Raw genomic sequence first — 71,474 nt, forward strand, 5'->3', positions numbered from 1 at the left:
AACCTGCCCGAAGGAAGGAGGAAGAAGAAACCATTCAATAATTTTCTAGGTCCCATCTTCTTAACATGAAGATATATAAATTTAAAAATTCTTATGAAAAGGGAATTTTTTATAACTGATCCTGCCTGTTGACCAGAACGTTGGAACTTGCCTCGTCAAACTTGGATCGACGTGTGCACCGCTTCAACCTCCGTCCTTCTTCAAGATCCACCTCAAGAACCTGCAAAAGAACAGAGCGGCGCCGCTGCGGCCGATCGCACTCCAACGCCCAAGTCAGTGACCGAACCACCAAATACTAAGAGCGAAAACACTCAGGAACTCTCAAGGAGCCGTGCAATGTTCTCTCTCACAGTATGCTCTAGAAACTCGCAAGCGTAAAGAGTATAATCTGAACGCGCGTACCTTGAAAGTTCGTTGAGAAACCCTTAAATACCTGGTCACTTTCTCTCTCCTGGCAGTTACAGACCTGGACACGTGGCTCGCATCCAACTGTACACGTGCCATCATCTGGAGCCTCCTTGACTTGGGCGTTGCTTCTACTCTCATTTGGCTAAGTTACTTATGCATGGTACTGCCCAGTGCATAGCTAACTTGGGAGCGCGATCTCTACTAGACTTGGCGAGTTAAGGTGCTCTTGTACACCTTCCCTGTGGTCTCGTCGGCCGCCTTCATGATCTGCACCACCTTCATCTTCGGCGATGTGCTTGCTCTGGCGATCTCCAACCACTTGGTCGCCTGAGTTTACATCTGGCGACTTCATCTTCAACTGGGTGATCGCCGGTTCTGGTATGCTGGAGATCGGAGCACGCCAACTTAATAACTGGCGACTATACGACCCCCCCGACTTCCTTTCCTTCTGCAAATCTGGCGCCTTGTCAACACGCCTATACTGTAGCTTAAGGCCACGTCATCTCTTCCGACTACCAGGGCGGTACAATAACATAATAGGAGAAGTATGTAAATAAGGTGTATATACCTATACATATCAAATATCATGATGTGAATATTTAGAGTAATGTAATTATGGATGCTACAAAATTTATATAATAATAAAAATATCCACAAATTTTGTTTTTGTTTTTAAGTATCTTCCTACATATATTAATTTGAGGTGTGAAACTCATTTAATAATTCTTGTCGTATTTGTTTATTGTGCATCCATAAATTGAAGGACAAAAACATTAAAGAGACTAAATTTTTAATTGTCAAAAGGAAGAGTGTACTATGTTTTGTAGCATCAAACTCAAACACTAAAAAACATTTGTTTTGAAGTTTAACCATCAAGATGACTCTAGAGAGCAAACCCATTAGACGCTTAAATTACCTCAAAAAGTTACATCCTCATCAATTCCATTTCAAAGTTTGCATAATAATTTGTACTTTGAAAATTAATATAATGAGAGGTTTGTGATGATAGTTTATACGTAAAAGGATTAATAAAAGTATTATAAAAAAAGAAAAAAAAATGTGAAAAGGCTATGCAATGTTAGAGATAAGGATTCGAGAAGGATGGGGTTTGGTTGGTGTAGTTTATGTTGTGTAAGGACAAAACATTTTTCCTCTTATATTCATTTCATCCATATTCGTATTCATAGATGAGAGAGATCACGATGAAGGGGAGCCATTGCTTCTGCCTTCACTTTCTCCTTTTTATTTATTAATAATAATAATAATTATTATTATTATATTAATATTTGCGTTCTGATATTTGGAATTGTTGTCTTATTAGGAATGAAAATGTTGGTAATTTGAATACTTGTTTCTCATTGGTTGTGATTTGCCATTGGTGATGGTACATGGTGACTGGTGATAGGACAGATTCTTTGTCCTGTGAAATAGATCCTCATAGATATGATGCTAACTCAGATATGCATCATCATCATCATCTAATCCATAATCCTTTCCAAATAAGTCAAAACATTATATTATAAATATTATTTCATAAACTTTTTATGCTAATCTTGGGTGATCTTTTAAACCTTCAATTATTATCTATGAACCAATTATAATTATAAGAGTATTCACACATCATTATAAATTAACTTAAATAAATCATAAGAAATACAATATATTTTGCATATAATAATTTTTATTTCAATAATAGTTATAAAATATTCATTACACGTCATCAAAACACTTACATTTTTAACTTTAGGTTTAGAAAACTCCATATATATCTCTAATATTCACAAAGATCACAAAATCTAAAGAACCATGTGCACATTCCTAGTTTCCACAAATATCTAGGAAACCAAACATATATTTCATCTCCACAAACGTCTAAATCTACTACTTGATTTAAACTATTAGTTAAGTTAAAAAAAAAAACAGTAACAAATATCTATACTCAATACTTTCAACACAGTAAGTTTTGATTATCGTATGTAACCATCAATTTCTCAATCAAATCCCATGACCTTTTAATATTCACAACTTAAATCAATTCATCTTTATAAATCAAATCACATAATATCAAGAAATAGTTCTGTTTTTATGCATGGTCTCACAAAATTTCAAATCTCATAATATTAAATTATTTACATTGAATATCAACCATTTGTTAATTTTTAATCTATAATTATTTATACTTATGTAATCTTCATAAGTCTAAATATACTATTTAAAATTATGTTAATTCTTGTCTTGATTAAAATGCAATATAAATATCTAGAATTTTTATGTTAGACAAATTTTTCTATTTTGATATAAAATCATATTTAAATAATGTTTAAAATATCTAAAAATAAATAAATTAATTTATACGTTTCTTCCACGTAACCTGATGAAAATCTAATATAAATATTTGTATCAATGAACTTTTCACACCTCTAGTTATATCCTAGTGAGAAATTCTTTTATGCAAATATCTACACCAATGAGTCTCCCACACCTATGTAGAATCAGTCACAATCCCATTCAAAATTCTTTTGTACAAATATTTACATTAGAAAGTCTTACACAAGCTTTGTGGGCGTAGTTGCATCCTTCTTATTCAATCTTCTACATAAATGTATAAATTAACATTCTTCGACACCTTTGTAGGCTCGACCACATCCTTGTTGACGAATCTCATATGCAAATATTTATGTTAGAAACATTATAAATTGTGCGAACTCAACCACATTTATGAGCGGATATATGATGCAATATTTACATCAGTAAACATATCACACTTTTATAGACTTATTGATGTCCTTCTATGCAACCTCAAATTTAAATATCAATTTAAAAGAATCATTAAATCGATAAAAATCAAACATCCTAATTTACATAAAATGAAACATACAATCAAATTTTGATTTTGTATTCCACAAATAAAAATCTTAATTTATTCCAAAAACAATTAACTACTAAACTAAAATAATTTATTTTTTAATAATATGTTGACAATTACTAAATTCTTATACATGTCATCCATTACGCTTATAGTTTTATAAACTCAATATCATAATAATATATCATTATGCTCACTTCTCAATCAAAATAAATCTTCAATATCATTCTCTAACGATTATTTATCTTAAGTTTAATCTCATTAAAATTTCATTCTCATAATTACTTATTGTTTTCTAAATAAAAAAAATAGTTTGATTCATTCTTGTGCTCTTCAAAAAATTACTCTAACATAAGCAAAAACTAAAAAATCTTAACTTACTCTTGGAAAACCAAATTTAAAAACCAAATACATTGCCATCAACTTAGACTATCAAATATTCATTTTTTTTTCATTTTAAATCACACATGCAACATAAAAAGTTCATCCATCAAAAGAAATAAAAAACAAAGAATTAGTGAAAATCTAAAAAACAATAAAAACTAATTTAAAAAAAATCAATTTTAAATAATTTCAAATTTTGTCATCTCTTAAATAAGAGAAAATAAAACAAATAGTCTAATAAATTTAGATAAAAATAATAAATTTTTAAAATATAGAGAAATAAAATATTTCAAAAAATTATTTTATATTATATATAACTTTTTGTAACTTTCAACTAATAAAATATTCATTGTTCATGTAATATTTTTTTTCATCAAACTTGTTAAATCAGATTAGTATTCTAACATAAAAACTATTCTCACAAAAATCTTTTATGTTAAACCAGATTAATATATGGGCATTGTTTATGTGTTTTGCTATTAAAATAACTAAAAATGAAAAGGAAAATATTTCAAATTATTAAAAAAAAATTCACTTCGCCGTCTGTGGGAATCGAACCCACGACCACGTGGTTAAAAGCCACGCGCTCTACCAACTGAGCTAAGACGGCTTGTTGTTAAGTGTTAATTATAAATATATAAGAAATTCTATAATTTATGTCTGCTTTTACAATAAAATCAATATTATATTCCCGGTTGTTTATCTCTTATTTAAAATTAAATCCTTTGTTTAAACATATTACTTTTCAAAAGCAAGAATGTATAATAAATTCTAAAGAAATTTTGTTGCTCATCATTCTCGTTACTCTTTTAAAACACTGTCTTGCTAGTGTAATTTTAGTAGTAATTGAAATTCACGATCAATCCTTTTCTATTTTTACTGGTAAGTCAATTATATATACTCTTTCTTATCTCTTTATTTTTTGTATTTTTGAAAACATATTGGTTTATTTTATAAAGTTTTTCGAAAGCAAGAAAGAATAATAAATTCTTAAATGTTATAGGGCTCATTATTTTGTTTACTCCTATAGTTTTCATTAATTAATTATTTTAAAAAAACATAAGTATGAAATAAAAAATAAAAGATGTTTATTATGATGCTAGCAATTTTTATATGAATTGAAATGGAAAAATATTTTTTTATCGGTTGACATGAATATAAAGTTTTTAGATTGATTAATTTAAAGTACCATTAAAAATTATACAAATACGTTTTAATACCCTAAAAATAATAAACATTTCAGAAATATAAAAAGATCTTTATCTTTAGTGAATATTAAAAAATATAATTAAGTAGTGAAAATAATATATAAAAATATAGAAATTTTCTTTATTTATTATTTTACCATTTTATAAAAAAATAATTTATTTAGTCTGAGTCTTTAAACACTCTTTTAGTACGGATTATTGTTCTATAAAAAAATGATTCACTACAGCACCACACCTCCCCTTCCGGAGTGGTGGCCCTCTTCTTGGATGGAGTAACTAGTGGCACCAGTAGCTATAAAGAGAAAAAAACGAAATCCCTTCGAGAATTTTGAGCCCCAAGAGCCGAATTTCAGTGGAAAAACGCAAAACATGAACCGCAGCTTAAGGGAAGAATTCAGTTCCTGAAAAATCAAATTCTCATCATGAACCGTATTCGGTTCTAGTTCAAGAAATAAAGTCCAAGGGGTTACTTGGGAAGATTTTTTGAGAGTAAAAAATTCAAACAAAAACACTAAAATCCATATTTCAGCCTACTAAACTTGCCCTACCTTGTGGATTTGAATGGTTGAGTAAAGAAAACCAAAATCCAGATTTTAGCTCGATCGAATTGCAATTACTTTTGCTATCTTCATACAAAATCAGGTATTGTTTCCTAATATTTGGCAAATGGCCCAGTAGACTATGAGGCCGAAATTGTTCTTGCAGGTTCGGGAACCAAATATACAAAAATTTCAACTGCCAAGTAGCAAAACTAGGATAATTTAAAACATAAAAGGTCACATAACATTAAAATCTTCCGAGAAAAAATTACTGAAAATCTGTCATTTTACAAATTTCTATCCCCCAACAGGACACAAAGAAAAGCTTCTTAAGAAACTAACATGATAAACAAAATTCCCCAATCATCCCATGCTTGACTGTAACAATGTACAAGCAACTCACTGCTGTGTCTTTATAAAATGAGGTGCCAGCAGTTTTGTAACTGTGAAGCCATTGAAGGAGTCGACATCAAAGAGTTCTTTCAGCTTCTCGTCACATAGTATTTGCCTCTTGTTAGAAGGATCCTTCACAAAGCAATCAGAATTCAGAAATTTAACTGGTGTTCAGCAAACGTGCACAACACACAATACAGCCATACAAAGTTCAGAAACATAGCTTAAGGGCCCTGCTTCGAGCTCAAACCCATGGGGTTCTTGCTTGAAGGGGGCACGGTAAAAACGAGTTTTCACCAATTAGTGTAAGCTTTTGGGAGATTTCATGATCGATAAATTCATATTTAAAAATGAACTCAATTTATGATTAAGAAAAATAATCACAATGATAATCAAAGACAAAAAAAAAAAACGTGAACAATGTTTTTAGCCTCTCACAATTTCTGTTCGTACATAGATGGTAATAAATGACTGTTTATGGAAGGTTGACATTCTAATTCGAAACTATGGTGTGCACACATCGTATTAGAGGATAAAAAATAAGTTTAGAGGAAACACGTGAAGATTCACAAAGTATTTAAACATGATGCTGAATTGTGGTCAACTAAATTTCATCCGTTCCATTTTCACTCCAAGATTGCCCATCAAACAAATTATCTTCTACGACTTTCAGCATTTGCAATGGGAATGTATTTTAAGCTGGTAGACAAAATATTTTCTGAAAAAGGATATATTGGTTAATAATGAGGAAGTTACATGAACAGAGTAGTAATAAAGTTAGATAGCATCAATTTTCTCAGTCAAGAGGGGTTGGAAGCTAACTTCAAAGGTTGGTGCGGTCAGCGGATATGGAAAAAGAACCGTAAGCATCTGTCAGTAAAGTCAAAGGTTGGTGTAGTCAAAGTGCCAATGGGTGTCCTTGTGGGGAGTTAGGATATTTTATGATTGCGTTTAAAGCTAACTTCAAACACAACTGCATACATCGCAATGTTTTTTCAAATTACCACATAACACAAACCATTTATAATCTGAATAGTGCATTGCTTGAGGTGCACTATCTAAAATTGATATAATAAGAGCTGTAGCAGCTGATAGATATTATTTTATTAGACCAAAATGTATAGTAATTTGAATTGAATATAACTTCTCAAACTTTACACAGCCATTATCACTAATTATACGGAAACTGATCAGAGCTTTATTCAAGCAATATATACACACACATATATATGTATATGTATATGAGTGTGTATGTGTGTATGCATACATATGGCACAGGACAACTGAGAACAATGACAAACCTGAAGGTTGTTTCCTTTAATGTAATCCCACATTCTTTTTATAACATCTGTTCTTGATAACTCACTTTCTCCGGTACCAAGGAAGTTTACAAGGGCATCTGATAGCTGAAGAGGAGCAAGAAAACCTGACTTCCCTCCTCCCTTCTGCCGTTTTTCCTTTCCTTTTGGCTCATCTGAATCTGTCATAGAGGTAGGTTATAGAGACAGTATGTTTCATGTAAAAACTATTACCACACACTATGAATTGCCCTAAAACAAATAAACTTTATCCAGTTACCGTCTGCTCAAATGATTTCTAATATAAATACTGCAACAATTATTTTTCTCTCTTTTTCAATAAATTAGAAAGGAATATTGTGAACAATGAAAATATAAATAAAAACATGTAAACAGGGATAAAATATGCAGGGGAAACAGTTTATAAATTGCCAAGAAAGAAACTGTGATGGGGGTAGACAAATAATATAAAACATTAACAGAGTTCAATATTCATACCATCATCTCTCTCGTGCTTCTTCTGCTTTTCCTTTGGTGTGGATTTCACCTGGACAACTATATCAAGAGATGCATTTTAAACAATATCTCTTCTAGTAAACAAAATATTGACCAGACGAATGAAACAGGGAAGCAAAAGTCTGGAGTCTCATCAAATACAAGTTAAAAATCAGCGCAGTGGATATATTATAAAATCATAGAAGTTTTCTTTTAGAATAAAAATTTGTAAAAGGGTTTGGTGCACAAAGCAGTAGTTTAATTTTATATGCCTAATAACAGGGCCCAATTTTTTTTTACAAGAAACCCTATAAAAGAAAGCATGAACAATTTCAAAGCATTAGAATCCCAACTCACAATGAGGTCACTTGGAGGAACTAAAACAAGATTGAGTGTTTGAAGAATACTACGAAAAAAACCATCTAAAAGAATATTCAACATCCTATTTGGAAATAACATAATTTTAATAAGAAAGGCTAAAGTTGTAGGAGCATACCATCATCGGAATCCAATGGCCAGATATGCTTCGACAACACCTTATTCATTTGGAACATGTTGATGGAGTTGACATTAAAAAGAGCCCGCAATCGCTCGTCACAAATTATATTTCGTCCATTACTTGGGTCTTGCAAATTTTTCTCCTTAATATAGACCCATAATTGCTTAACAACCTAAGGCCAACATTATAAATAGATGCTATAAGACCAGAAACAGAATTATATCATATATACACACTTTCAAAGAAATTGTAGGTAACCTTGACCAGTAGTAGTGGAGTAGTCTATCTTAACTATCATTTTTTCATCAAAAACAGAGAAGAAAGAAGAATATATACCTCAGTCCTGGCCATTTCTGGAGCTCCCATGAATTCCTGAAGCTGGGGAGACAGGCTACATAATTTGCAAAATCCACCACCTCTTTTCTTTACTACCTCATCACCTAACTTGTTAGATCTGAAACACAAGATGAAACACAAGCTGTTAAAACAAGGGCATTGCCCACGGAAAATATTTACAACTAGGTAGTATTACATATTTTATACAGCAATACCAACGGTATTTGTATAATGTAGTGTCGTAATTGGAATCAAGATCTTGACACTTGCTATGGAGAATTTTTTGAAACTTTTTTTTTCAATGGTTTGCTGTTGTGGCTCCAGAACTACACAAATTAGTCGTTGCTTGCAGATAGTACTCCAAAAAACACACTACTGCAGTTTAAGTCTATATTTCTTACTTTTGGACTAAAAACAAGTAAGGCCAATGGTCTGGATACAGTGACACCAGCATTCACCTCATGTTTGCTTCAAAAAAATCTTGGGAGATAAGAAATATGTGTTAATATAATAAATATATAATCACGTTTTACATTTTTTGTTTTTAATTTATAGTTTACGGAAGGGAAAGAATTTGACTAGGACACTGTACAACTTAAAAAAAACCACCTTTGGATCCATTATACTGCCAGCAATCATTCAATTGTTAAGAGTAACAGCATTTCACTTCCAGGATCCAACCATAGTAACAATAAACAAAAGTGACTAACTATACATTAAGAGGGACTGGAACATCCATTGTATAATCATAAATTTTCCTTGCTAAATCAACTGTCTAGATGCACCGAAACGATAACAGAAAACTTCACTTCACAAATGCAGAGAGACAAAACATAATTAAAATTTCATCTGTCATCAGCCACTGACATTACCGCACAAGAAAGCATGCTTAAGGAAACTAAATTGCCAGGCAAAGCAAAGAATCAGATGAATATAAGTGCATAAAAAAAACTAAAACTGAATACTTTTAGTTCATTTTAAACCTGCAAGGCAAGTAACCCAGTCACTAACTTGAAAAACACACAAATTTTATAGAGAGCATCGTTGCATAGTCTGGGAGTGGACCCCAATTGTTCAAAATAACAGAAAGCCATGTGCCTGTGACTATGTGACATCACAAAATAATCAAATTTCATAAAAAAAAAGGGGGGGCAACCCCCCCAAAAAAATTAACATCCAGCAGTGACGCCATTGATTGCAAATTGCAGGGAATCTACGCTCCCAATCTAATTCGATGTACCATCACACGTATAATCAGAACAATTGAAAGAAAAACGCACGCAATGTTTGTTTTTTTAATCGGAAGCAAGAACAGACTAACCGTCCTTTATTCTTCTTGGCATTTTTGGAATGCTTAGGTTTATCTCGTTCCTCTTCATCGTTATCGTCGTCTTCTTCGGATTGTTCCTTGGTATCGGATGGTTGGCTCTGCTCGGGATTATCAGGGCCATCTTCTTCTTCTTCGTCTTCTGGTACGTCGTCGTTTTGTTGCTGTTGTTGTTGCGGTTGGTTGTGCTCGGTCTGGAGGAACAAGTCGACCTGTTCCCTAATGAATGCCTTGCGGTGGGATAAATCGATTCCGAAATCAGCCTCCAACTGGCGGCGGACGGTGGCGGTGGTGGTGGTGTTAAGGTCGGAGTTCCGGAGGAACTCGCGGAGGCGGCCGATGAGTTCGGATTCGGAGACCATGGGTGGAAGTTTACCAAACCAAAACCAACCCTTCTTCGAATGCACGAGTTGGGTTGCAGCGGGTCACTCACCCTACGACTCAGTCTCTGCGTAAAAGAAAAAGGAAACTCCTCACCCGGAGACACAAGTTGGAAATAAGAAATAAATACAGAATAAAAATAAAAATAAAAATAAAATACAAAAAAACTCTATTTCTCGTTACTCGTTAAGTTAAGGAATAAGGTGGAAGCAGTTGCGACTTGCCACGCCACATGTGCCCCCGTTGTCCTTACAATTTATTAAATTATTAAATTATTACACGCACCAAATTTAAATTAAGTAATTAACCAATTTCAGAATAAAAAACCACTATTTTATCATTGAATCTTGATATAAAATATGTAACTTTTTAAATAATTTAATATATTTACTATATCTCGGACATAATTGTTTTATTATAATGATTGCATGATTGCATAAACCGTATCAAATATTAAATATAAGTAAATATTTTTTACTAAATTCAAGCATTCTCTATAAGTAAATATATTCAATATTTTTTACGAAATATAGGTAAATATATTCAATATTTTTTGTTTTTTTTAATTTGATCTCGCTTATAAGATTGATTTATGTAAGATATTTAAAATATTTATTATACACACGATTTTTTTTCCTAATGAAGTGGTATCTTTTATTAGAATTAACTGGCCACCTGAGAATATATTTCAAAATAGTTATAAATAATGTACCCTTAAATATGTCAGCCTCTTTTTCTTTTCTTTTCTCTATATGTGAAATGTTAATAAATAATATTCCTAGTGCTTATTTTATATTTTTTATAACTGTGTACATTTTTTTTTACTCCATTTTTACGATAAAAAATTAATATATATATCCAAAATAAAAAAAATAAAAAATAGAGTATAAGTGATTGAAAATAAAGATTATTGTATTTGATATGTAATATTTAGTATGAATGTGGAAATGTATGAGAGTATGCTATTTTTTTTTTAAATAAAAAATTAAAATAAGAGTGGAAGAATTACATAAAAACAAAAAGTATACATTAATATTTTTATATAAATTCTTTTAATCACAAGTTATTTTTCTGAGATAATTTTTTTTAAATAATTTCAAAAGACAAGTACGTTCACACGTATATATATATATATATATATATATATATATATATATATATATATATATATTCTATTTGCTTGCACCATCACTAACATTTAAGAAATAGACATAAATATATTACTAATGATAGGTACTTTCTTCACAGTCAATCGTAAATAACAGATAAAATCAAAATATAAATTAATTTAACCACTTTCACCTTAATTAATTATATAATTAAAAAGATGTGTTTTAAATTAAATTTTATTTCCACTCACTCTTTCTTAATTTTGATATTAAGTTTTAATAAAAGGAAGAAAATATATATTTTATTGTGATTAGTAGAATTAAATTAATTAAGTTTCTTATTTAGTTAAAAAAGTTATTAATTTTACTTATACTCGGATAGAGCATGTCAAATTCATGTAGATAGTTTTAAAAAACATGTCTAATTGGTAAACATAATAGTTCTAGTTAATTAAGTTAAATAGTTTCATTACTTATTTATTTATTTATTTTGTGAACGAAATTGATAGTTAGAGGATATATTGGGCCTCCAAAATGAACCACTCGAGTCCAAGTCACTCATACTAAAGAAACAAACAAATATTAATTAAGTATATATAACGTTAAATAATTAAAGAGAAAAATCATTTTCCTTATTCTTTAGAAAGGACAATGAGCATAAAAAGTTTAAAAAATAAAATAAAAAGAGAATTACAAGATAAAAGTGGAGTGAGATGGATAAAATAGATGTTGTGTGGCTATGCATTGATGATCGAGTAAGAATGAAGATCAGACATTTAACTCGAACACACGTATCAGTGTCGATACTTATAGAACACTCGTAGAACACTTATTAGTGAAGTGTTCAATCCAAAAAATATTTGTTGAATTTATGAAAATCTAGCATGATTTTAACACAATTTTAAAAAAGATAAATAAATAATTTTTTAAAAATTCAAGTTTATTGTATAATTTTTTATTATGATTATAAAAATAAAGAACCAATTCTTTTGAACTAGTCATGAAAAACATCTTCTTCCTCTCAAAAAAATCTGAAACATACTTGTGCACATAAATATTTATTGTCAATTTATATAATTTATAATTATATAATATATAAATTCATGTTCCCGTATTTTACATTTTAAAAATTATACGTATTGTCAGTGTTCGTATCCGTATCATTGCTACATATATGAATATTGTTTTGATGTTTTCTTTTGTTTAAATAATATCATTTTACATATATTCATATATTTACTTGATTAAGTGAATCAAAACATCAATAGTGTAAAATAATATCTAGAATTTTGCATTAAACTCTAAAATTAAGACTGGACACATGTTGAGATAGTAACCGTTAATGAAATAAAAATCACATAAAAATAAAAAAATAAAGATGATTATATCATTACTATTAATTTATGTGCAATATAAAACGGAATTAAAAAATTGAAGTTGAAAGAGGCATGGAGTGTGGCACATGGACCTGGTCCAATGAGGGAACAGTTTCTGGACTGTTTCTTTCTGCACCTCCACATCTTCTTCTGCCACCTCCATACACAACATGAAAATACATTTTTATCCTTTTTGTGTCACCCCATATAATAGTTTTCGGATTATATAATCTGGAAATTCATTTGAAAAAAGACTTCCGGATTACATAATCCAGAAGCTAAATAAGACTTCCGAATTATGTAATCCGAAAAGTAATCATGCATCTGAAAAAAGAATTTCGAATTATGTAATCTGGAAGCTAATTATAAATTTGAAAAATGACTTATGGATCATATAATCCGGAATATTATTAAGGGGCATTTTTAAAAATTCGAAAATATATGGAGATGAGAGAAGAATGTATGGAGGTGCAGGAAGAAACAGTTCAGTTTCTGTTATACATTGGACAAAACCTTAACTGAAGAAGCCCAGATTTATGAACAAACATAACCCAAAATGTGCAATAGATAAGAGGCTTCTTCTTCCTGCATCCCTACATTTTTCTTTCTGCACCCCACAATTTTCTAAATCCCGAAACTGGTCTTAATCTTTTATTTGAAAAAGGATACCGTGGTTACTGAAAATAGGAATCTGGGAGTGTGCTACGGATTCATCAATCCGGAACTGAATATTTTTTTTTCTGGATGAGGGGGTTTTTCAAAAGCAATTTTTGCATAAATTAATGTTTTTCGGATTGCTAAATCCGGAAGCCTAATTCTATTACGGATTCAAGGATCTGGAATGTTTTTTTTTATTTATTTATGGATTTCTGAATCCAAAATGTATATTTCTGTTACAGATTGGTAGATCTGAAATGTTCTTTTTGAATGATAGATTTTTAAATGTGAAATGCATATTTTGAATTATGGATTGGTGGATCCGAAATTTTATCGAAAGTGTCAATCCGAAAATTTTCCGGATTCCATAATCCATAATGCAAAAAATAAATACATTTCAAGTAATTTTGAGGGTTTTTAAAAAGTAATAAGGACAATTTGGTCTTTGCATAACATTGTGGAGGTGCAGGAAGAAAAATGTAGGGGTGCAGGAAGAAACTGCCTAGATAAGAGCAGAGCCCAAAATGGTGCTTACGAGACAACCACTCTAACCGGCGTCATCCACAAAACGAACTCGTCACTATCACACCTTCCCACTTGGACTCTCTCACTCCATTACTGGCCGCTCGCAGAATCTTACTCGGCATTTTCAACCGATGGATCGGCCGGCCACCGGAGTCATGCCGTTCATGCCGATCATGCACGATAGCGACCGTTACGATTTCGTTCGCGATATCGGGTCTGGGAATTTCGGCGTTGCTAGACTTATGAGGGATAAGCAAACGCAAGAGCTTGTCGCCGTCAAGTATATAGAACGCGGAGACAAGGTTTGTGCGAGCTCATCGGTTGTGTATTGATGCTGACGAATTTTTTAATTGGGCTTTTAATTTTTTTTTCTGCCGTTAACTTTTGTCGAGTTGTTTGGTTAATTTTGGTAACATGGTGGCTGAATATGGAAAATTTGGGATTGCTCAGTCACTTAAATGCTAATCAATTAACCGCGCACTTTTTTTTTATTGGTTGTACAATAGTAGTAGTGATTCGGTCATCATTCATGTGGCAATTCAGTTTATCTTCGTACCTTTTTTTCCTTTCTAATTGTAGCTTTTTGCTGTTGTCATTATCTTTTGACAAAAGTAAAATGACTTAATTGATGATAGATAAGTTTGATTGATGAGGAGGAGAAAAGGTGACTTGATCGATGACTTTCTGCCTTGATGATGAAATGATGCCATAAAGTTTAAGTAGATAAGTGGGGATCTGGTGCGTACGATTTCTCTGGCTTGTTTTTGGTTGTTCTGATAGGGCACTAGACAGGAGTCAAGTTTATGGAGTGAGATATAAAATATAAAATCATTCACGTGTGAACTTATCTGCTTTCACCTAATAGTTTGAGCTTTAGGAATAGTTGGTTCATGATTTAGCATTGAAGCTTATATAATCATGTGGTCCGTAGTTCTGTTTATATTACCCCATTTTTCTAAATGAATGATAAATTTCAGCACAAGGTAAAGTGGGCATCTTCCATGCCAGGGAGGGTTTATACATGAGGTGTGTAGTCAATGTTGGATTGATTCAGGTGGTGAACCCAGATCATTTGGTTTAATTAAATTTAGGCTTCCACACATTCACAAAATAAGTAATGAAAAAATCAATTTATTTTTGGTGGTCTAAATTGGACTTTTGATTCTAAAATAATGTGAGTGAGATGTTTGTTGCTTCTTTCCTTCAGGTTCTTGTTGATGAAGCACTAGACTAATACTTTTCCTATCATGTATTGGTGTTGTAGATTGATCAAAATGTTAAAAGAGAAATCATTAATCACAGGTCTCTAAGACATCCTAACATTATCAGGTTTAAGGAGGTTGGTATAATTATTACATTTCTTTATTTTTATGCTCAGAGGAAGGAATAATCATATTTATGGAAAATGTTCTATAAAATTTCACTCAGGTCATTTTAACACCTACCCATCTTGCCATTGTAATGGAATTTGCATCTGGAGGAGAATTATTTGCCCGAATCTGCAATGCAGGGCGTTTTACTGAGGATGAGGTTCTTTAACAATTATGTGTACTTTTGTTATGCTTTTTCAGTCAGCACAAATTTGTGCTAGTTATCTATTTCCCGTGTAACGATTAACCTATTGTTATGCCACAGGCTCGTTTTTTCTTTCAACAACTCATATCTGGGGTCAGCCATTTGCATGCAATGGTAACTGATATCTTTTTCACCCACTATTGGATATAAATTGTAGTTAACCTACATAGAATGTAGTATAGGCAATGTATCAATCTTTTGAGTATTGTCTGCTGAAGAAATATAAGTCATACACCCTTTTGAACACATTCTTTTCTATTGGTTGAAATTTAATTGAAATTACAGAAATCTGCGGGTCTCACTTATTTAATGAACGTCTCCCATGATTCTGTATTTTTAAAAAATTTATCCATTTATTAAGAGAAGAGGGTGAGCCCTCGCACGGCAGTAAAAGTTGGGCCTTGGTGACTGATTGGTCATGGGTTCAAACATGGAATTAGCCTCTTTGCACACGCCAGGGTAAGGCTGCATATAAATTATCCTCATACCTTGCATGGTGAGGAGTCTTCTAACATTGGGTACGCTAGTTAACCAATAGTAAAGAGTGTTTTGTTAGCTCTCTTCATGTCTGATGTATTGGTTTTATGTATCATAATGTGTCTCCTCATGAAGGAAGTGTGTCACCGGGACTTGAAGTTGGAAAACACTTTGTTGGATGGAAGCCCGGCAATCCATTTGAAGATATGTGATTTTGGATATTCCAAGGTAAGCCTTTGTTTTTCACGTGCTTTTCCTGGTGTAAGCTCTGGCTCAGTAAGTTTATCTCTAAATGATGTTTGTCACCCATTTAATTGCACATTTATCTCTAAATGATGTTTGTCACACATTTAATTGTACATTTATCTCTAATGTTTCCTGGTGTTCTTGAGGCATTTGATGTTTAGCTCACAGCAAACCTTTGTGGTGGTGTTAAAGATGATTTATCTTGTATTTGTGTCATATATTTTGTTGTGCTTTGTAATTAAAATAGAGCTTCTGTTTACATGCAATGACACTTTGAGGTCATCCTTTTTATTTATCAATTGGATTTCTTTCTGTCTTGTGAGCACCTACACATTCATTTTTTTTATCCAATTTGTAACTTCTCAAGTGTAGATCGTCATTGTATTCTCTTCTATTTTAAATAATCTACCTTGCTATATTTTCTACATATCTAATAGATTTTGTTATGGGCAGTCTTCAATGCTGCATTCACAACCTAACTCAACTGTGGGAACCCCTGCATATATTGCTCCAGAAGTATTGCTGAATCAAGAGTATGATGGCAAGGTAGAAATACTTTTAGTTTCAGTCGTGTGCTCTTTTTCTGTATTAATCTCATAATTTGATAACATTAATTTGTGGGCTGATGAGGTTTATTGATTTATCCTTGAATAAGGAGCTAAAACATTTTTTTAATAGTCTATCTGTCATAACTTCAGTGGAAAGTTATGCTTGGTGTCTAAACAAAGATTGCTTCTTTTCTGGTTGTCATCTACGCTTTGTTCAAGTCTTCTTGGCACTAATTGAAGTTTTTAACTTTAAAGTAGTTATTTAAGTCTTCTTGCCAGTCCTCTTGCATCTTCTTGTCCTAAAATGTTGCAAACATAGCTTATTAAGGTTTCTTTGTTGATGGATTAATTGAAGAATAAACTTATAGATGTAATAATTAAATGGCTAAATTAGTTGAGAATTTTGCTACCGCATCTTTCACCCTCCACTTTTATCCTCTGTTTGATCTTTAAGTCTTTATTTTCTGAACCTATGCAGTAATCTAGTACTCAGTAATTGAGATCAGGAATGAATCATAAGTCAAAATAGTGTTATAACAAAGTGGCCTCAGGCCACTGTAGGATTCAAAAAGTATAGCAGTTTTCAACACAATAGTGGGCAAAATAGTATATTGCCTGCTATAGCGCTACCACCATGATATAGGCTTCAAAAACCCATTTTTTCCCCTAAAACACTGTTTAGGATTTTTGGGTAATATTATAAACACTTTGAAGTCTCTTCGTTGACTGTTTCACAATTTATTTTTAGGCGTCATCATTTCATTTGATTCTGAAGAAGTTAATGGTTTTTCTATAGACGTGACTCACATCACAATGCAACATTATGGTGTTTTTTTGATTCATGTAGCCAACCTCACCAAACGGGAAATGGCTTGGCTACTATTGTTGTATGATAGTCTTACTTTTAATGTGCAATGTTGCTAATTAAGCACCTACATATAAGCGTGTATCTATAGTCCCACCATGTGATGAAATGGGAATGCACTATGATCGAACATTTCAATTTTTAATTTTACGAATATGTAGGTAGGCATTTTAATGGGTTTTTTTTGAAATTCTCATGCCCCAAATATCAGATTGCGGATGTATGGTCATGTGGGGTAACCTTATATGTGATGCTAGTGGGATCATATCCTTTTGAAGATCCTAAAGATCCAAAGGATTTCTGGAAGACAATGCAGGTTGATTAGATATTTAAGATATTTGCTTGTTCTCTTTTCAAGCCTCTGGTTGCATGAGCACAGCCTTTTTTGGTTGGTTCCTTGCAGAGGGTTCTTGCTGTCCAGTATTCCATTCCAGATGATATACAAATATCTCCAGAGTGTGGCCACCTTATCTCAAAGATATTTGTTTCTGACCCTGCAGAGGTAATTTATATTTTCTAACAAAACACCTACTTCTGCGAATATATACAATTTGAGGTACACTACAATTCCTGAGGAGTTGTGCTATGGATGCATTTTTATATACCATCACTACTAGCCTCCCACTTGAAAGTGTTAAAATTTTTCCCCCTTTTTCTAGCTGAAGCACTATATGAGCTGGAATTTTGAAGGAGAACCTTCATGTATGGAATCTGCCTTAACACACTCATGCACACGCATAATAACAGCCTTTTACATTTTCTAGGTCCTGATCCACTTAGGTTTTATATCTAGCATCAAATAGCAATGTCTACTATTTTGACATATAGATATTGTAGGTCCTATGCAGCTTAGATTGTAAATCTAGCATTGATAAGAAGATTGTAGGCACCACAACATTCAACAATATTATAAAATAAGAAATTATGATCTTACAGCAGGGAAAATTGCCGATTGCATATTATAAATCAAACCTCTTTATTGTCTAAGGTAGGAATTAAGTTCCACTCTTGCTTGTTTATTGATTTATTTGAACCTTATGCCTTTGTACATTAATTTTACAGAGAATCACTATTCCTGAAATATTGAAAAATGAATGGTTTCTGAAGGATCTCCCTCCTTACTTGATGGATGAAAATATCATGGGTAAGCAATTTGTAGAGTCGGATCAGCCTATGCAGAGCATTGATACAATTATGCAGATAATTTCAGAAGCTACCGTACCAGCCGCAGGGATCTATTCTTTAGACCAGTTTATGGCTGATAACATAATAGATTATGACATGGATGAATCAGACTCTGACTTCGAGCAAGATGTAGATAGCAGTGGGGAGATAGTGTATGCCATATAATTTAATCATCGTCTTCATTTTAGAGACAGCATAATTAAAGGACGGCATCTCAATATTCAACTTTATGACATTCTCGGCATCAAGGGAATAGAAATGCGTGGAGACCATATTTCCTGTAGAGATGACACACAAAGTCCATCATGTTCACTTATATGTTGTATATGATTCTTGGAACTGCCGAGGGGAGGAATATGCTTCTTACACTCTAGAAGGGTTGGTGGCTGAGAAATGATAATACCTTCCTTCCCTCTTTTTCTAGTACTTTGTATCATATGTATTCATTAGCCTTTTTATTGTATCCTGTAGTTATTATATTGGTGCCAGGATTCTTGTTTGCATACACATGCTATGTACACATACCCTAGGAGTTACTTGTGTTTATCCTGTTATCTAAGAACATATCATTCCTGTGCACCATTTCAGAGTATTGCTTATTTCCTATTGGAGCATTGTTGTACCTATCGTCCTTCTCTATGCCACAATTTTGCAATGCAATGCAACTTGAAAGGACGTCACAGATACAACTCCCTGACGATTGTACAATAGTTTACTAGAATGGGGTGGACTGCCTTGAAATTTTATTTATTAATGTGATTCGTCTCGTGGTATGTGCAGTATATATTTCGATCCATCAATTCCTTAAATTGCCTTATTCAGAATGATATTTATGTGCATGATAAAATGTTATTATTCTAGCTCTTGCTTCTGGCGTGGAATAATTTTGAGTATAGTTAAATAACCAATTTAATTAAGCATATATTCCATAAATTTTATAATTAGGAAGAGTCATATTACTTTAATAACTTTACATAAACTACTTAAATGTTTTTCCCCAGCCTATTTTCATTATTAAGTTTAGGTAAGGATTAATTTGTGAGGATATGTTTGAAACTGTTTCCAATGAATACGGTGAGTATATTCGGGAGCAGTAATACATCTCATTTCAAATACGGTGCATATATTAATTAACTCTGCAACATAAAATTGAGAATGCTTTGCCCCGTATTAGTCGAACACCTGCAAAGGCAATAGCAAATTCAATTCATCTACCAATATTATGCAATTGGAGATAACGAAGTGAAGCTGCAATGGAACAATAGATCTCGATTATTCTCACAGAGGACAATACACCCTTGATAACCCCACTTTAAGTATCTTTTACCTCTACCATGCTGTCATAATAAATCATGTCATTTCACATGTAAAAAAAGTCTCCACGTACCTGGTATCCATATATTGTGCTACTAATCACAAAATATAAATGACCATTATTTTACACAATAAATGACCATTCTAAAATCACATATGAAGTGTGATTACAAGTCAAATTTATGTTATATATTTACAGAATCAACCAACTCAAACTCCTACTTTTTTCACTGCAGTAACATGGTTTTAAATTTCAACATGATTCCGAGTCTATGGATTTCAGAAAACAAGTCTCGTGAATGACCATGTTAAATACATGAGGTATTCTGTCAAGTCACATCGATGTGTTATACTTACAGAATCAACCAACTCAAACTCCTACTTTTCCACTGCAGTAACACGGTTCCAAATTCAAACATGATTCCTAGCCTGTCAAAATTTCAGAAAACACGTCTCATGAATGAACTCCAGGAAGCCAATTTAAGTTAACCTCCACTATAGATATCTCTATCTTCAAATTGGGAATGGTAGGGAAATTTTCCCATAAGGAAGCCATTTCTTCATCACAGATCACGTGTATTTTATGCTTTAAATTTCCAAAATTAACGACCGAGTATGGCAGTTCTCTCAGTTTTGAGCAACCCTTCAAGTAGAGCTTCTCAAGCTTCAACTCACCAATGTCATCTGGTAATTTGGTAAGATTTAAACAGTCTGAGATGTCAAGACAGCTAAGTTTGTTGAGCCCTTTAACAGAATCTGGCATTTCTACCAAATCAGAGCAGGAACATAGCCTTAGAACTTCCAAATTCTCCAGCTTTGCAATATCTTGTGGCAGTACAGAAAGCTTGTGACAGTTAGTGATACTAAGCTTCTTCAATGGGGTGATGTTACAAAGCCCATCAGGCAATTTAACCAGATCTTTGCAATAATCAATGCTCATCTCCACAAGATTTGGCATTGCATCTGAGATTTGGATAGAATATCTTTCAAAAGCCTGCCATGTATTACACATATGAAGGGACAATTTTCGTAGATTCTTCAATATGCACAGGGAAGGGATTGAAACCTTTTCCAATCTGATTCTTTTCAAGTTAGTTAAAGAACCAAGTCGCTCAAAATTGTTTAGTTCAGAACGATGGAAACCATAATTTGTGACAATCAGAACTTTAAGCTTATGCATCTTCTCTGTGAACTCTGGCAATGAGTACTGGCTAGAGTGAAGATTTAAAATCAGAACTTCAGCTTCGTCCGGTTGCATGTCACACCAATCCGAATTAAACGTTTCATCTGCAAAAGCATCATGTTTGACATTAACAGTGGAAGATTAAGTATGACACAGCGCAAGAGTACTTCTTATTAGTTCACATATTTTCAAAATAATTAAGAATTTTTTTTTAAAAATGTTTGTCACTTTCTACAACTAAGAATGAACTAGTTACTCTTTTGCTACCTTTATTCTTATCTCCCGATATCTCAATTAGGTAGAATGATAGCAATTTAATGGAGCAAAAGGATAATATGTTCTCAAGTCAAGATAAAGAATTAATATGAAACTTGGAGTAGCATGTAGCATTTAACATTTATATATGTGCATTCCCTATGGTTTGGACAGAGAGAAACATACCAGTTGAAATAGACAATATGCGGGCAGCAACCTTTAGTTGTTTCTGTCTATACAACATTCCCAGGATGTATGAGAACGAACGGCCAATGATTCCTAGCTGATTCAGTCCTACCCACCATTCAGGACGATTATCTCCATTTAACTCAATCATCACTCTTTCTTTCTGTTCAAATTTTTCCTCTATGCTCTGACGTATTGCAAGCTCTCTAAGGAGATCATGCACCAAAACAAAGTGGTTATTGTAGTACATGTCTGTATCCTTTGCAACTTTCCTGGACAGCAAGGGAAGAACAAAAAACCCAAGATGAACAATTTTATTTCTTTGCTTCATAATTATAATAGAAAGAGTTATTACATATATCCATGCATTTCATCTTCTTGAATTTCAAGATATAGAATTATCCCAAAACATATTATGCATGCACTAAGATTATTAACTATGCTGAAACTGTAACATTTTCAACTTATATTACTAATATTCTTATGTAATAGTTATGACAATCGTATCTATTCGTCCACTAACCATCCAATTTGTCCAAGCATAGATCCAACTAATCTTCCCAAATGAATGCATTGGGTCAATAATTATTACTAGTCTATCGTATTTTTTAAATCAAATGATTCCAGATATTGGATCAATGATGGTTAAAGGAGTAAAGGCCCGTTGTAGGTTCTTTTAGAAACAGTATGGAGATAAATTTTAGACAAAATTTTTGCTCACAAGTAAAAGCACTATATATCTGAACAGCATAATAATACCTGAATAGTTAAGAATCAAGTTAAAATAATGTCTTCAATATATTAAATACATTTTTTTATTTAATATTTTCTTTATAAAATATTGAGATGATATGTAAGAAGATATCATTGGGAAATATGTTATTATTTGAGGAAGGGGAATGTATTATTGTTATTGTTATTATCATTAGTTGGTCACAAACTTGTGTAATGAGAGAGGAAAAAACTCTTCTATATATTCCTATTTTTACTTTATTTTTCTAGCCTAAAAGACGTCTACTAAATAGATTTAAAAAAAACACTTCAAAACATTTTTGATAAAGAAAAGAAAATAATCAAACTGTAAATGAACAAAGCTCAAATTTAAAATTTATCTCATTTAACTAACTGATTTGAGTTGCCTCATGTTTGCCACTAGTGAAACCTGGGTTATTAGCTTGATTGATTCATATACATTTCTTTTTCAAGCCACATTCGTAAGAAGATGTTTTGAGCTCCTATATTTAAGCATTAGATGACCAACAGGGAGAAGGGTGGAGATGACATGTACCTGGTAACTATGACATTAATCAAATTCCTGGTGGTTAAATCATGGATAATGGACATTGCATTGCTACCATCTTCATTAAGGTTATACAGTTCTGCCCACATATCAATGAGGGCAGCAAAAGGGATCCTTTGGTCTTCAGGAAATAGCCCCAGATCCATAAAACACACCTTTTCATTGATGGAAAACTTATTCTCCAATAGATCTAAACTTTGTTGAAGACGTGAAAGCAAATTAGTACTATTAGATTCCAGAATGGAATGTCTTTGTAAATGCTCCTTCATATTTTGCCACACCTCAAAAGGCTGCTTACAGAGTGATCCAGCAGTCACCTTAAGGGCCAATGGTGAACCCTTACAACCTCTCACTATCTGCATTTCAGTGCAACATGGTAAAATCAGTAAATAAAATAAAAGGCTAGGTAACTAGGTTTTTCATATCCTAAAACAGAAGGGTGAATATGACAAACGGACAAATATAAGGCTTTACCAATTCATCATTAGATTAAGAAAAGTATCAGTTGATAAAAATACAAATCTATCTTAATTTATTTTTTTCAAAATTATGCTTGTTATTTGTAATTCTCTCCTTATAATTGTTTGCTAATAGAACCTACTTTAGAGTAAAAATTATTAATGCACGGAATATTATGGACCGGGTTTTGTAAAAAGAAGCTATGTAATTCCTAATTGAGAACGCTACATGTGCAGCAATTCATACAAAAGTTTGTTCAACATTTTTGTGTGTTCATCTCTCTCGTATACATTAGTTATTATATGTCATAATGATATAGAGAGATAGACACAAGAAATGATGTTGCATAAATTGTTGCACGTGTATCACAGTAATTATGTGTAGTGTGAGTGATTTTGGAAAAGTAGAAGCACCACCTCGTGGACAAGATTTTCATCAGGTATGTACGAGCTTTTGTCATTCGGCTGTGCAAAGTGACAGAAAAGGGATACTGCATGCACATGATCAAGTTTATCCAACTGGCATGAGGTGCCAAATCTAGGAAATGCAACCCTTGATGTAACCAAAATCTTGTAATCAGATATCTGAATTTTAAACTTCTCAATAACGGCTTCTGAGCAAGGCCAAACATCATCCAAGACCAACAAAATTGGATTTTGGCCAACAACCCTCAGCAGAACTCCCAGTCCATTTACTGCATCTTCATCGGTTTGAAACTTGGGCACCCGACAACCACAGTGTTCATACAGTGTCTCTACAATAGTCTTCAAGTTGGGCGTTTTTGATACGGTGACAAAGAAGATGTTTCCCCCGAACTTGTCTAGTCAAAACAAAATAGATTTCTAAACCATCTGAGATACTGTTCCACAATGCATGTCATGCATATACGAACTATAGTGATTTCAGAATAAATAATTTAGATCAATAATATACCATACAATCAGAAGGTCTTTGAGATCACCGCATCACCTGCAATTTCTCACAACATCGAATATTGAAAGGAAACATAACCACAACCACAATTTAAAGCCTTATATTGAAGGTAATATTCTATTAGTCTTCTTTCAATATTTTTTCTAGCAATTCAAACACAATCCTATGATGGGGGCACGAGAAGAAGAGAGGGAAGAGAGTTGTTACCTTTGACTTGAGGGTCCCAACATATCTTCTTAGCCAGTGTGCTTTTCCCCGACCCTCCCAAACCAGTCAAGACAAGAACTGACACACCATCCTTGAGTAAGTCAATCCTCAGCTTGCTTAAAGGCGCATCCATTCCCATACACTCAGGTTCTTCGGGAGCCCCACACAGACCCACCAACCGGTACTCATGATGATGCTCGAAACCCTTAAGCAGAATCTCCAGAATCATCCTCATGCCGGTCACCACCTCCATCAAGTCCCTCTTGTTCTCCGCCGCCACGTTCACCGCTAAGTGCCTCTGGAGAGCCTCGTTCTCCCTCCCAAGCTTGTTCTGGTAATAAGGGAAGGACAGCCCTCTCCACCAACGGAATTTCGAGCACTTCTGTACAAGCTCCTCACCAGCTCGCATGTGTCTCTCCAACCGACTTATCTCATCTATGGGCCGATCCAACATATTGTTGTACTTCTTCATCTCCTCCACCTGAGGAGCCAAAGATTTTAAGGTTTCTATGTTGCTCTCGAGTGTGGGTTTGAAGGCTAGACCTTTGTTTATGGTTGCAATAGCCCCTTTCAGCAACTCTCCCATCACTGCTCCCACAGCACCTCCACTGAACAGATCTGCCATAACTAACAACACCCAGATGACAAAAATCCAAACTTTCTCCCTGAATTCGAAGTCAAACACCAACGGATGCAAACTGTCGTTGTGTGGGATGAAAACAAGAACGAGGGCGAGGTGTCTCGGACAACAAACCAAGTTTTGATTGATGAAGTGTAAGTAAGGTGATATCGATCGCCAACACTAATTTTCGTTACGATGATGGATGGTTGCTTTTGGTGCCTATATGTACACTTTTGCTGAGCTTCGCGGTCTTTGCCGAGCAATTTACAGGAAAGGAAAGAGCTTTCGTATTTGAATAACTCACGTTAAGGAATAAACTATAAACATAAAGAAGAGTGTGTGCTTCATAAAAGAAATTCGAAATTTAATAACTAATTTGCTTTCTAAGACACTAATTTCTTTCACTTTTGCAATAATTAAAATTAATTCCAATCACTGGTATCGATGAAACGGATAAATAAATAAAATCTTGCTTGAAATCCAAGTGAAGTGACTAAATGCACCTTTTTCCAGTTAAAAAAAGGACAGAGTATTGCTAACTAAATTTTCTGACGCGTTTTGGTGTAGAATCTTATGATAAATTTAGCCATTTTTCAATGTTGTCAAATGGAACTAAGCTAATGTAAAATAAAAATTGTTTCCAAAATTGGAAACTACTGTTAACAATGAATTACTAAAACCAAAATGTAGTAAGTGAAAGAGTTCTATTTACAACTAATACAGTTTAAAACCGTTAAACCTTTCCATAGATAGAGTGAAGGAATAAAAACGCGTTAATACTAATAATTAATATATTCTAAAATTGACATGATTTGTTGATACATCTTTTATTAGAGATCTGTAAATATTGTAAATAAAAAAAATAGGAATTGAACCCGACGTGAATCGAACACGCAACCTTCTGATCTGGAGTCAGACGCGCTACCATTGCGCCACGGATCCACACTTATTATTTGTTCATCATAATAAAAGATTTAAATTCTAAATCTAAAAGGACTGGTTGATCCATAACATTACCAAAATGTCACAAAAACAACTAGTAATTATTTTGTATTCATTCATTAATACATCAAAACTGTGCACATTATTTATATACCAAGTTACCAACTACAAAGCTATTACTCTGTCTTCTTCTCTTTGGGTATTCTGCTTTTAATCTTCCGAATGGTCTTCTCATCAATAATCTCATAACATCTCTTGTATTTCTCCCTTAACCACTCCCCAAATCTCTTGATCTTCTCCTCGTTCTTCACATAAGTTAATGGAATAGCCATTCCCACCAATACACCTGCACATCAAATCATAATTAAAAACAAATAGTGAGATCAAATGTGAAAAACCCAATGTAAACACAACTTCATCACGTACCAATATAAACTACTGTAAGGAGGTCCATGCATCTTCCTATATAAGACAGTGACCACAATCCAGCCACAACTCCCACAAACACAGGCCACTCTTTCCTTACACTCACAAGCAACAGCCACCTTATTGTTTCTTGAATCCATGCTCGAACTTTGCTTGCTATTCTTCTAGTTGTTTCTTCAGTCAATTCCAACCACGACAAGTTTGGCGGTTCCCTAAATTTCACAGGTAAAACATAGTAGGTATAGGTATTGTTATGTGAGTGATTTTGCACCTCATCAAAATAATCTAGTTGCTATGTGAGTAATGAAGAAGAATTAATGTCACAAGTTAGAAAAAAAAAGCAAGAGAAGGGTTCTCACTTGCCCAAAAGTCTAAGCATATTGGCATAGAGGAATGTTGAAGCAACAACGAGTATGGCCACCCATGAGATGACAGTGAGGAAGTTGAATTCAAATACTTCCATCAACACCCATGCTGCTGTTGCCGCTACAATAACGATTGCATTTAGTTTCTTTCTTCTCCAGAAGACTACATCCTTCACTACACCATTGTCAACATCTACACAACAAAATGAAAGCACAAAATTGAGTCTAGGGCAACTTAAATTTCATCGCTATGCAAAGATTATTATGAAGCATGCCTGATCAAATATACCTGAGGAGTAAGAGGGCGTGGTCAAATGTTCTGTTTCTTGTTTTGCTTCTGTAGACATGATGAAGATTGTGATGAAATGAAGATGGTGGTGAGGGTAGGAGCAAAGCCACAAGACTGCTTCAAATAGTGGTGTTTCAATGGAGGTGAAGGTGTTTGGCCAAAAGGGTACTTCTGTGTCTGACTTACACGTGTAAGATTCTGAGGAGACGTGGAAGCATTGCAGCATTCTGAGGAGACGTGTAACGCTGCCGTTTTACTTAACCTGGTGGAGATAAGCACAAGTAGCAGCAAGCAGAAAAGTTAACAAATAAAGCGGCTAAAAATTTGCACCAGGGATGAGATGAACGATAAACCATCTTAAAAGAACTACAATAGTTAAATTTGAGTCACCAATCATACTGTAGTAATTCATACAAAATCCGGAAAGAAAAAATTTCATAATAATTAGTCACGTCTTACATGGTATATAGAGAACTTGAAAGCATATACAGTAAAAAAATATCTCTCCTAACATGATAATCAAACTCTTAACGATTCTCAAACGGGTTTTTAACGATTCTCAAACGGGCTTTTGAACTTATAGAACGATTGTTCCTGTTTCCTCTTTCTCTTGGTTAGTCTGGTTTCACGGGTGGTACTTACAGAAGACACTTAAACCTTCAAGTTAGTCGGAGTGGGTATTACAGTACTATAGATAGTGGCGTATCTTTTTTTTTAAATGGAAATTATTTATATTACCTTAATGAGTCTTTTGGATTAGGGAATTGATTCGTGTTTAGGGTTGCGCTAAACAACTCTTAATTTTGGATTAACCCTGCTAACTTGGTTAACCCTTGACTAAACGTTAAGAGTTGGTCGAACACATGTCTTCGTGTGATCGTCTTGATATTGCTTAAGCGGTAACTTAGTCCAAGTGTTGGCTTACTTAAGTGAGTCGTCCGATTGTACCAGTTAAAAGTTAAATACTCTTCGAATGGTGAGAGTGATAGAAAGAAGTGCAAAATCATTACCCTTTCAAAATTAAAAAAAAAACTAAATGCTCTTTCAAACACAGATGATTAAAATTTGGTATAAAAATGTAATTAGTGAAAGAAATGGTAAGAAAAATCTCTTTAATGTCTCATATTATGTGCCCTCCCTTAGTTGGGCTGGCCCAACCTGGCCCAACCTGGTTCCAAAACTTTTATAAATTTTCCATCATATTGTCCTTTGAAGATACTTCAGATCATGTAGTGTTTTGAAAATGTACAGGGCATTCAACTCCTCTAGGCACTGCTTTGAATTTTAATGATTATTTTTCTCTCTAAAATTTAACTGTTTTATTTCCTCTTTCATCAAATGAAAGAAAAAAAGAAGTTGTTATCGATATTTTGTTCTCTGTTTCATTATCTTTTTAGGCAAATGAGACATTAGAATAGAGAAAAAAAAATGTTTGAAAAAACATGTATTAAGTAGTTTATTACCTTTAATATCTTCTAATTCATTTTTTATTTACTCACTACTAACTTAAACAGTAGTAACGAATGGGACCAGATTAAGTAAATCTTAGTAATGTACTGTTATTATTATTATCATAATGTTCATGATTTTTAAGGAAAAAATATACTCATTTCAAATACATTATTGCAAACAATAATTTTAGTATCTATTTTTTTTACTTTATAAGTATATAGATACTTATGTCAAAATTTCTTACTCGCATTTAGCTTCGAAAAAAATACAATTAAGCATCCTAATTACAAAATATTTAACAAAATTTAAGTATAATAAAGTCGTAGGATTATAAAAATATAAAAAGGTCACTCTTGCTTGATCAGACCTAAAAGTGACCTGATGTGAAAACTTTCTTTGTAGACAAAATAAATGGCCTCAATAGAAGGAGAAAAAGAAGAAGAAATCACCACTTAAAGAAATAAAAGAACAAGAGAAAGCTGACAGAAGAAAAAAAAATGAGAGGAGAAAAACCAAAGGACAATACCTAACCAAATATAAAAAAAGGCCTCATCAAGAAGAAATAGAGAAAAAAGACAGCAAAATTGTTTAACGAAAAACTAGAGGTATAATTGTAGGGAAATAATCACACGATAAAATGTATCTCAAAATGATAAATAATACTTTTGATATTTTTGGTAATAAATTTCCAAAATGTCCATTTTTTAGTAAAAGATCCAAGGCATATAGTTTACAAGTTTGATTGAAGTGTAATAGATATATTGGAAATGTTTGTCTTGATGCAACTAAATACATGGTCTTGGGTTACATCTAAGTCGTAGGATGCGATTTTCTCTTTCTCTGATTATTGTATTGATCATTTGGTTTGTATGGAGATGATGACTCGAAGTTCTGTTGGGGTATAAGTGTGTGTCATTGGTTCTTGTTCGGAATTAGTTAAGTAGTGATATCTTTAGACGCTGGCAGGAATGTGACGAGTGGAAAAAGTTAAAGGTTGTGTGTCTTGTATTAGGGTTGAATCACCCCTTAAATAATTCACATTTATTCTTGCTGATAAAAAAATAAAAAAAAACAAGTTTGATTGAAGTGTTATCAGCCTCTTGTTTCGTTCTTCAATTCACAATGTGAAATACACTTGCGAAAATGGTATGGTATCTCTTTTTCTTTTTCATTTTTTTATCTAGGGCTGAATTAAATGTGCAATATATGAATCATTGCTCGTTTTGATTTTTCATTTTGGTTACTTTTGTTTTGGCTTGAGCCTACTTTTTTTTTCATTTTAAATTAAAGTGGCTAAACATATCATTATATCGCATTAAAAGTATATGTACCCTTTACCAACTTCACATGGGCGTACATTGGTATATTTATTAAATTTAAATTTAAATTCATCTTCGTCAACTCACACCTAACCAAATTCAAAACAATGCTCTCTTGTCGGTGCTACTTTTATATTTTCTTTTGACGCCTAGTTATTTCCATTACTTAATCGACATCTACCTTAATCTACTTATGTCACGGAAACCCTTTTTTTAACGTTCGTCTATGTTCCCAAGGCTAAAACCGCGTAGATTACCTTAAAGTGTGTTCTTTACACGTACACATTAAAATTTCCACTGTTCGACGTTATAATAGAGAAGTTTGTGTATAGAAAGGTACTGAATTTTGATCAGGATTCAAAGTTCAAAGTGTTTGCGGATGAAAAAACACAACAGGAAAAGAGAGAGAAAGAAGGAAAGTTTCAATTTTTAATAATGTGATAAATATAAACTGAAGATAATTCACAGGAGGCATATTTTCTTTAGCTGTAAGCAAGTAGTAACTAACGCGCAAACGCGTTAACCCGCCGAAAAACGAATGATTGATTTGCAACCTTATAAAACAAAGAAAATTATCACTTTATTATTAAAATAACACTCGGTTAGCTACTGCAATCATGCTTTTCTACTCTGTTTGGTTTTTTTAGTATATATTAAGGCGGCACAGAGCATAGAGGGTTTAAGTCAGTTTTGGGAGTGAGTCACTCTTCCTGCAGAACTCAGATCTGGTACTTTCCACATTGCCTCCTTTCATAGAAACTCAAGGATTGTGTTTCATTTTGAGTTTTTCTTTTTTCTTTTCTCTTGAGTAATGTTGAACTGTTAAGTGGTGACAGTGTGTTTCTTTTCTCGTCATTTTCATTAGATAGCATGGGAAGCGCCACTTTGCTACATTTGCTATGCTTTGTCATTGCTTCAGTAAGTGTATCTCTCGTGCAAGCAGAAGATGCATATAAGTTTTACACATGGACGGTGACTTATGGGAATCTTTCTCCATTGGGTAGTCCCCAGCAGGTGGATCACCAATCTTTTTTTGTTGGATCTGAGATATCTTTGCAACTTTTGTTCTGACCTTTTTGGTGCTTGCATTTTTTTCAAGGTTATTCTTATCAATGGCCAGTTTCCTGGGCCTAAACTTGACTTGGTAACTAATGACAATGTTATTCTCAACCTTATCAACAAGCTGGACGAGCCCTTTTTACTCACTTGGTATGGTTCTGTGTGCCTTTTGCTTGACTCAAATTTGCTGCTTTTTGGTCAGATCATTATATTCTCTTCTTTGCATACAGCATCCTTTTTTTATTCTTTCTACGGGTTTTTCATTGTTCTCTTGAAGTTGAGGGGAATATGTGGTCTCTCGCTGCTTAATTGTGATGGATCTTGTTAATATTTAAATATTTCGGATGAACGGACTTGGACATGAAGGGTGTCATTTGTGTTATGTTATGCGGGGCACTTACTGTTTAAGTTCCACAGATATGGCTGTAATAAAGCTTCAACTTTTTTTGCAGCAATAGCTTTCTAAACTCTGTGAAAGTCACATTCTCATAACTTTGATGATATTCTTTGTGTTGACGGTATATTTATAAGAGTATACCTCATTTACCTTAAAGAGCTAGAAGAGATGCATTGCCGTCTACTAGATTTCATATACATCTGTCGCATTTGATCAATCTTACTCTTAGCTTAAATTGCTGACCTTGCTTGAAAATTCCGGGCAATAGCATATATTTCATTTTTTTTTTCTCAAGATTTGTTGTGTAAGAACATGGTTCAACATTGTTGTCATAAAACAGGAATGGTATAAAACAAAGGAAAAATTCATGGCAAGACGGAGTTTTGGGAACCAACTGCCCAATTCCTCCAAACTCAAATTACACATACAAGTTTCAGACCAAGGATCAGATTGGCACATACTCATACTTTCCATCAACTCAACTGCATAAAGCAGCTGGAGGGTTTGGAGGACTTAATGTTTATCACAGATCTGTTATCCCAATCCCTTATCAAAACCCTGATGGAGATTTTACTTTACTCATTGGTGATTGGTACAAGACCAACCACAAGGTAAATAACATCTTTCTTACCCTTTCTCAGAATCACACTTTCTCCAAATATTCTTCATACTCGAGTTTCCTGTCTAGTTATCTTCATTCACTTTGTCTTTTTATTTGCAGACACTAAGGCAAACTTTGGATTCTGGAAAATCAATTGGACTTCCTGATGGCCTCCTCATTAATGGCCAGCCTCATTCTACCTTCACTGGTAACCAGGGTAAGCCCGTGATTTTTAAAGGATATAGTTCAAATATGCGCTATGTTTAAGCCAAAGTTTCTTTTGCCAACAGTAGTTGTTCTTCTCTCGCAGGAAAAACCTATATGTTTAGGATCTCAAATGTAGGCTTGTCAACCTCAATTAACTTCAGAATCCAGGGTCATACACTAAAACTAGTTGAAGTTGAAGGATCACACACTATCCAGAACATATACGATTCACTTGATGTGCATGTTGGTCAATCAGTTTCTCTGTTAGTAACCTTGAATCAGCCTCCAAAGGACTACTACATTGTTGCCTCAACAAGATTTACCGAGACACCTCTGACCACAACTGCAGTACTACACTATTCAAATTCTTTTTCCTCTGCATTAGGACCCGTGCCTCCTTCCCCCGTTGATAAATATGACTTTGACTGGTCCATGAAACAAGCTAGAACCTACAGGTTTGGTCTCCAAAACAATAATTAAAAAAAATCCTATCTGTTTATCTTTGATTCATTTATAAATTTTAATCAGTTTTCAATTAACTATTCCTGCAGGTGGAATCTGACAGCAAATGCTGCTAGGCCTAACCCCCAAGGGTCATTCCATTATGGGAAGATTACTCCTACAAAAGTAATTAAATTGGCCAATTCAGCACCTTCCATCAATGGAAAGCTTCGTTATGCCGTTAACAGTGTCTCTTATGTCAACCCCGACACCCCTCTCAAGCTTGCTGATTACTTCAACATTCCCGGAATCTTCAGTGTGAATTTACTCCAAAACACACCCTCTAGTGGTCCAGGTTACATAGCCACCTCAGTGTTGCCAACTTCTCTTCATGATTTTATTGAGGTTATATTCCAGAACAACGAAAACACCATGCAGTCTTGGCATCTTGATGGTTATGACTTTTGGGTCATTGGGTATGCCAGCTTCCTTGAAACATAAGTTTTGTCTAACTATCAATATTTTCACTGGTAGAAGCAACTTAAGAAAGTTTTAATGACGTTTATTGCCACAATTGCAGTTATGGTTTCGGTCAGTGGTCAGATGCCAGTAGAAAAACCTATAATCTAGTGGATGCCCTGACTAGACACACTGCACAGGTACTAAACAAGAAATTTAGAAGAAAGCACTTAAACCCTTATATTAATCAATTCTAGCTACTTCATTCTTTTTAACATGCATAGCTTTTGTGCTTCAAATGAATGTAGGTATATCCAAAATCCTGGACTGCCATATTGGTGTCTTTGGATAACCAAGGTATGTGGAATTTGAGGTCTGCAATATGGGAAAGACAATATCTTGGACAGCAGTTCTACCTAAGGGTGTGGAACGCACAGCGCAGTCTTGCTAATGAATATGACATTCCCAATAATGTTCTACTTTGCGGCAAAGCTGTTGGACATCATCCTTAGTATATATACACACACATACATATAAACTATCTACCTCCTTTTTCATGTATTTTCTAGTCATGAGGCCTTGACTACAACTACAATTCTTTTTCCAGAATTTCTCCAAATTTCGGACACTCTTGCTTATATTTAAGAACAAGTATTGGTTTTTAATTGCTATTAATGTATTAACAGATTATTTCATACTTAATTATTTGCAGTTATATTGGAATCTGCACATATTTCTGGGTGTTCAATATTCAGTAACTCTTGCAGAGCATCATCAATCTTAATTAACTTCGTCCCCATCAATAGTGGCTTCACTTTTAAGTTTTAAACATTTTAAAAACCAATTTTGGTATCTGCTCCCAGTTTTCATCTTCAGTATTTTTATTTGGTTTTTTAAAATTATTACGGATTGAACCTGTATAAAATGAGTTGGTTATTTTCCTAAGCTCACTAAAAACATATCCGATATAAAAAGTATTATAACATGAAAAAGGAAATTGTACTTATTTTTCCTGTAAAACATCATATAAAGGAAAATAAAAAATGTGTAAATTTTGATAAGGAAATAAATACTAATCGTAAAACCTATAAGAATAAAAATGGTTTACATACCTCTTGCTGGTATTTGTAACGATAATAATAAATATAATGCTACCATTTCTAGGAAAAGATAACAATTGAATAAATACTAAAAATATGACAAATATCACATGATTTCATTAATCTAAGAACAATAGTACTTAAAACTTTCCCAAATATTGTAATAGCCAAATTTTACTATATTAAATTTTAGTTTTTGGATGCTTTTTAGTTTTGAAAATTAGTCCCTTCTAATTTTTAGTTCAAAATAAATTATTTTAAAAAATTTATATCATGGTAAAATTAATTAAATGTACACTATATATGATGTTAATAATAATGACAATGTTAACGGCAACACATCACTAAGAATAATGCATGATAACGATAGAAAGTTAATATCTTAATCTATACCTATATATAAAGGGATTCTCCTCTTAACTGCTCTTAATTTTTTTTTTCTATTTTATTCTTATATTAATATTTAATTTTATTATTGTATTATGATTATTGTGTCATTTCTTATTCTTTTCTTAACTGCTCTTAATTTTTTTTTCCATTTTATCCTTACTTAATAATTTATTATATTAATTTATTTTGGTTATTTGGACATTTTATAATTTCAAAAATTAATAAAATAATTTTAAAATTTATTTTATTTGTTATTATTTAACTGGAGAGTGGACAGAGTGGAGGAGAGATTGATTAGTTATTCTCTATTAAATAAAAAATTAAAAATATTTGTAATATTTTTGTGGACCAGGGGAGTGTGGAGATTTGTTATCGTTACTTTTTTTTATTTAAACTGATATTCTCTTTTATTAAAATTGTAGAATTTTAAAATTGATTTAAGAAACAGATTATGATTCTCCACCACACATAAGCCACTCTTATTCTACTTCCCACTTTTTCTCTCATATAGGTACCTACTCCCCACTCTCTCTCTCTCCATTACACATAACACATTCTTTTTTTACCATACTTTTCACTTTCTTTTCTCTTTCCTTTTCACTTTCATGTAAATAAATAAATTCATTCATTCTCTTTGCTATATGTAACTTTTAATTATCGTCCTCCACTATTTTATTAACCTACTCTTTAACAGTATACTCTTTGACTTCTCAATTTAATGTTATTAAGAGAAATTGTTTTTGAACAATAAAAAAATACTAAAGAAAAATAAATAAAAAATGCGACACTACTATTTAATTGTATACTCTTTAACTTCTAATTTTAATTTTATTGATGATATTGATAGTAATAATAATGATATTGGGAATGGGAATGGTAATGGTGAGGGTAACAATGATATAGTTATAATAAAATAGTTATTACCAAAGATAATATTTTAAAGCTAAAAATCATACAAATATTTTTATTATTTTAAAAGATGAATATAAAACTATTTAAGAAATGGAGTAAAAACCATTTCAGTTCCATTTTTTTTTAATTAAACATGTACATGTTGGATCAAGGGCCACTATATGAAGCTGGTTGAAATAGAAGTAGTTTTAGGAGTCGGCTTCTTCTTCCTACACCCACACAATATCTTGGCATATCCTCACAACTTTCAAAATAACCATTTTATCCTTAAAGTAACTTCTGGATTATCCGTTTTAGAATTTTTTTGGAATACGCTTTCATGAATTTCTAAAACAGGATTTCTGAAATTTTCTTCAGGAACATATTTTGCATAACAGAATTTATAAGATAGAATTTCTAGAACACATGACATACATTTCATAATCAGTTTTTCCATAACAGGATTTCCAAAACAAACTTTCTGGTACATATATAATACCTTCTCGAATGAGTTTTTTACAATAATTATTTTTTGGAAAGAGTTTTTTTCCATGTGTTTTTTTCTCTTCTTCTTTCTATAAAAATTCATTCAATTTTGAAGTTTTTGTTATGAAAATTGTTCTAGAATTCTTTGATATGGAAATCCAAAAAATGTGTCCTGAAATTTTTTCAAAACAAGTAATTTTGAAAATAATTTTAAATAAGGGTAAAATGGTCATTTTAAAGTTTGAGAGTACAGGAAGAAATAAAAGCTCTATTGCTCTTACATACCTTACATACACTCTTCATAAGCATGCTGGATCCTACATTAGAGCTTTTTGGTCCATTTCCTATAGGCCTAACTTTAGAAAAGGCCTAAATGCCTTATAAGTACATAATATGATGTCATAGAAAAAAAAAATAGTAAATGCTACTAACATGTTTAGATATAAAAGTTATCATAAATAAAAATATTGGAAATTACGACTAATACTTTGATTAAAAAGAAAAAAAAAAGTTAGCTAAAAGTAAAGAGAACTTGAGGAAGTAAAATCATAATTAAAAGTGTTTAGTTTAAGAGAGATAGAGAAAAAGATAAGAAAAAAGATATTGAACTTTATTTAAATAAAGAAATCAAACATATATAAGAGGTGCAGGTAAAATGACGTCTCTATTAGTTTCCCCTCGATTTGGAGAAAAAATTCACTCAAAGGGTTCTTTTCCTCAAATAAGATAGAGGCACTTTTAATTTTTTAGTTGATTAACAAATAACCATTCTCTTTAAATTGAATAAAGATAAATGTATTCTCAATTGTTTATTTAAGAGAAATGATATTAAATTTTGGCATGGTATTTTACCGGTCGGTACCGGACGAACCAGTCTTGATTCCTGTAATCGATCGTCTGAGTCAAAGGACATAAATATAGTAAGTAACAACAATTACGATGGTATTGAATGAGTCAACTCACATTCTGAAATATACGGAAAATATATCTAACATAATAGATAAAACTGATTAAACTAAAAGATCCACCTCATATATTAAGGAACCGCTATGCATGTCAGTTAACAACTGATATTCGGTCCATAACGATCAATGCCCAAAAACCAAGCACTATAAATAGAACCTTCTATGAAGAAGTGAGATACATTTTTGACATTCTACTAGAATACACCTAAACCAGAACATTGACTTGAGCGTCAAAGTACAATTCACAGGTACCCCTGACCGACCGAGCATCAGCATCGAAGGAAGGAGGCTTAAGGAGATTAGGAGACCACCGAAACATCAACAATTGTGTGTCCAGTCATAGGTACCATCTGGACCCCTCAGCCTACACAGGTACAAGTATCATGACTTTATAATTCAATTCTAATAAAAATTGAATACTATGCTTAATTTTTTTATTTTATTTCATCCTTACCATTATTAGATTTTCAAAATCATAAAATCTCATGATATATGTGGAGGGAATCACTTGCAACACATTGGTGGATGATAGAGAGAAATATAATCTTAAAAATGCAATATGAATAAAGAAGTAAGAGATAAAAAAGGAGATGGAAAGAAGATGAAACATGAAGTAAATATGTGTTTATTAATGTACTCTATGTTGGATATCATATATTGACAAGGGATAAAGACATTTCATTTCATGATATATAATAAATGGATACAAAATTCATTTTATGAGTCATTTTAAAAGGTTGAGTTAAACTTAAAGTCTTCTTTTTAAATCGTACCTTATGATGTAATGTTGAATTATGTTTAAAGTCTATTTCATTTTAAGATGATATGAGAGTCATAACAAGAGTTTGTTGGATTGACCAAGTCATCCATTATCAAACCACCCATTGTATAGTTCCACACACAAGTTGGTAGGTCTTGGCGTGAGGGGTGTTAGGATTCACTTCTCAATACTCTCTCTTTAATTTAGTTATATCAAGTTAGATAAAAAGTTTCAAAACTCTTTACTCCAATACTAAAACTACTTAAAAGTACTAGAAAAATTATCAAATAAAAATCAATTTTAGAAAAAATAATAATTAATTGCGACTAAATTAGATGTTATTTTATAGGCTAAAAAAATTATTGGTATCTAAATTAGTTTATATTATTATAAATAGTTTTTAAATTGATATCTAATTAGTTATCAAGATTTTAACTACCAATTATATAAATTTTAAATTTTTTAATTAAAACTTTGGTAGTTAATTAAATACCAATTTAGAAACTTTTTATCTTAGATATCAATAATTTTTGTAGTCTCTAACATGTATGTAATTTTTTTTTTTTTGTTAATGCAGTTCGGCCTGTTTAGCCTAATCTCTTATCACAGCAAAAACAACTCCCTTTTATTATTATGAGAGAACATGTATGTAATTTAATCAATATAACAACTAATTTTTTTTTGTCTTTAAAATTAACTTCTATTTAATAATTTTCTTGTAGTAAAATAAATGAATTTCATATTCAATCTCTATTCTTTAAATATTCTGGAAAAATATTTTAATATTTTACGCTAGTTCTTATATAAAATATGTTCAGCATGAATTCAGACTAAGTCTATTGCAACCTGGAACCCAGTTAAAATGTTACTAATTGAAACACTTAGTTTACGAATACCTCTTCCTAATAATTCCACATAAACTTAGGTTACATGTTTTTTACACTCTTCACATGTTATATAGTTTTTCTTAATAAAAAAAAATGTTAATTCAACAATTTAAAACCCGGTGAAAAGCAGATGTAAAAAGAATATTTCTTCTTTCCAAAATGATCTCGTTTGTGTATCACGAGACAATTGCTTATATCGCACGTCTTCATATTCTAAAAAGAGGATTGCTATTTAGCCATTAGCCAAAAGAGTTATCATCTAAATACACATACAAACATATATTAAAAATATCCATATGTTATCCTTTACAAGATATGTCTCTGCATATAATTTTTCTCAGTCAATTGTACAAAGAATTTGGTACTAGAGTTTCTTAATAAAGAAGGAGAAAATATTTGATTCTGAAGTCAAAAGCTCAAAGTAGACAACCCTTTAATTTCATGTTTTTATAAAGTAAAATACTATCAAGTATGTTTTTATAAGGCAATTACATGTTTAGGTGTTTGGATTTGAGTGGATATGTTTGATTTTGAATCTCATGTGTTCGTCAATTTTTGTAAAAAGAACAAACATAACATATATTTTCTTTATAGTTATTTTATCCTCCATGGTAGATTCTTTATTATGGGTTTATAAGTTAAATTTTATAAATTGAGTGTAAATATTCATAAACATCTTTATAAATAAAAAATTACTTAAATCAAAATTTATAAGAAAATAATAGAACAAATAAAGAAAATATGTAAAAAATATGATACAGGAAAGTAAAAAAAAATGAAGATAAGATGTTTTTAAGTAAATAAATCCCAGAAAAAGTAGAAACAAATTGAATTATATATGCCTTCATAACTTAATATTTATATGGATATGTACAAGTTTCATCCATTGTTATACAATACAAGTGTTCATTGTTAATAATTTTGATATATGAAATTCTAATCTTTGTTTTAAAAACATTAGCATTTGACAATTTTAACATTAGAGGACATTATTTCAATTATCCAGACAGAACCTGCTAGCAGTTCCTATTAAACTGAGTGTGAATTCTCAATAGATTCAGAGTTCTAAGATACAAAAGTGTATAGATAGCTCCAGAAGAACAGTGTATGTGTTAGATTGCGATAGGAGAGACTTTTTCATTTTCAAATTAGAAATAAATAAATAAAATAGTCGAATTGCAGAGAAGCAGAAGTCAGGGTTGTTCAGTGAAGTCTGTGTCGAACCAATTGCTGGTGGATTGCTCAGACCAACATCCAGAATCTAGTTCTGTTTCAAACTTTTTCCTAAGGCTGCTTTTGCATTAGATTCATCGATTTCTCGTAACAAAACAAAATCTAGCACTTGCATATGCTACCCACCATGCCTCCACCACCTTCACTTCTTAACAACTAAACCCTAAAGTTTTTGAGTTTACCAACATCAAATATTCTTCTTCCCCATCTTTACTCTATTTTTTAAGTCTCTTCAAAATATAGGTTGACTGTTACCTTTGGCACAACGTCAACACACCCTAAATCTTTGCATTCTCACCATGCCTACTATTGTAAATATTTAATTACTTCTCTAGAGGCCCACACCACTACTGCTTAGAAGCCACAGAAAAAAATTATATTTGGAATTTAGAGGTAAAGTAAAAGAAACCGGAGAAAAAGTTGAAAAGAAAATTCAATGTAAAGTAAAGATGCAAAAACACTGTATTTTCCAAACTCTCTGGCAGTCCTTGAATTGGAGAGAGCTAACTTAAACACACCATCAACCAGAAACACATGCGGACGGAAGCAAATGATAGAAAGTGGGAAAATCTAGTGCTACCTACAGGTACATGTTCTTCAATTATCGACCCCAAAACAATCGAACAAACAAAAAAGAAAAGACTCTAGAATACAGATTAACATCTATGAATTATAAATTAAGGAGTTCTATATTTAACGCTAAAAGAAAACAGTGAATAAAAAAGAGGAAATAGTTACTACGGTTAATTAAGGATATGCTCCACTTGTTGTGGGAAGGTCAGACCAGGAAAGGGTTGGATTCCAGCACCCGAATTCGCTGCCAGAAACTGAAGATGACTCCAAAATGTTGGACAAAGAAGAGGAAGAAGCCATGTTGCCGAGAAACACTGGCGAATTATCACTGCCACAATAATTAACTGATGACGATGACCTGAGCTTGTGGTAAAGTTCTTGAACTCCACCACTTTGCTGTTCTGCAAGTACAAAACCGTTGCTTTGTTGCTGATTCTGATCTTGATTATTCCTCCAAAAGGAGCTGCATAGACCCAGTGAAGGAAGTTCTCCCACACCATCATAGCCTAGACTAGTTCTAGTACTATTCAACAACCCATTTGCGAGCAATGGCTCAGTGACCATGTGGGAGTGAGATCCCAGCGAGTTCCCTTCTCTCTTGACAGCAATTGACACGGGACTAGGGTTAGGGTTTTGATTTTGGTTTTGGGTAGCTCTCAGTAAAGCCATCAGTTGAGTATTTTGCGGTGAACCCCACAAGATTGGGGTTTGTGGAAGCTCTTGATCAAAGAGTCCCTGTGGCCTTCCAAGCTCTGATGCCACTGCTTTCATCTTTGTGGCTGCTTGCTTTGCCACCGAGTTGGACATGCCGGAGCTCTTGCTTTTCCTGCAGCCACCTCCGATGGGAACATTCCGGAGAGCACCACCTTTGGTCCAGTACCGGCGACATGTCTTGCAGAAGTGGCGAGGCTGAGTGAGGTTGTAGTTGTTGTAGTAACAGAACTTTGTGTTTGATGAATCACAACGAGGGCACCTCAAATTTTGGTTCTCTGAGTTGGACGAAGTGGCGGTGTTAGTGGAAGTGGTGATAGTTGTTGTGCATGAAGGAGATGGAGAAGCAGAAGATGGCATGGGTGGTGTTAGTAGATGTCCTCCTCCTCCTCCTCCTCCTCCACCTCCTCCACCATTATTAATTGAGAATTTTCTTTCTCCTGCTATGAGGGTAGCAGTAGCAGCACCCAACAGTTCTTGGATCATCTTTATCTTTTAGATCTAGAACAATCCAAAAACACGGAAAAGCAAAAGGATGGGGTGGTGATGAGTGGTGAGTCTTTTTGCGTTAGTGGTGGAGAAAAGCAAAAGAAAGTAGGTTTGGTATATATGTGTGTGTATGCGGGAAATAGGGAGAGAGAATATTGTAGGATGTGGGTTGGGATAGAAGCATATGATGGAATTGAAATGAACTGAATTGGGTTGCTTGGTTGTTTTATGGTGCTAGCTAGGGACTGCTTCCTTGTCGGTTAGGTCCTTCTTGCTTCTTGCCAACGATTCTATAGAATGGGACTTCCATCATATTATTTATAACTATTTTTATAGACTCCATGTGGACAAACACAACCATCACTCATCACCTTCCATTTCCATCCATCTCACTAACGACAATTCTCTTCATGTTGGAATTTGTATTTCCAGACAACCTATATCATTATACGGAAAATTGTTATCTTGCTAAGTCTACACTTTCATTCATATTAAGTCTACATCAATTTATACTTTTTTTTTCTTCAGGAAATTATTATTTTTTAATTTTTTTTATAACATGTATAATATATTTTTAAAAAAATTTAACATAGAGTACTAACCTAAAACTTTAACTCTAATTATAAAACATACTTAAAATATTTATAATATATTTTTTTTGGTTGATGATAAAAAAAACTTCAAATATTTAAGGAAGTTGTCAAAATCTGCCCAAATTAGTATGCATTTATCGAAACATAATTTATCCTTTAGGTTTTTTATTCTTAAAAAGTAATTACATTAAGATTGCTCTGACACCCTACACAAACAACAAATATTGTTCTCAACCTGAACCCCTTATCTTTCCAGGTTGACCTTGGTAACAATCTTGTTTTCAATCCCCCTCTAAGAAGTGACATGAGCTTAAGGAAGAGCCTTAATCCTCCAGAAAAAGTTGAACATCCTCGAACAATCCTCCGTTTCCTCTCTCCTTAATAAATCGTAAGCAGACTTGATAGAAAACTATGCAGACTCACAACCTTTCCAAACCCATCTGTCCTTAGTCTCCAAGGCGAGACTCTTATAGGATACCACCTCAAATAATTGGCATACCTGAGATTCTTCCCAAGAAAAAAACCCCATTCTCCAAGTTAAGTTCCACTAACAAACATTATTGACCCAAACTCCGTAGTTGCTTAACATTTTGTCAAACAAAGAAAACAACCTCGGGAATCTATTTTTCAAGACTTCAGATCCTACCCAGTCATCTTCCCATAACATAATATCTCTCCCTTCCAACCTCCCAATTATAACAATCTTCAAACTTCCCTCCCCAATCCTCTGACTTCCAAATCTCTCCACCATAAAGAGACTTTGTTGTTCCTGACCCTCTGATCTTTCAGACTTCTCCAACCCTCATACTTAGACTCAATAACCTCCCTTCACAGCCCATCATTGTCTGAATTTAGACGCCAAATCCATTTTCCAACAAAACCATATTGAACTGCCTATAAATGCCAAGACCCCCGCATCCCTGAACAAGCAAACCTTATCCCTGAACAAGCAAACCTTATCCCAAACAGTCTATGCAATCTTCCTCCCTTCAGATCTCAATCCCCACAAAAAATTCCTCTGCAGACTCACTATCTTCTTCAACATCCCAAATACCCCATATCACTGCAACCTGTAGACCTTTCCATACAAAATTCTACTTATGATTAACATGTATGAGATGAAATTGTTCAAACCTAAGATTGACATGTTGAACGAACATTATGCCTAACCAGCTCCAACATTTATTCCAGATACAATATGCTATTTTACATCCAAAAGACAAATGTTGGACAATTTCAACATGATCCTAGCAAAGAGGGCAGATTGTAGAGTTTAAAATAACCCCTCTTCTGACTAAATTAATCATAATGGAGACTTTACCCAAGAACACTATCCACGCAAGGATTTGGGTACTAGGAAGTGCCATAATAGACCAAAAAGATTTAAAGAAATTGATATTTTCATTCTTTGCCACATTGTGTAGGATGTCATAGGTTGTCCTAACAGAAAATAATTCATTTTCTTATGCAACCCACACCTTTGTCTTCATAACATTAATGTGAAGTTATGTATTGTTTAAAACGTTGTACAGTTCATCTTCTTGTGCACATTCTCACTTAAACCTACATCTTTTCCACTGTAATATGTACTATCACCCTGTGTCAGACCATACACCAACCTCCACCATTGAACAACCTTGGTCAATTGAAATAGAGTACAACCAAGGAAAGGAGTGCATCATACTGTGATTATTTATCCATTTTTCCTTCCAAAATCTAATTTTTTCACCAACACCTATTTTCTAGTAAATTGAGTTATGAAACCATCTTGCATTTTCTCCCTCACCACACACTTTACCTAGATCCCTCTACCACCATGATTGATACTTAACATGTATTCCACTAGGTTGATCTTAAAATGTCTCTTCACTTGCCTTTGTCATCCATCCCCAAATGCCACTTCCATTTCGCTAAGAGTGTGTTACTAAATTTGACTACGTCCTGAACTCCCAAGCCCCCTTCCTCCTTTGACATACACAATTTTCACAGCTAATCCATGTTATAGTTCTATTGTTCGTCACCCAACCCCATATAAATTTTCTCTCTATATTTATAATTGTTTTACAATCAGAATTTGAGGCTTTAAAAAAAGAAAAGTAAAAAAGAGGGAGAAAAGTAAACACTAATAAGTTAAAGAGTTGTATAACTATGACTATATAATTTTTTTTTATAACTTATACTCTTAATATAATCTTTTGAATGATTGCAAAAAAATATCCTCAATTCTTGATTAAGACTAATCTATTTTAGGAAATTATAGATACTTTTTTCATCAGAAAAAAAATGAAATAAATGGGAGTACTAGGAGTACTCCAATCCATGTACATAAAGAGCCTCTAACCAGGTACATAAAGACACCAACAAAACATATTATGACATCATTATCATCAGCTAAGAAATATCATAAAAAAAAATACAACATTATTTTCATCAAAGAATCTTAGTTTGGATAATATATGTTTACATTATGCTCAATGACTATCTTTAATAAGTTGATATATCAAAGTCCTATATGTAATTCTATTAAGTAATACACCAAAAAACTTTTGTCATGCATATGTCAACGACTATACCCTTAGTGATTCCTCGCATCCATGCAAAAAAGTAGACAATTAGTGAATTGACTTTAAGCATACAATCAAATTAATACATCAATCAGAATAAGAGAAGTTTATCATGGGGAATTTATAGTTTATCCATACTCAAACCTTAATTTGAACCACCATAAATATTTCTATCCGATCCACACATAATTGAAATTCCCTCTATTTTTAATTATAGACACTTAAAGGTAAGTATCTCTTTTCAACTTGTTTTTATATCCTAAAAAATAGTTTATATCTAAATCTTTAATTACTTGCTTTTAAGACTTTGGGTTCATCACAACTCAACCAAGTTTTTTACTATATGTTGAGAGTATATTAGGTTAATAAAGATAAATTTAGTGATTACCTTTTTAAAGTTCTTTGCATATAGAAAAAAGACAAAGTAAGGGATTAACCTTTTTTTAGTAATCCATTACGTTTATTTTTCTAGTAACATGTGAATTGGTAATCTAAATGTATTTAATATTAAGAGATAAAAATATGTTTGTCTCTTCATAGTTTACTACTAATAAGAGAAATATAAAAATAAGAGAAATATAAAAATTGTTCGGACATCTTATGATATCTTTTGGACTAATACTTAATCGAATTTAAGCAAATAGTAAGAGAGAGACAGAGAAAGAACTTTTGAATAACAGTATCCACAACACTTCAAATTTTAAGGTAGAATAATTTCTTTTCTTGTTCCTTAAACTTCATGATTACTCTTATCTTAGGTTTTGAATCACATTTAGAATACATATATTAAAGCCTTGATCATTACACTTATTATGTCATACGTGTGATCTTGCAGAACCAATCATGTAAGAAGAAGAAATCATTTTGCCTGTCCCACTTAGGAGTAATTAATGCCGATAAAGGCTTATCATTATTTACTAAGGATCCCAATAGTGTTATTAATTATTTTCCCTCTCTATATGCATGCTCATAACAGCATTTAATAGATTTTAATTCGTCATTTTTTTCTCCTTACAGATTTTAACTCATCCTTATCTTAATTTGGTCTTAAATTATATATGCTATATATACATACTACTGTAAATTTCTTCTCCTGATTAGGAATACATGTATAAGATCTTTTAGCTTCTGATATGTTGGAGTCTTTTGCTTCCAAATGCTAAGATTATATCTGTAATCAATCATGCATAATCAACAGTCAAACTTAGTATAAAGCTGCAATAATGAAGGTTTTCTTAAATAATAATCCTCGTTATAGTGAGGGATAATGAATTCCGCAGGTAAAGATGCTCCTTGTTCTAAAAAACATCATTGCAAGTTCAAAGAGACTAGAGTAGGGGCAATCACGTGGAAGTACGTGTAAAGCTGATTGTCCCTACTGCTCCCAACTTCAAAATATACTGTCACTGCACATCCCAATCAATTTAACCCTCCATCTCTTAACAATATATTTTTATAATTTTTTATAATATTACTCATTTTATTTCGTATTGTTTCTTCTTCCTATCACACTCGTTTGTTATAAAATGTATTATACATTTTTGTTACACTTGTTACGAAGAAGAAAAAATGTTATGGACATGGGAACATATGGTCTTTTTTAATCCAACAAGAGAGACACATAATGAGTCTCAAAATATATGTTTATAAGCTTGGCATGTTAACTAGCATGATAAATAAATAAAAGAAAAGTATTAAAGGTATTTCATTAGAAAAAAAACTGATTTAAAATCTTCAATTTGATATGGTAATGGAAGTGGCATATATATGAAATAGCACTCTTGATTCAATAAATTAAAAATATATATATATATATATATTATTTTTAGTATTTAATTTAGTCAATTATATGGAATAAAACATTATCCAAAACCTGACATGAGGGATAAGAAAATATACTTATATAGTGTACTTAATTTTTAGGGAAAGAAAAAAAAAATCAATTATTAGAAGTAAAAGTAAATTTTAGAGACATTTATAAACCAAAAATTGATTTAAAATAATAAAGTACCATATTTATATACAATTGTGAAGGTAGGTAGGGGATCAATGATTATGTGCTTCCTTGTTAATTCCTATGCTAATTCTCCGGTCCACTTTACCTAACTTAACCCATAATAGTATCTAGTTTTCTGGTTACATATTTTATATTCACATGGTTTTTTTTATGCAAAAGTTTTCTCATTTAATTTGAAATTTTTTTTAATTAAATGCACAATTTTATAATTTAAAAAATATATTTGATAAATACGAATTTTGTGTAAATCAAATTCGTGTATCGTATGTTAAAAATATTGTATTTTAAAATACAATCTTAATTAATATATATGAGGAACTTTGTACAAGTAGAATATTATTTTTGAAAAATTTGTGTAACTGAATTTGTCATTTATAACTTTAATTATATCAGGATGTAATGAGACTGTATTTAACATGAACAACTTTAGTTTAGTATTTATCTTTTGAAAAAAGCTTACTTTTTAAAATAATAAAATAATTTTAAAAAATTTAGTTATGTTAATTTAATTTTAAAAAATATACAAAAATTAATAATGATGATAAACTCTTAGATCTGATACACTAAAAATAAACTTTACACATAATTTGTATTGACCATTTTTTCTTAAATTACAAAAATTGTACATTGTAATAGACATTTCTTTCAAATTAAATTCAAATCTTTGAATACGATTTGGAATTAAAAATTATTTGCCCATTTGCAAAAATACAACATAAAATGAAATGAAAATTTTAATTAAAAAAAATTTAAATTTAATTCTATTTCAAAATTAGTAAATGCTTTATTTATTAATAACACTACAAGAAAATCATGAAATAGAAACCAATTTTTAGATACCAAAATAATTAGTTGTAATAGTAATTAAATTAAATACCATTTTAGAAACTAAAAAAAGTTTTGGTTTCTAAATTAGTTTAAATAGTTTATAATTGATATCTAATTAGCAACTAAAGTTTTTGCTACCAAATTTAGAAACTAAATAATTGGTAGTTAAAACCTTGTTTGCTAATTAAATACCAACTTAGAAATTATTTAACAATAATAAAAACTAATTTAGAGACCAATTTTTTTTTAGTTTCTAAAATGATCTCTAATTTAGTTACTAATACAACTAATTATTTTGGTCCCTAAAAATTGATTTCTAGTTCATGATTTTCTTCTAATTTTTAAATGATTTTTTGAAAATACGTACCCAAAGTTCAATAAATTGTTTTTTCTAATGTTTCATTAGCATTAGCATTATGATACTCTCTTTTTTTTGTCAATGATAAATTGTCCGTTTTGATTAATATTCTCTTGATTATAAGAAAAAGAGAAAAGCTGTTGCCAAAAGGGCTTTGGAAGAGTTGAACACATAACCATTTTTCTTACACAGGTTCATGTCAGAATCACAAAAACATGGAAATTAATTGGGTCAACCCGACACTTAAATGCATCATGCAAAAGTTTGATTTTGATGTGTAATTAACAAGTTCCGCCCCCCCTCTTTTTGTACACAAAGAAATGTGTAGAATTTTGTTTAAAGTGAAGAAACTATCAAAATGAGTATATTTAACTTTTCTCAATATTATGTGTATAGTCAACTTTTACCAACACAGTTACAAAAGATTCATTCTCCATGCTATTTAATTTAATTAAAAAAAAGTTAGTGACAATCATCAATCTCATTTAAAAGTATTTTTTCTTAAATTATCTTTCATTAGAAATTAATATCAAGAATAAACAAGAATTTAAAACAAAACTTCAATTATACTAATATTTATACTTTAAGACTATAACTAAATTTTCCTTTATATTTAAGACTAATATAATTTTTTTATCCACGTGCATATATGAATAAATGTTAAAGAATAAAAAAATTAAATAATACAAAATTAGTTATTATATTAAAATATAAAAATGTTTAATGTATAAAATATAATCAAATAAAATTTGTTCGAAATATTCTTAAAGTCTACTAAACTAACTCTGATCCTATAAAAAAATAATCTTTTAATGAAATATAATATATAAAATTATAATAAATTTTATTAAAAATATAATAAAAAAATTATTAGAATACTAATAATCCATTCTAAATATTAAATATATTTTAAAAATAGGATAGATTTAATCAAGTTTAGTAATAATAATTATTTTAGATTAGACTTTTATTTAGCCTGATCAACTATTTTATTTTATTTTTATTGTAATGGATGAGAAGTCAAGTTCTTTACTATACCACTACATCAATAATTTTTTTATTATATTTATTATTATTATTAATATTATTCATAATATAACTATTATTAATATTATTAATATTTAATATAGTTAATAAATTTATTTATATTTAACACAATAATATTTTCTAATTATATTTTTCAATTTTTTTAAAAAAATACGTAATTATGAATATTATATATTAGAAAAATTTAATTAATTCAAACCTAAAAAAATATATATATCATAATTTATTATTCAAATATTTTTTTAATAATAAATATAAATTTGTAAACCTATATTTTATATATTTAAAATAATTTATAAATTCTTTACCAACTATCAACATCACTCACAAATTATGTTTTTTAATTAAATTTTTAATACATTACATACGTTTGTATGTAACACTTTTTATTATTTTTTAATTAAATTTGAAATAAGCATTTTTTATAATTAAATTTTTAAATACCTTACATACGGACATATTCGTATGTAATAATTTCTATTTTTTTTAATTAAAATTTAAATATCTTACATACGGATTATATCCGTGTGTAATTATTCCTGCTTCATGGTGCCAAAGTTATACGGATTATAGTCGTATGTAATTATCTTTGGTTTACATACGAAAAAATCTGTATGTAATGTCTATTTACATACCGAATAGAATCCATATGTAAATATCCGTATGTAACGTTCAATTTATATACAGATTTTTATCCGTATGTAATTCCAAATTTTCTTGTAGTGTAGATCACAAAAAAATATTCACGATGACGTAGTTGAAAGTTTGGTCATGGGTAACATCAAATGTACGCTTAGCATGCTTTTCTTACTTTGATTGGTGCTTGGAACCATTGGTTTGTGTGAGATCTACTAAAAACAATAATGGTTAGAGATGCGAGTTGGGTGAGTATAAGAGATTAAAGTTAAGGTAGGGAAGAGTAGGCTTCCTTAATGTTAGAGGTCGGTTACATGTCTAAGTATGTTCTCGTCTCTTGTATAAAGATTGAGGTATCTCTGAAATACTTCAATTTTATACATTCTTTTTTTGTCGATAAAAAATATTAAAATGAACTTTATATCACAATTTACATTATATTATAAATTAAAATAGAATTTATATGTTAAAAAATTATTTACTATAAATTTTAGTTATAAAAAATAAAAATATATTACCTGTATTCTACAAGTTAAATTACTAGTTAATGATATATAAAAATTATAAAATTACTAGCCTGTGCCTTAATGAAAAAAAAGGTTGTTAAAGATAGAAAATAAATATCACGTGGAGCACAGATAATTTTTGAGTCTCGATCTGATATGACATGAATTAGCCAAAAACATGCTCTAATTAGAAATTGTATAAGTTGGAAAAGAAAGACTCGGGTCGTAATGACCAGAAAGTTGTGCTCACCAATATACAAAAAATTTATGCATGCATGCATTTTGACCCGAAAGCATTTTACAAAGGCGATGATAAAAGACAAGAATAATTTTGTTAGAGGTAGAAAGTGGTAAAAAAGCTTATGGAAAAAGAGGGTCTGTATGTTTCGGATTTTCTGAACCATTTGTCAATTAAGATCTTGATTGATTGAGTAAGGGTGTAGATAATAATGACTTAAGTTGCAAGATACCATAACTGTCAAAGAAACCAATTAATTGGTGAAATCTCAACAAAGTCTTTGTTTTTAAAATATTTTTCTCTGATATTGTCTCTCCACTCTTGTTATAAAATCTAATGGAATTGGTGGAGCACCAGCAATTATTACTGTAGAAGCATTTATCCCCTCCACATTATAAAAAACCAGAAACAGAATCTAACGACCAATATTGTTTTGAATATTTAACCAAAAGAAAACTAATGTTCTCTTCACAATTTGTCCAACTTGGCAAAAGGAAAATTGAAGTTTATAACATGTTCATTTACGTCACGTATAAAAATGTCAACCAAAACCGTTGACTGGTACTAACAAACGAAAATTAAAAAACGAGAATCATGCTCACATGAAGAATCAAGGAAATTATTAATGGAAAATAGTAGTCAAAATATATACAATTGTATATGTTTTTACTGTGAATGCACTGTTTTTCTTTTGTGGTGTTTATCAAAATATAATAAAATCTTCAAACTGGTCGACTAAGTGATGAGATACTTACAAAAATATTTTTTCATGTTCAAGGTAGTAAAAATATAAATAAATAAGTATTAAATTAGATAATACTTACTAAAACATTGATACTATTTATTACAAAATAGAATAAAGATGAATAAAAGAGAACAAAGATGAACAAAAGAGTGAAAAATAGATAAAAGATATGAGAATGAATATTTCATTTTTCTTGTTATTGAAATCAAAACAAATGGTCTGAATATATACAAGTAGTACACTCATTCTAGGTTTAACTAAAGAGGAAAATAATTAATAATTAAATACTAGAATCATAACACACAAAGACAAAATAAAAGTTATTTATCTCTATAAAGAGAAACAACTGATAATTAAAAAAGACACTCAATCAATATTAGGATATTTTAAAACTCTGATATCCGTATCTTTAATTAATACTATTTATAAAGGTTTGGATATAGATACATCTCTAATATGGTGACTACTTTCTCATAACCCGTTGGATCACATTATATAACGTGTGACCTATCTTTTAAGCTATCTTTTAGACACTTGGCTCTATAAGTCTATCTAATAGTAAATATCTAATAACTATATTTTAGATATTGATAATACAATACATTTTATATATATATATATATATATATATAAATAAAAGTAGAAGTAGAGAAATTAATTAAAAAAGTGGAAGGGAAAGGGAAAGAGAGAGAAAGAGGGAATATGAATTATTTGTTATAGGATGTGATGGATGTAGAAAGAAAAAAATAGTAATAGTGTGAGGAATGAACCCGCGTGGCTTCCGGAGAGGGAGGATTGAGAGATGAGAGAAGGAGGTGGGTTTTGGCTTTTAGTTGTTTTTGTGTTTGGTTTGCTTGTTGCTACATTCATGCATGCACAAACATTATATTACATGCTATGCTGTAGGAATTGGGATTAGAGAGAGCGAAAAAGAAAGATAGAAAGAGACACTGACTCAGTGTTTTTGCTGATATGTTGAGTTGGAGTGCAAAATTAACTTTATTCTTTTCCTTTCCTAAACAATCAAAAGTTGGCATGCACTTGGCCGGGCAGAGCGGAAACGACGCCAGCTTTGGCTAAAGACGACAGCTTGGGCAACGCGGGCAGTGCGCGCGGGCACCCCAATGCATACTCTTTACATGTCTATTTCTATTGTCGCCGTCAAGGACCATATTCCTCTTCTTCTCTCTCTTTCATTTTCTTCTGCTTTCATAAACAAAATCAATTATTCACTCATCATAATATTATTGATGTCATGAAAATAATTCATTTATTCCTCCTGTAATTACCTTATTATACAATAACAATTGGAACAAAAAAGATGGTATGTGAGAAGATGGAAGGAAATGCATATGGGTTGGTATGGGATAAAAATGAAATAAAGCCACATTCCTACATACATGGGTGGTGGGCCCCTACTCATGTCTCATGTTTCTTCTTATCCAACACTACAGCTTTCTCATGCCTCCTCTCATTTCGCCTCTATCTCATTTTTCCAACTTTTTCTCATACCCCCTTCCTTCTCCTTTTTAATTTTCATAGGATGATAGATACAAATTTAATCCCTAAGTGGTGGTGGTGAGTGATAATCTCTCACTCTCCAATATAAGATTGCATGTGGTTAACTTTTAATTAATGATGTTGATTACCTATAGAAGTTCCAATACATAGAAGCATCATCACTATCATACCTATCGATCTATGTGTATATAGCACATGCAATAGAGAAGCGATTTTAGTTTAAACATTACATGTCTTGTTTCTAGACCCAAGGCCATGGAAGGTATAGCAAAGCAAAGCAAAAATGTGTAGAAAATATATAATGATATGACAGAGATGAAGAGAAGAGGGGTCAATAAATGGTTGTTAGTTGTAGAATTTGTTGGCCATGTTGGACTGTCCCTACCTTAAAAGCACCAAAATACGCTTACATTACATTCATAAACTAAAAGAAATTGATTAAGTAGTTAGGTGTAGAGCTGACAAAAGTTATTGTTGGGAAGATTCCTTGAGTAGGAAAATAGTAAAATTCCATAGCCCTCATGTGTCATGTGTCGGACCCCTAAGCTTTCTAATTGGACTTGGGAGAGACCTATACCACCAATTTCTCACAATATCAAATTCCAAACTAACAAACCCATTTTCAGTTACTATGTTCGCCTTCATCCTTCCGGGGCTCTATTTATAAACGTGCATGGTCAATTTTACACAATATTTTTTTATATATAATGGTTGAAAAATCAGAAATAATTCTCTCTTTTTGGTGTAGATACAAAACGGATACTTGCGGAAACAAGAAACAGATAATAGAAAATAAAGCAAATAGAATAATGATACAAAAATTTTAACGTGAAAAAGCTTCCTCAACTTGATAAATAAAAATTCACATGACCTAGTTAAGAAAATGTCTTTACTATAAAATATGAAAGTAAGATTACAATATTTGTTTATCTTCACTCTGTGAAGATAACACTCAATCTTATCCAACAAAGATGAAATATAACGTTTCTCTAGCCTTTCACTTGGATTTCTAATCTCACACCAAGGTGAACATCAACTCTCTCTTTTATTCTTTATGTTGCTTTTCTCACTTGTTTGTTATTTATCTTTCTTAGAAGTTCCTTTTATATAGAGAATGAGAGGAATACTTCTTCATCAAGAGATAGTGGAAAATAATTGCTCATTACATTTTTAAGAGAGAGTTATAATTCCAAGACTTTTGGAATGACCATTATTGAATATATTTAATGGATCATTTATCAATATTATTTCCAATAGAATAAGAAGGGATTCCCGACCGTTATTTCTTCTTATATGCATAATTTCTTGAAATTTATTTAATATCTAATCACATCTAATAAATAATATCATATTAGTTAAATTAATTAATATATTTACACCATATAAATTAGGAATGATAAAAAAATTAGTATAATAGGTATTGTTAAAATTTATTTTGATATTGATGAAGGATATATAAATTATAATATGTAACATCTTTCTCAACTGGATACGAGCACAATGATAAGTAATATATATATATATATATATATATATATATTATTTCTTTTAAACTATTTAAATCACTTTATTTTATTTATAATTATAGTTTATTATTATTATTATTTGATGAGATCAAAACTGTGTGCTATCTTTGACATTAGATTCTTCATAACATCTTTTTTACTTCTAGTTTTTAATTGGAGGACAATTAGTAGTCAAATTCGCAATATCTAGTCTAATCAAAATATTTTTGATTAAGTAATTAAATAAAAATATAGATTATAGGCACGTAAAACAATTTGGATCTTTATTTCTTGATTTAGTTGTGAACATGAATCATATTAACAAAGATGTTAATATTGTTTATGGAAATACTAGGAATTTTGCGATTTCGTTACAGGGGTAAAAAACCTTGTCCCTATCGTTTATTTCATTTTTTTAAAAAGGTGTGGATCAATTTGAAATCAATTTAGTAGAGAATAAACCGATTTTAAAATGAAAACAGTACAATTTAATTTTAAAATTCTATTTATTTTGATTATATTTAAAATCATAAGAAACTGTAGAATACCAAATTCTTGGTAGAACAGTGTAATGCTCTGTTTGCTTTCCATGATAAATTCTTCCGAGGAAAGAATGGCGATGAAGATTGTTTTGATGTGCATTAACCCCTTTTCTGGCCTTGTACGAAGTCGTTTCTTGAATCGGTCTTCCGCAGAATACCTCTGATTGAAAAATTAGCTACCTGCAAGACAGAACAGGAAGCTAGTATCTCCATTTCCAACAATCTTTAAGTACATCATACACCAAAGACTTGTGTTTTGATAGAACCTATTACAGCTCAGAATTTGTCCCAAACACAAACTCACTCTGATAAATCCGAATGCATCCTCTATAAAATCCTTCTGTGTTGTCACCTACCTTCCTCATTCCATTACCTAACACTGATGAAAGTGCTTTTCTGAATTATAGCCCTCTTATGCTTCTCTGCCTCAATGCAGACAGTGACTTCTCACCCTTCTGTCCTGCTTCTAAAACTCAGGATTTAATCACTGCATTAATGATTTTATGCATATTATTGGACATAGATACTAAACAAAATATCAAAAACTTACCTTTTTTAAACTTATGTTATTTCTCAATCAAGCCCAAACTTTTATCTGTTCCGGGCTAAATATTTCTTAAATATAATTCTATTTCCCAAGTTGCAAATCTCCCAAATAATTGTTACCCACGTACTCTTCCACATCATATTGCCTTTACCATTTAGTTTCAATATGCAGAATTGTTGGAAGTAATTCTTTGGGAGGTTATGTCTTACTCTCAATACAAAGAAAAATCCATTTTAATTTTCAACAAAAAGCGGAGACTATAAAAAAGAAATCATTAATAAGGGTAAAGTTTACTCAGGTTGGATACAAAAATAAATGTCAAATATTGTGTTCATAATGGAAACATTTAACTCACACTAAAAATTATTAAAATAATAATAAAAGTTAGCATCTAGAATAGAGACACAAAGTAGATGCAATGAAAAAATAATATTGAGTTTATAATGAAGACACAAAGTGAATGCAAGTTAAAATTTATTAAAATAATAATAATAATAATAATAATAAGTTAACATCTATAATGGGAACACAAAGTAGATGTAATAAAAAAATAAGTTGCAAAGTGATACTACGTCATGAGAATACAAAGTGGATGCAAGTTAATACTTTATTTCATTTAGCGTAGGTCTAGAAGACACTAATATTTGTTTTCCAGGTAGTGTTCCCAATGACGATAATTTACTCACATTTGCTTTCTTACGTAGTGTTCCCAACGATGACGCTAAGTTTAATTAGTGTTGAAGATCTCACACCGACTAAAGATTACGATACTTCATGATATATAAATGGGTGCAAACCTCACCTTATAAGCTGATTTTATGAGGTTGAGTTAGACTTAAAAATTCATTTCTTAATATGATATGAGAGTCATTTCAAGCCTATCATAACTATTGTTTCTTGTGCTTATGTCCAAAACTACCTTGTAAATTTGTCTTCCATTGGAAGTTCTCTATAATGCATAGCCAACAAAAGATTAACTTTCATTTCTATTGGGACGCTAAGTCCATTATAGCCCCATGTAATGTCTTCCTTTGCTCTTTGAATCATTCTTTTGAAAACTCTTCTATCCTTATTTCTTGTAGTGTCTTATCTACCTATTGCACATGTCCCACACTTCTAAATCAATAACCCGTGTGATTTTTATTTTTTCTATAAGCAAGTAAAATATTATAATTATACAGGGACATGTGAATTTTATAACATTGCTAAATATCGTCCACTGTATGATTATGTTATCATACTGTGCATAAAATATGATTATAAACCCTAAATATGGAGAATCCCCGCGCTGCAGTTTTTTCCCAATAACAACTCATTTTGGTAATATCTATTGAGTCTCTAACCTCCTGCACCTTCTTGCATCTTCTTTCTAGCAAAGCCATCTGGAATGGGATATTATTAGTAATAGAAGCAGAAAACATTATAAAAAGACCGTCATCGATGAATTGAGCGAATCTTTCTAGATTAGCTTTCAAGCGCATAGAAACCAATAAAGCACTGAAGCCAATTTTCGAAATATGATAAAGAATTGTTTACTAGCAAACTCATTCACTATATGAGAAATCACTATCTCAAATGGGCCCCTCTCACCCACAACTAATTACAGATAATTAAAATCGCACGCTTAATTTCATTATTTTATTGTCCTATTAGAGTAATTATGTTTGTAATAAGTAAGTGGCTATAGTGTTAGTGATTGATGTATACTAGATAATGACTATGATTTTGATGATAAACTTGTCGTTTGTTATTTCTCCTTTGCTTAGAAGGGGAGTTAATGGATAATGGGGTGTAAGCTATATCATTTCAAACCCTACACATAACACAAAGATTTGAAGTGCCTTGTTGCTCTGTTCTTGTCTCCATTTGATGCCAATTAATTAATGTTTTCCCCTTAAAGGATAATCTTTTATGTTTTTTTGGATTTAATCCGCATGATGATTATACATGTAAGCATTTTCGCCAATAATTTTCCCTTCACAATCCATCATATTTATCTGAAATTATGATTATAAGTATGCATGCATGTATTACTTATACAGATAATTTTTTATTAATAAAAAATAAAACAAATTAATTGAGAGGAAGGTTCCAATTCATATACAATTGCAAACTTTGGAAACAAATTAACACTCTTCTGTTTAGTTTGAAATGTTTGGGTTGATCACATTTTGACATAATTAAAAAAAGCTTAAAGTATTAACATTTAATTATAATTTTTTATTTGTAACGTAAGATATTAATACATATTATTATATTATTGAAATTGATGGACAAGTTAGTATTTCTTTTTTATGGGTATGAAGCTAGCATTTTTCTTATATGTTTTTGTCTTTATGACGGCGTAAAAATATTTTAAAAGATACTAAAAATGAATATATATATATATATATATATATATATATTAATTTGACTACATTAATTTAGAGCATGATTGTTCATTTGGCTAAGGGAAAAACTACTTTGACACTCCCATTTTTTATTACAATTATTTAACAACTTTAAATAATAATAAAATATTGAATTAAGTGATTTACTTAAAATATAAATTAAATTATTAAATGAAAAACTAATAAAAGTGGTTGTGATATACTTGTATCAATGTGGAAGAGTGTCAACATATCACATACCTTCAGGTAAACATTTGGCAAACAAACCTCATAGATTGCTTGAAGAGACTTTAGATGAAGGGTTCTATAAAAGGATTGTAGGCACGTAGTGTAATGTGTAGCAACTGATATAGTTATACATAAAAAAATGGAGTTCTAGGTGTTTAGGTATGCTTGTTTATTAAGGTTTACACCCACTATCTAGTTTTTTATCTTTGTCTGAAAAAAAAATCCTTTAAGAGGTCAAAAGGCCCAAAAACAAACTAACCCTACAAATGAATATATGTTGTCATGATATAAACAAGAATTCATTGATACAAATATAATAACTTCATCCTTGGCCACAGTACAGCAGTGAGGCTATATAGACAAAAAATTCCAAGCAACACAAGGGGAGGAATTGCACTTGTTATTTCAGTTGAAAATTTCACTCTCTACAGTTATAAACTGGTGGATGAGGCTGTTGGTAAAAGGCTTGTATATATGGATTTCTTTATAGATAGGTTAGGTGGCAGTGATCTGAAAGCATGGGAAAAGTAGTGAAGGTACCAGTTTTCACTGAAGTGGAGAAAGCTTTAGTCCAACAAAGCACCCACTTTGTTCTTATATATAGATAGATAGGTATAGATAGAGATATGCTACCAACCAGACACATTAGTTATATTAAAGGTCTTACTAAATGTGACTCTTAGCCGTATGTGCAGTTATATTGTATTCTGCTTAATATATAGTAGTTTGCTGCGTTGGTTTTCTGGTCTTGAGTGGTTTTGCTTTGGTTTTCTCATGACTTTCTGATATAGATAGGTCTTCAAGGTTTTTTGTTTACAGATCTCAGAACTTATATTGCACATTCTGGTGCTAGTCTTGAGCATTTGTGCTTGATCTAGTATTGATAAAACAATATTAATTAGCTTATAAAAAGTAAGAAAAACAAATCTAATGATACAGAATACAGGAAAATAGATGCTCGATCTTGGGAGAAAGGAAATAAGTTTGTTGAAGCAATGATATCAGCAATAATAATGTTGTAACAGCGTTCAAACATGACCTGTACATATACTGATAAAGGAGGAACAAAGAGATAAAGGAAAAGGAAACCATAACACAGCAGCCTTAATTAGAACGTTGTAAGCATGTGCATGTCAGATTCCTCTACCTCACCGCACATTGGCCTAGAAATTAAAATCTAGCAATATATATACTTTCGTTGATGCAGCTTTAAAGAATTTCTGAACAGTCTCTAGAAATGGGAAAGGGAATACGGGGAACATTTTCCACATGCTTCTCCAAATGTTTGGCTATTTTCACTAAAGCCTCTTACATGAAGATGTAATGTATCAATGTTTGAATGCCAACTTCAAATGTTCCCCCACAAAACTTTCCAGCGTGATATCGGTTGGTATTTAGCGAAAGTTGGAGTTTTATATTATATAAAAAGAGATAAGGAGTAATATATATGAAAAAAAAAAGTCTTACAAATATATTTTCATGAGATCTTTGGTTGAATATAACCATATATTCTCTTGTATATTCAGCTGGGATTGGTGACGATCTTTCTGATGTTTTTTCATGAAATTTCTATAACAATGACAGCACAATTTGACGCATCCTGTGAATTGTGTGTGGGCATATTTAAAGAGATGTATTTGATGTTAAGAGAATAATAGGATCTGCATTAAGTGTTACTGTTACTTCTTTCTCAAGTTGTGCCCTTTAAATTATAGAGCTAAAAACCTTATATCCACACTAGCTAGTTGCTATGCTAGTTACAACTTTAATTAACCATTATGTTTGCCAATATGCTATGCATAAATTTAATTAGTCATTTTGGTGTGTTTATTCTCATGGATGAGGGAGAAAGTGTTTCTTTCAGTGATTTTGAGAGTGGGAGGTGGATTGGAGATTGAGTTAGAGTGTTTTTTCAGTCTTTACATAAACGAAGAGATAAACAAAGAGATAAACGAAGAGATAAACGAAGAGATTTATGCTGATTCCACCCAAATATTCTTGTGCATGCATTTTAATATAAATACAATATACGAAACTAAATATTATATAAATTTATTTAACAATTTCAAAAATATTTATTATACTATTAATAACAACATATAATTATAAATAATGAAAATAATAAAATAAAATTATAATATCAACAACACATATGTATAGTTATATAAAATAAAAATATATATAATAATAAATATTATTTTTATAATTTTTAATATATTTAATAAATTTATTTCAATTTAACACAAAAATCTCTCCTATTGTATTTTTTAATTTTTTATTGAAAAATACAAATAATTATGGATATTATTTATTAGAAAAATTTAATTAATTCAAACCTATACAAAAAAATATATATATCATTATTCATTATTCAAATATTTTTTAATAACAAGGATAAATTTGTAAACTTACATTTTACATCTTTAAAATAATTTCTAAATTCCATCTCAACTATCACATCACTCACAAATTTCAATAAATCATCCTCACAAATCCACTATTTCATACCTCAATCAAAACAACGTCACATATCCTTACACATCCTCTATAATCTTCACAAATCCACTCTCCCCCTCCCTATAAATCCCCTCCTCAATCCAACACAATCAAATTATATACTTACGTTTTAACTAGGTACTTTATAGCTTTAGTCCTTAGCATATTTGAATGGATTTTAGCCTCTTTTTTATTTTTTATCACCAAATAATAAATTAATAAAAGGGAACTTCAGGGGTGTCCCAACCCGTATACAATAGTCCAGAGACAACAAAATATAAACTTATATGCCTATGTGACACTCCTACAACAAAAATAACATTTTAATAGCTACAACAGCAACTGCGTTCACAAAAAAACAACAACCAAACACATTATACATCAAGTAACATTCTCTTTATGCACCACATAGCAAAGGCCTGCTGCCACACTTCACTTAAGTGGTGTTAGGTGTTTTGAACTTTAACTGTTTATCTGTATGCTAACAAAATATCAGAAGTTCAATGTTTTGCTCAAAGTTCTATTGCAGGAACTGCTTTAGATTTAATCAGGTACAACACAAGCATCAGGGATTTGTCTTCATCAAATAGGGGGAGATTGTTGAACCAAGTGGTGTTCATGTTTTGAAGAATCCAAATCCTTTGAAGGATGTTGAAGCCTCTACTATGCTTGATGTTGTTGTGCTGGTTTAAGCTTGTGTTCTGGGGTAGTTTATATGTTGTAATCCATCCTGTGATTAAATCTAAAGCATTAGCATTCTCATTCTTTGTGAAAGTAAAATGTTTTCAAACTAAGTTAAAACAACCGATTGTTTTGTCGAAACAACCGATTGTTTATACTTAGGTGTTTTGAGAAAAAGATTGAAAACTATTTTGAATGGTTGAACTGTTAAAGTATCAAAACAACCGATTGATTTGAGGAAACAACCGATTGTTTGTTTTGGGACCATAATAGAAAAATTGTTTTCTCTTTGACTGAGCTTTAAATGTTTTAACTGCTTACGCTCCAGTCATTAAATGCTTTGACCAATCTTTTAATGCAATTAAAGAGTTTGTTAAGATTTGATAACAAACTACATCTTTGAATAAATTTAGAAAAACAGATTTGACAATTAAGAATCTTTGACAAAGTTTTTCCAAAGAGTTTTTCAAAGTGCTGAGATTGCTAAGAGTTTGTGATTTTGATCAAAGTGTTGGAATAAGATTATGCTTGTATTGATTTCAGATTATCTTCTGTAACAAGTGTAATCCTTGTACTCTGTTGAACAATTCGTTTCTGTGTTTGCTGAGATTGGCTGTGTGTTCTTGAGATGTTCAAGATCAACAATCTTAGTGTTGGCCAAGGAGAGTGTGTTTCTTGAGGTGTTCAAGGTCATTCTCTTGGTTGTTGTGTAAGTGATCAAGTGGTGATTGCTTAGTGGATTTCCTTAGGGTTTCTGAGAAGACTGGATGTAGCTCTGGTTTGGAGTGAACCAGTATAAACAACTGTGTACAATCTCCCTATCTCTAACTCTTTAAATTCAGTTTATTTGTTGTTTGCTGGTATAAACAACCGATTGTTTCTACGAAACAACCGATTGTTTTTCTGGTACTACAGCTTTTGCTTGCTATTTTGGCTAACTAAATTGCTGAATCAATTGGTTCCTGAGATAACTTCATTCTAGTTTTGAAAAGTTTGCGAAAACTCTCTTTAAACAATTCACCCCCCTCTATTTTAAAGCCATCTTTTATAACAGTTTATGGACGTGCCTCCTTGCCTGGGTGCAAACAACATACGAAAGTGCTTGTGTGAATTTTTTTCAGCGCAATACGGACCCATAATGAAATTGCAGAAATTAGGCCGAAATTTCACAAGTTTCGGTTCACCTTGGTTTTCACAAAATTTCTGTAAAATTCTCCCGGAATAGTCTTTTCCTGAAATTCCACCCAAGAATCTCCACTGAATTGGGACAAAACGCGAGAAATTTCAGGTCACACGGATGAGTATTCACCCACGAAAAAAATCAAACTTCACACAGAAAGGAACCTTCATTTCAGCCCTCGCAGTGACGAATAAAAAATTTATTGCCAATCTTGTGGGACGAATCTGGGGCTCAAACCTCAGTCAAAACTCAATAGACACAGTGACGAATGTATGGTAAAAATTTCAGACAAAAATACCCAAGGAGTAAGGCGTAGTGAGTCCCAGACCGAGAGTGAACAAAACCGGTTTTCCGAAAACAAAACGTCCTGGCTTTTCTTCCCCGTATCTTCTTTTTGTGATTCGTTTATGGACGTGCCTCCTTGCCTGGGTGCAAACAACATACGAAAGTGCTTGTGTGATTTTTTTTCAGCGCAATACGGAGCCAGAATGTAATTGCAGAAATTAGGCCGGAATTTTACAAGTTTCGGTTCGTCTTGGTTTGCACAAAATTTCTATAAAATTCTCGCGGAATAGTTTTTTCCTGAAATTCTACCCAAGAATCTCCACTGAATTTGGGACAAAACGCGACAAATTTCAAGTCAAACGAATGAGTATTCACCCACGAAAAAAATCAAATAGTTTCACACACAAACGAAACTTCCTTTCAGCCCTGGCAATGACGAATAAAAATTTATTGCCAATCTTGTGGGACGAATCTGGGGCTCAAACCTCAGCCAAAACTCAATAGACACAGTGACGAATGTCTGGTAAAAATTTTAGACCAAAATACCTAAGGAGAAAGGCGTAGTGAGTCCTAGATCGAGAGTGAACAAAACCGATTTTCAGAAAACAAAACGTCCTAAATTTTCTTCCCCGTATCTTCTTTTTGTGATTCGTTTATGGACGTGCCTCCTTGCCTGGGTGCAAACAACATACGAAAGTGCTTGTGTAAATTTTTTTCAGCGAAATACGGACTCAGAATGAAATTGCAGAAATTAGGCTAGAATTTCACAGCTTTCGGTAGAGGATAGCCTTGGTTTGCACAAAATTTCTGAAAAATTCTCGCAGAATATTTTTTTCCGGAAATTCCACCCAAAAATCTCCACTGAATTAGGGGCAAAACGTGACAAATTTCAGGTCCAACGGATGAGTATTCACCCACGAAAAAAAATCAAACTTCACACATAAACGAACCTTCCTTTCAGCCCTAACAGTGACGAATAAAAAATTTATTGCCAATCTTGTGGGAAGAATGGGGGGCTCAAACATCAGCCAAAACTCAATAGACACAGTTACGAATGTCTGGCAAAAATTTCAGACCAAAATACCCAAGGAGTAAGGCGTAGTGAGTCCCAGACCGAGAGTGAACAAAACCGGTGTTCCGAAAACAAAACGTCCTGGCTTTTCTTCCCCGTATCTTCTTTTTGTGATTCGTTTATGGATGTGCCTCCTTTCCTGGGTGCAAACAACATACGAAAGTCTTTTTGTGAATCTTTTTCAGCGCAATACGGACCAAGAATGAAATTGCAGAAATTATGCCAGAATTTCACAAGTTTCGGTAGAGGATAGCCTTGGTTTGCACAAAGTTTCTGAAAAATTCTCCCGGAATATTCCTTTCCGGAAATTCCACCCAAAAATATCCACTGAATTTGGGACAAAACGCGAGAAATTTCAGGTCAAACGGATGAGTATTCACCCACGAAAAAAAATCAAACTTCACACAGAAAGGAACCTTCATTTTAGCCCTGGCAGTGACGAATAAAAAATTTATTGCCAATCTTGTGGGACGAATGGGGAGCTCAAACATCAGCCAAAACCTAATAGACACAGTGACGAATGTCTAGTAAAATTTCAGACCAAAATACCCAATGAGTAAGGCGTAGTGAGTCCCAGACTAAGAGTAAACAAAACCGGTTTTCCGAAAACAAAACATCCTGACTTTTCATCCCCGTATCTTCTTTTTGTGATTCATTTATGGACGTGTCTCCTAGCCTAGGTGGAAACAACATACGAAAGTGCTTGTGTGAATTTTTTTCAGCACAATACGGACCCAGAATGTAATTGCAGAAATTAGGCCGGAATTTCACAAGTTTCGGTTCGCCTTGGTTTGCAAAAAATTTCTGTAAAATTCTCCCGGAATAGTTTGTTCCTGAAATTCCACCCAAGATTCTCCACTGAATTTGGGACAAAACGCGACAAATTTCAAGTCAAACGGATGAGTATTCACCCACGAAAAAAATCAAACAGTTTCACACACAAAGAAAACTTCCTTTCAGCCCTGGCAGTGACGAATAAAAAATTTATTGCCAATCTTGTGGGACGAATCTGGGGCTCAAACCTCAGTTAAAACTCAATAGACACAGTGACGAATGTCTGGTAAAAATTTCATACCAAAATACCCGAGGAGTAAGGCGTAGTGAGTCCCAGACCGAGAGTGAATAAAACCGGTTTTCCAAAAAAAAACGTCATGGCTTTTCTTCCCCGTATCTTCTCTTTGTGATTCGTTTATGGACGTGCCTCCTTGCTTGGGTGCAAACAACATATGAAAGTGCTTGTGTGCGCAATACGGACCGAGAATGAAATTGCATAAATTAGGCCGGAATTTCACAAGTTTCGGTAGAGGATAGTCTTGGTTTGCACAAAATTTCTGAAAAATTCTCCCGGAATAGTTTTTTCCTGAAATTCCACCCAAGAATCTCCACTGAATTTAGGACAAAACGCGACAAATTTCAGGTCAAACGGATGAGTATTCACCCACGAAAAAAATCAAACAGTTTCACACACAAACGAACCTTCCTTTCAGCCCTGGCAGTGACGGATAAAAAAGTTATTACCAATCTTGTGGGACGAATCTGGGGCTCAAACCTCAGTCAAAACTCAATAGACACAGTGACGAATTTCTGGTAAAAATTTCATACCAAAATACCCAAGGAGTAAGGCGTAGTGAGTCGCAGACCGAGAGTGAACAAAATCGGTTTTCCTAAAACAAAACGTCATGACTTTTCTTCCCCGTATCTTCTCTTTGTGATTCGTTTATGGACGTGCCTCCTTGCCTGGGTGCAAACAGCATACGAAAGTGCTTATGTGCGCAATACGGACCTAGAATGAAATTGGAGAAATTAGGCCAGAATTTCACAAGTTTCGGTAGAGGATAGCCTTGGTTTGCACAAAATTTCTGAAAAATTCTCTGGGAATATTTTTTTCTTGAAATTCCACCCAAGAATCTCCACTGAATTTGGGACAAAACGCGACAAATTTCAGGTCAAACGGATGAGTATTCATTCACGAAAAAAATCAAACAGTTTCACACACAAACGAACCTTCCTTTCAGCCCTGGCAGTGACGGATAAAAAATTTATTGTCAATCTTGTGGGACGAATCTGGGGCTCAAACCTTAGCCAAAACTCAATAGATACAGTGACGAATGTCTGGTAAAAATTTCATACCAAAATACCCAAGGAGTAAGGCGTAGTGAGTCCCAGGCCGAGAGTGAACAAAACCGGTTTTTCGAAAACAAAACGTCCTGGCTTTTCTTCCCCGTATCTTCTCTTTGTGATTCGTTTATGGACGTGTCTCCTTGCCTGGGTGCAAACAACATACGAAAGTGTATCTTTAAAAATTTGTGAAATTTCGCTATACTTTCTGCAATTTTTTTCTTGGTCCATATTGAGTTGAAAATTTTTGAAAATATTCACACAAGTACTTTGGTATAAATTTTGCACCTAGTTAAGTTGGCACTCCACAAACAATTCACAAAGGAGATATAGAGATGAAAAGTCAGTACATTTTTCTTTTCCAAAAAAGTAGCTTTGTTCACTCTCTGTCTAGGACTTATTACGCCTTATATCTTTGGGTCTTTTGGTCTAAAACTTTTACCAGACATTTATTATTGTGTGTATATAATTTTGACTGAGATTTAAACCTTACATTTTTTGTCCTCTTTATTCTTTTGTAGTGACATTCTGGTAGTTTCTGATATTATGTCCTGTAACATTATTTTCTTTCATTCAAAGAGCTCCCTTCTCCATTTTAATCACCACTCCCATGTTCTACTTGTCCACATTCTCATATTGCGAATATGATGTGACTATTGTTCTCTTATTAAATAGAACATATAGAATCTTTTTGCAGTGTTTTTTTCTATTCATTTATCTTCTCAAAACCTTATGTTTTATCCAACTCCTATCCTTTTATAGTGTTTTTTTCCATTCATTTATCTTCTCAAAACCTTATGTTTTATCCAACTCCTATCCTTTTATACAACCCTTGTAAAACCATTTCTAAGCTACAAACCTTGGGCCTTTCTTAAGTCTCTCCACTAGATTGAGTTCTTCCTCTGTATGTGAGGTCCATTTGGAGAATTACAGGTCTCATCTTTTGATTTCAGTCTGGATTTTTATTAGTTGTCACCTTCATTCAGAAATTGCCACCTCCATTTACCAAGTAGGGCTCATTGAAAGGGTTAATATCCCTCTAATTCCCTTTCCTGTTTTGACATACAAACCTTTTTTCATTTTACTCAATGGATCGTCCTGCAGCCTTCCTTTTCTCCCCTACAAGCTCCATAGTTGACAGCCATTGTAGCCCATTCTCTTAAATAAAACCGACATATGTGTGGGTGTATCGTGTATGCCCCAAAATTAGGTGGTTTTTTAGAAGAAAAAAAAGTGTTGAAGACTTTGATTTTGCCGTGGGTTTTCCCCGAATGTGAAAGAGACAATAACTATGAGTCTTTGTTGTGTTTTAATTTATATTCTTGATTCATAACGGGTCTACTTTTGCTCTGGATAAAAACTAAATTCAATTAAAGAGAAAGAAGTTATATATGATGATGCATTGAGATGCACCAATACTATTTTACGATAAGATGTGTTCCATCAAAATATGTTGAATAATTTGCCAGTCTGCTTTTATATTCCTAGAAGAACATAAGTCATCAAATTATACGTATATATTTGACTAGTATTCTTTATCATGGTGACTCAGCAGCCAAAATTCTGAGTTCTAACAAGTTCAATAAATTTCATTGGTAGTATAAGTTTCACGATGAAACGCAGATTAATGAATAGCAATTGGTTCTTGAATGGTTTTCATTTTTTAAGATGTTTTGCAAACATTCTGTGTATTGCTCATGAAAATGAACATATGAGTAATGCATTTTTTGAACCTTCATTGCTATCAGTTTGGCAACTTCCACCAATATGACCCAACCATCCAAGAAGTACTTATTTTATTTCAATATAGCGAGTAAGAAATAAAAGGGAAGAAGCCTCAGAAATTGATCATATTACATCAATTTAAACTTAGTCAGAGGGGGGTATAAAATATTCAAATCAAGTTTAGGAGATTAAAACAAATTAAGTTGTAGTGGTCCTTTTATAGTGTAACAGTGAATAACATGTTTAGCATTTGACTGCATCAAATTTGACAAACAAATCTTCACATTAGAAAACGAAGATGGTTCAAAAATAAGGGTGTACTTCCTGCACCCCAACAAATGACTTTCTGCACCCCATCAAAGACTATTTTATCCATTTTAAAATGACTTCCTGATTACTCTTTCTCAAATATTTTCATAACATACTTTCCAAAACGCGTTTTATGAATTCTGAATTTACCATTTCGAAAATTAAAGAAAATATATTCTGGAAAGAATATTCCAGAATAGTTTTTTGCCCTCTGAATTTTGTATTTCAGAAACACACTTTTCTTATGGAATCTCTGAAAACATCTTTTACTTATGGAGCCCTTGCTCCATAATCACTCAAAATTATCAAGGATAATTGATAATTTTGGTATTTCAAAGAATATAGGGTTAGAAGAAGAAAAATATAAATAGGGTTAGAAGAAGAAAAATATAGGGGTGCAGAAAGAAATACCCTAAAAATAATCCTACAATCTAGTCAGGACTTTATAATGACTAAAGAGACCCAGTCAACACTGTACACAAATATCAACTCAACTGGAATGAAGTGAAGATTTAACTGTTTAAGGGTCTTGAGCTGGAATTAATAAATAAATGAATGTCTCCTTTCTCCTTTCTTTAAATTTCTTGAGCAAGTTATTTTTTTCACAATTATATCTGATGTGTTCATCTTTTCTGCATAATCGCTTTGTAGTTATTGCCATTTGTGTTTTAAGCGAATCTGTTTTGTTCAAATTTATTGTGCGTTTTCTATATGATTTTAATTGTGTTCAGAGAAATTCTGCCTTCATAATTCACTTTGGACCAACAATATGAAATATGTCACACTAATAATGTGCATCAACTTTTTCTTCATCTCAAATTAAGAGTCTTGGTGACGGAAGTAAAGAATTTTTAAATTTGAATTTTATATTGAGAGAAACGAGAGATGAGATAATTGAGTAACTGTGAGAAAAAAAAAACCAAACCCCTATTTTTCGAGATTTTGAGTTGTAGGTACTATATCTTTTATATGGATTGAATTAAGATGATTTATATCAAATGTTGATAATATACCGCCTTAAAAGAATCCAACAGTTTTTTAAACCATAAAAAAATAGTTGTTTCTTCTGGGTTAATCCTTTTATTAGCATGCCTTAAAATGATATAAGATTTTAAGTCATGGTTTAATACACTATGTAGCTAAAAACTCTTCATATTGCTTACAATTATAACACTGCGAGTGAAATTAGTATGTGAAATTGAAAAAACCAATGGTTTAATAAAGGAGAAAAGCCAATTCACAGGACCATCTACAAATATGGGGAAGCTAGATGTTTTACCTTGTAACCATGATAAAATTTATTTTCTGAACTTTATGGTCATCACACACTATTACACAAATAAAATCAGCACAGAATTGCTAGTAATAGATGTTGGCAATCTCTTGCAGGTAAGAGAAAAGCTCTTGTGGTTTAGACAACATGGCCATGTGATCAGCTCCAGCAATCACTTTGACCTCATTAGGAGGGTTTCTTTCAACAATTGACAGTTGAAAATCGTGGTCTATTATTTTGTCTTGTTCGCACACTATATAGACTCTGGCCACAGTTCCATAGTTCTCTTCTGTGAGTTGTGTATTCTCTCGCAAATCTTCATCACTGAAGATGGGAAAGGGTCTCAATAGTGACAATGCCAGGGTCAAATCCTGGTTCATTTACACATGCCATCCAATATCATGGTTAAGAGACTTTTGCAATCGTCTGTGAAATTACTGCTTAATAAACTACTTTTATGTCGGTTAATTTTTGGTCTATCAATATTACTACAACCATAAATGATAACCAAAAACACTTGTGTAAATTTGTACAGTGATCTTAATCAATACTTAAGTGATATAACTTTAAATTTTTTATAAACTAATTTCTAAGATTAATCAAACAACTCTCAGTATTTTTTAACTACAAAATGATCGTTTCAGTTTCACAGTTTTTGCGTGCTTATTTGTGAAACCGCAAAACTAGTGCAAATGATATTAGTTTCAATTGTTCATGAGACTAATCCTTATTCGTATTAGGAACATAAAGTTGAAAGCTGCAACTTCTGTTTCCTGGTTACCAACTATCCACAGAAAGATAGCCCATTCAACAATCAATAGAATATTAGCAATAGATTTCATCAACGTGATAAAAAAAAATGTAATAAACAAGTTCAATGTTTTAAAAGCAGTGATTAAAGAATCAATAATTATTTTGAGTAGCATTACAGTGAGTTTGAGTAAATAATACATTTCATAGCAAAATGTTCTTCAATTTTTGTATCACGAAAACTTGTTAGCATTCTTCTAGAAAAAAGTGTCGAAAACAAACATTCAAATATTATAGGCAACAGTAGCTGAGATAGTGACTGGAAAGTGAAAGTGATTATAATTTGAAAAGAACTTGAAAGACATGTACCTCGGGTGGAGATAGTTGGTATACGTTGGATGCTAAGTTTTGAGGATCAAATGTCATATGTTGCTTTTGATGATCGCTGGTATAATCATCAGACACATTCTTTGAGCCCAAATCGGATTTCAAGCTTAGCCTGTGCTTGAACTTTACAAAATTAAATTAAATTAAATTGAGTAACAGAGAAAAGAAACACGCAATTTAGAAGTAGAAGGAATTGTTTGTACCTCTTGGAGCAGTGAAAGGTAGCTCAGGTGGGGACCAGGCATCCAACCGGTGACGAAAACCGCAGCAGCAATTTGATGAGGAAACATTTCCATGGCTAGAGATATGCATAAGCCTCCAAAACTATGACCTACGAGGATTACTCGTTCCTCTGGAGGCAAAGAGCGTAGAAATTGGATCAAAGGCTCAACGAATTGGGAAACTGAAGTGAGGTCCTGCACCTGCTTTGGATGGATTCCGGATGCAGCCATGTCGAGAGATGTGAATTGGAGACCAGTGGATTTGAGGAATGCAGAGAGCTTGTACCAACACCAGGCTCCATGGTAGGCTCCGTGAACCAACACCAAACGCCTCTTCTTCTCCCCTTCCATCACACCTTCTATCGTTTACGTCTCTTCTTTCCAAATAAATAAATATACATGTCTATCTCCTTTCATTCCTTCAACTGTATTTTGAATCATGTATTCAATGCTCAAAGTTCTTTTTACTTTTCAACAACCAATTTCTCACGTTTTCTTTTTACCAAAATAGCCTTTAATCAAATTGCAAATATATTAATACAAATATAATAAAAGTAATTGAAGTTAACATTTTAAATTGTAAAATCAATCAGATAAATTAATAAAACAAATCTAATGCTATTAAATTTATTAATTATTAGATTTTTTATTGTTAATATTAAAAGTATTTTACATTTATTTTTACTACTGATTAAATTTAGTATATTAGTATTGATATTAAAAATAATATTATTAATTTATATAATTTATTATTATTATTATTAAGAAATTCTACTTTTTAAAGATGTTGTTTCAAGAATAATTAATATTAGTTATAATAAATTAGTTGATTGAAAGTGGGTTTTGCTTGTTAAACCTAATTTAAATTTTTTTTATTGACAATAAACAATGAATAAATATGAATCATTTTAGGGGTGATCCAACCCTTATACATAAACACAACCTTTAACCTTCCTTGTTAAGCAAACTCCCAAAAATGCCTAACATGATACACCTAGCTGACCCAGAGAGAATCACTAAGGTACTCAAGTCTACAACTAAAAAGAATACATCATGAGACCATCCCCATACAAACCAAAGGGTTAAAACACCAATCAGAAAAGGAAAAAAGCAC

At 32.1% G+C, this 71,474-nt stretch overlaps 7 protein-coding genes and 2 non-coding genes across 16 annotated transcripts; 2 read left to right on the forward strand and 7 right to left on the reverse strand.

Annotated features, from left to right (window-relative positions):
• Positions 1–4,195: 4,195 nt before the first annotated feature.
• TRNAK-UUU (transfer RNA lysine (anticodon UUU)) lies at positions 4,196–4,268 on the reverse strand. The gene has a single exon. It is a non-coding gene; the product is annotated as a tRNA-Lys (tRNA).
• A 1,358-nt stretch (positions 4,269–5,626) lies between these two features.
• Positions 5,627–10,365, reverse strand: LOC137810140 (uncharacterized). Its single transcript, XM_068611283.1, has 6 exons — positions 9,748–10,365; positions 8,427–8,544; positions 8,088–8,262; positions 7,595–7,651; positions 7,100–7,278; positions 5,627–5,930 (listed from the first exon to the last, which is right to left on the reverse strand). The coding sequence occupies exons 1-6, from the start codon at positions 10,113–10,115 to the stop codon at positions 5,805–5,807; spliced, it is 1,023 nt and encodes a 340-aa protein (XP_068467384.1). The 5' UTR covers positions 10,116–10,365; the 3' UTR covers positions 5,627–5,804.
• A 3,444-nt stretch (positions 10,366–13,809) lies between these two features.
• On the forward strand, positions 13,810–19,479 carry LOC137810141 (serine/threonine-protein kinase SRK2I). 7 transcript variants are annotated; one of them, XM_090298065.1, is made up of 10 exons: positions 13,812–14,103; positions 14,437–14,539; positions 15,066–15,140; positions 15,230–15,331; positions 15,437–15,490; positions 15,989–16,081; positions 16,553–16,645; positions 17,724–17,828; positions 17,916–18,014; positions 18,575–19,479. In XM_090298065.1, exons 4-10 carry the CDS (start codon positions 15,263–15,265, stop codon positions 18,860–18,862), a joined length of 801 nt encoding a protein of 266 aa, XP_090154191.1. In that variant the 5' UTR covers positions 13,812–14,103; positions 14,437–14,539; positions 15,066–15,140; positions 15,230–15,262; the 3' UTR covers positions 18,863–19,479. The 7 variants fall into 7 exon arrangements, with proteins under 7 accessions (XP_068467385.1, XP_068467387.1, XP_090154191.1 ...); XM_090298066.1 differs by having other exon boundaries at positions 13,840–14,103; positions 15,009–15,140; XM_068611284.2 differs by lacking the exon at positions 14,437–14,539 and having other exon boundaries at positions 13,810–14,103.
• Positions 19,480–20,035: 556 nt separating this feature from the next.
• LOC137810142 (putative disease resistance protein At5g66900) lies at positions 20,036–25,657 on the reverse strand. 2 transcript variants are annotated; one of them, XM_068611288.2, is made up of 5 exons: positions 24,535–25,657; positions 23,811–24,214; positions 22,924–23,291; positions 21,636–21,907; positions 20,036–21,298 (listed from the first exon to the last, which is right to left on the reverse strand). In XM_068611288.2, exons 1-5 carry the CDS (start codon positions 25,157–25,159, stop codon positions 20,466–20,468), a joined length of 2,502 nt encoding a protein of 833 aa, XP_068467389.1. In that variant the 5' UTR covers positions 25,160–25,657; the 3' UTR covers positions 20,036–20,465. The 2 variants fall into 2 exon arrangements, with proteins under 2 accessions (XP_068467389.1, XP_090154190.1); XM_090298064.1 differs by lacking the exon at positions 23,811–24,214 and having other exon boundaries at positions 24,535–25,445.
• Positions 25,658–26,026: 369 nt separating this feature from the next.
• On the reverse strand, positions 26,027–26,098 carry TRNAW-CCA (transfer RNA tryptophan (anticodon CCA)). Its single transcript has one exon. It is a non-coding gene; the product is annotated as a tRNA-Trp (tRNA).
• An 80-nt stretch (positions 26,099–26,178) lies between these two features.
• RTNLB13 (Reticulan like protein B13) lies at positions 26,179–27,334 on the reverse strand. The gene is made up of 4 exons (XM_068611290.2): positions 27,179–27,334; positions 26,884–27,082; positions 26,525–26,736; positions 26,179–26,444 (listed from the first exon to the last, which is right to left on the reverse strand). Exons 1-4 carry the CDS (start codon positions 27,234–27,236, stop codon positions 26,275–26,277), a joined length of 639 nt encoding a protein of 212 aa, XP_068467391.2. The 5' UTR covers positions 27,237–27,334; the 3' UTR covers positions 26,179–26,274.
• Positions 27,335–30,142: 2,808 nt separating this feature from the next.
• SKS15 (SKU5 similar 15) lies at positions 30,143–33,784 on the forward strand. Its single transcript, XM_068611289.2, has 9 exons — positions 30,143–30,677; positions 30,815–30,963; positions 31,049–31,158; positions 31,746–32,016; positions 32,127–32,223; positions 32,317–32,668; positions 32,765–33,130; positions 33,235–33,313; positions 33,422–33,784. The coding sequence occupies exons 2-9, from the start codon at positions 30,820–30,822 to the stop codon at positions 33,623–33,625; spliced, it is 1,623 nt and encodes a 540-aa protein (XP_068467390.1). The 5' UTR covers positions 30,143–30,677; positions 30,815–30,819; the 3' UTR covers positions 33,626–33,784.
• Positions 33,785–40,264: 6,480 nt separating this feature from the next.
• On the reverse strand, positions 40,265–41,894 carry LOC137810146 (uncharacterized). Its single transcript, XM_068611291.2, has one exon. It carries the CDS (start codon positions 41,593–41,595, stop codon positions 40,573–40,575), a length of 1,023 nt encoding a protein of 340 aa, XP_068467392.2. The 5' UTR covers positions 41,596–41,894; the 3' UTR covers positions 40,265–40,572.
• A 27,108-nt stretch (positions 41,895–69,002) lies between these two features.
• On the reverse strand, positions 69,003–70,872 carry LOC137810147 (methyl jasmonate esterase 1). Its single transcript, XM_068611292.1, has 3 exons — positions 70,343–70,872; positions 70,122–70,262; positions 69,003–69,373 (listed from the first exon to the last, which is right to left on the reverse strand). The coding sequence occupies exons 1-3, from the start codon at positions 70,709–70,711 to the stop codon at positions 69,089–69,091; spliced, it is 795 nt and encodes a 264-aa protein (XP_068467393.1). The 5' UTR covers positions 70,712–70,872; the 3' UTR covers positions 69,003–69,088.
• Positions 70,873–71,474: the final 602 nt, after the last annotated feature.

Source organism: Phaseolus vulgaris, chromosome 2 (assembly GCF_051622355.1).
Source record: "Phaseolus vulgaris cultivar YP4 chromosome 2, ASM5162235v1, whole genome shotgun sequence".
Classification (NCBI taxonomy): domain Eukaryota; kingdom Viridiplantae; phylum Streptophyta; class Magnoliopsida; order Fabales; family Fabaceae; genus Phaseolus; species Phaseolus vulgaris.

Excerpts from the sequence above, each read along its gene's own strand:
- SKS15 (XM_068611289.2), top strand. The coding sequence starts at position 30,820 with ATGGGAAGCGCCACTTTGCTACATTTGCTATGCTTTGTCATTGCTTCA. Across the intron at positions 31,159-31,745 it reads GAGCCCTTTTTACTCACTTG|GAATGGTATAAAACAAAGGA; the intron begins GTATGGTTCTGT and ends GTCATAAAACAG. Across the intron at positions 32,669-32,764 it reads AAACAAGCTAGAACCTACAG|GTGGAATCTGACAGCAAATG; the intron begins GTTTGGTCTCCA and ends CTATTCCTGCAG.
- LOC137810140 (XM_068611283.1), bottom strand. The coding sequence starts at position 10,115 with ATGGTCTCCGAATCCGAACTCATCGGCCGCCTCCGCGAGTTCCTCCGG. Across the intron at positions 7,652-8,087 it reads GCCATTGGATTCCGATGATG|TTGTCCAGGTGAAATCCACA; the intron begins GTATGCTCCTAC and ends CTCTTGATATAG. Across the intron at positions 5,931-7,099 it reads TTAAAGGAAACAACCTTCAG|GATCCTTCTAACAAGAGGCA; the intron begins GTTTGTCATTGT and ends TGCTTTGTGAAG.
- LOC137810146 (XM_068611291.2), bottom strand. The coding sequence starts at position 41,595 with ATGATCCAAGAACTGTTGGGTGCTGCTACTGCTACCCTCATAGCAGGA.
- LOC137810142 (XM_068611288.2), bottom strand. The coding sequence starts at position 25,159 with ATGGCAGATCTGTTCAGTGGAGGTGCTGTGGGAGCAGTGATGGGAGAG. Across the intron at positions 24,215-24,534 it reads TTGGGACCCTCAAGTCAAAG|ACAAGTTCGGGGGAAACATC; the intron begins GTAACAACTCTC and ends TGTTTTGACTAG. Across the intron at positions 21,908-22,923 it reads ATTAATGTCATAGTTACCAG|GAAAGTTGCAAAGGATACAG; the intron begins GTACATGTCATC and ends CTTGCTGTCCAG.
- LOC137810147 (XM_068611292.1), bottom strand. The coding sequence starts at position 70,711 with ATGGAAGGGGAGAAGAAGAGGCGTTTGGTGTTGGTTCACGGAGCCTAC. Across the intron at positions 70,263-70,342 it reads ACCTTTCACTGCTCCAAGAG|TTCAAGCACAGGCTAAGCTT; the intron begins GTACAAACAATT and ends AATTTTGTAAAG. Across the intron at positions 69,374-70,121 it reads ACCAACTATCTCCACCCGAG|GATTTGACCCTGGCATTGTC; the intron begins GTACATGTCTTT and ends TAAATGAACCAG.
- RTNLB13 (XM_068611290.2), bottom strand. The coding sequence starts at position 27,236 with ATGTCTACAGAAGCAAAACAAGAAACAGAACATTTGACCACGCCCTCT. Across the intron at positions 27,083-27,178 it reads CACGCCCTCTTACTCCTCAG|ATGTTGACAATGGTGTAGTG; the intron begins GTATATTTGATC and ends TTTGTTGTGTAG. Across the intron at positions 26,445-26,524 it reads CCTTACAGTAGTTTATATTG|GTGTATTGGTGGGAATGGCT; the intron begins GTACGTGATGAA and ends TTTGATGTGCAG.
- LOC137810141 (XM_068611284.2), top strand. The coding sequence starts at position 13,933 with ATGGATCGGCCGGCCACCGGAGTCATGCCGTTCATGCCGATCATGCAC. Across the intron at positions 15,141-15,229 it reads ACATTATCAGGTTTAAGGAG|GTCATTTTAACACCTACCCA; the intron begins GTTGGTATAATT and ends AATTTCACTCAG. Across the intron at positions 16,646-17,723 it reads ATCAAGAGTATGATGGCAAG|ATTGCGGATGTATGGTCATG; the intron begins GTAGAAATACTT and ends CCCAAATATCAG.